Source organism: Pristiophorus japonicus, chromosome 5, assembly GCF_044704955.1.
Source record: "Pristiophorus japonicus isolate sPriJap1 chromosome 5, sPriJap1.hap1, whole genome shotgun sequence".
NCBI classification, from domain to species: domain Eukaryota; kingdom Metazoa; phylum Chordata; class Chondrichthyes; family Pristiophoridae; genus Pristiophorus; species Pristiophorus japonicus.
The window spans coordinates 57,606,403-57,678,491 of NC_091981.1; the positions used below are offsets into that span (position 1 = coordinate 57,606,403).

Consider the following 72,089-nt stretch of genomic DNA (forward strand, 5'->3'; position numbering starts at 1 on the left):
AATTCTTGGAAAAATAAAATGAGAATATTTCTAAGAATCCTATGGTCCTTTTAAAAAAACATTCACTTGAACAGATAACTTTTGATGCTCAGAATTGCAAGAAGCAGGACAGCCATCTTGTTTGTGGAACAGAAACAAGTTGAGTGTCACAGGCCCCATTTCCAACCTGCGTTCGCTCCCATTCCTCGATGCTCTTATGCCGGCATCAGAGCCTCTTAAAAGTTATTGCTATTCAAAAAGAAAAGAGTAGATAGCTTTCATATAAAATGTCAACAAGATAGATCTGTTGACATTTTCATGCCATGCCTACAATTCAACGAGCAGCTGTTCATGGAAAGTGCAAACACAGCCAGTGCGCAATCGATTGGCATCTCTTACAGTATTTGAAGTTTATACGCTTAAGTTCTATGCAACCCTTCCCCCCTCCTAAAATAAAATGTGAGTGTGTGGAAATTGGTTACACTCACCATATATAGCTACAGATGATAAGGAATGCTCTCGTACTATTGAATTTATCCCTACCCAGGACTTTTAATGGCATGCTCAACATTTCCATGGTGTCAAAAGAAAAAAACAGATGGGAATGTAAACCAGTTAAACAAAAACACATATTCAAGCAGTTTAAAAAATGAATCAAGTATATCCCAGATTGTGTCTCAGCTTATGGTCTTTTTCTTGATCTCATGTCCTGCGATCCTTACAATCCATTTGAAGTTGCTACTAGAAATTTGAATGCGGAGCAACGGTACTCTGATTGAGAGCTCGGTTGAGGATCCAGTATTCGAGGCATTCTAGAGCTGGTGGATAGGTCCGGATTTCAAATTTATTAGCAAACAAGCTGTTTTTTTCACTCAACCACTTCAAATCCTCAGGTCCATAAATACAAATACCTCTGACGTAATGACCTGCAAGATATAAAATAGTGCAATACATTATATACAGTCTGATAAAAGTTCACAACTACAGTAGCAAGATGTTTATTAATCACTCAACTGCGTCAAACATGAGTTGCAAGTTCAGGTTTTTCCCAGTACAATAATGGTGCAAGTTCCTGGTTTTAAAAATCAATTAACATATCCTTGCTCTAAAACAAACAAGCAGATTAAATACAACTACAATAAGTTAGCAAACAGAATTATTGGCTGTTGCATGTTTAAAGCGTGCAGCAGATGGCAAAGTGCCAGAACTGATACATAATGGAAGCTCTCAGCAATGGCCAAACTAGTTACCCTGGTAGGTAAAGGGCGTGGAGAACAAAATAATAAAGTATATTCTCCCAGTGTGAAGGCTTCAGCTCCCACAAGTTGATTAAGAGGTTTTCCCGTAGAAGTAAAATGAGTAATGCATTTATAGGCATTTCTTCGGTTTACAAAGATGTTTACTTAAGTCAGGGAGAGGCCAATAAGACAAGTCAGAGAAATGCTCAACTGTTTTATATTACCAAACATGTGGCATGAAGGTACAAGTAATGATTAAACACAAAAGAAATTCAGACTGAAGGTAGGGGGTGGGAAGTGCTCCCTTTGCTATATGAAATATCATTAATGCGCATTTGACCACGGTGTTGACTACAATGAGCTGCTTTACAATCAGAACCATAATACAGGTTGAGGATTGTTTGCTTTGTAACAATATTTTAAATCCAGAGTCAACATAAAGTATTGCCCGGACTGCTCTCTCGGACCTGAAAGTGCTTATATGATTGACAGTTGCATTTACAAATTTTCTGATTACTGATTTTCATTTACAAATCAGGTTCCGCGGTAAGGTGGGGGGAGTGGCGGTCGAACGCATGTGTGAAACCCGGAAGTTAAGTCAGCGGGCAATTTCAGATTGATTGAAATTCTGATTTCTAGCTTTTGCGTCTCCAAGCTGCACAGCGGTTGAGATGTGTACCCGCAGGATGCGATCCGCAGTGCGCTATTTAAAGGGCCAATGTAGAAATGGAATTTGGAGGAGCAAGGGGTTTAGGATGGATGCACACAGGGTAAGGGCAGCATCCAGATTCAATGATGCTTCCCTTGAATTAGCGCTGGGTGCAGTCAGGAGCAGGAGGGACACCCCCCACCAATGGGAGGAAGAAATCTGCTGCTGTCACCAAGGCGGCGTAGGTGGAAGATTTCGAGGGGGTGAGCAACAGGAGAATTGTGCCCCGGTCTTGGATGCAGTCCTGGAAGTGGTTTAATGGCTTAATCAGGTGCGGAAAAGGGAGTACATTTGATAATTCACCTACATCCTGTGGTGTAGCCCCGCCCCCCTTTCACTCGGTCTTACCAAGTGTTTTCCATCACATCACTCCTCACGCCCATGTATGTTTCAGCCACATTCATCCTTCAGTTTCTATGCAATTCCTCACCTCCCTATATATCCTTCCACCGTTACCACTCACCCCAATCCTTATGCTATGGGATGCATTTACCTCAGTCACCTGCACTGAATGTCCTGCATCCATTAGTCAGTCACTCAGTCTGTTTTTTCACCCCTTATAGAAGGGAATGCAAAACCTGAGGGAAGGGAGGGCAAAACCTGAGGAAGAAGACTGGAGGTGGGTCTCCAGAAATAATCCAGCTCAGATACAGAGGAGCCTCTACCCTCAGTTGAAGATGGAGAGATAGGGGGCTTCCAGATTGCTGGTAACTGAATTAAAAATATCTCTGACACACATGCTGACTTTATTTCAATGACTGAACTATGAGAAGCTCGAGCATGGCGATCGTTACTTTGCCATGACTAATTCATATCTCCTTTTTGCCTTCTAGGGCCTTCACGCATACAGGGGTTGGGGGTAATATATTAGTTTAGATAGAGGATTGGCTAACGAACAGAAAACAGAGAGTAGGGATAAATGATTCATTCTCGGGATGGCAATCAGTAATCAGTGAGGTGCTGCAGGGATCAGTGCTGGGACCCCAACTATTTACAATCTATATTAACGACTTGGAGGAGGGGACTGAGTGTAACATAGCCAAGTTTGCCGATGATACAAAGATGGGAGGAAAAGCAGTGTGTGAGGGGACACACAAATCTGCAAAAGGACATAGACAGGCTAAGTGAGTAGGCAAAAATTTGGCAAATGGAGGATAGTGTTGGAAAGTGTGAGGTCATGCACTTTGGCAGAAAAAAAATCAAAGAGCAAGTTTTTATTTAAATGGAGAAAGATTGCAAAGTGCTGCAGTACAGCAGGACCTGGGAGTACTTGTGCATGAAACACAAAAGGTTAGTATGCAGGTACAGCAAGTGATTAGGAAGGCCAATGGAATCTTGGCCTTTATTGCAAAGGGGATAGAGTATAAAAGTAGGGAAGTCTTGTTACATTTATACAGGGTATTGGTGAGGCCATCACCTGCAATACTGCGTGCAGTTTTGGTTTCCATATTTACGAAAGGATATACTAGCTTTGGAGGCAGTTCAGAGAAGGTTCACGAGGTTGATTCCGGAGATGAAGGGGTTGACTTATGAGGAAAGGTTGGGCAGGTTGGGCCTCTACTCATTGGAATTCAGAAGAATGAGAGGTGATCTTATCGAAATGTATAAGATTATGAGGGGGCTTGGCAAGGTGGATGCAGAGAGGATGTTTCCGCTGATAGGGGAGTCTAGAACTAGAGGGCACAATCTTAGAATAAAGGGCCACCCATTTAAAACTGAGATGAGGAGAAATTTCTTCTCTGAGGGTTGTGGATCTGTGGAATTTGCTGCCTCAGAGAGCTGTGGAAGTTGGGACATTGAATAAATTTAAGACAGAAATACAGTTTCTTAAACAATAAGGGAATAAGGGATTATGGAGAGCGGGTAGGGAAGTGGACTTGAGTCCATGATCAGATCAGCCATGATTGTATTAAATGGCCTTCTCCTGCTCCTATTTCTTATGTTCTTATAAAAGAGGAAATAACAGAGGCTCTAACCATCATTTTCCAGTCCTCTCTGGCTTCAGGTGTGGTGCCAGAGGACTGCTAATGTGGTACCTTTGTTTAAGAAGGGAGAAAGGAATAGACTGAGTAATTACAGGCCTATCAGCCTAACCTCAATGGTGGGAAAATTATTGGAAAAAATCCTGAAGGACAGGATAGATTTTCATTTAGAAAGACACAGATTAATCAAGGACAGTCAGCACGGATTTGTTAAGAGAAGGTCGTGTCTGCCTAACTGGATTGAATTTTGAGAGGAGGTAACCAGGAGGGTCGATGAGGGCTAAGCATATGATGTAGTGTATATGGATTTTAGCAAAGCTTTTGATAAGGTCCCACATGGTAGACTGGTCACGAAAGTAAAAGCCCATGGGATCCAGGGCAAAGTGGCAAGTTGGATCCAAAATTGTCTCAGAGACAAGAAGCAAAAGGTAATGGTTGATGAGTGTTTTTGTGACTGGAAGGATGTTTCCAGTGGGGTTCCACAGGGCTCAGTACTAGGTCCCTTGCTTTTTGTGGTATACATCAACGATCTAGACTTGAATATAGGGGGTATGATTAGGAAGTTTGCAGATGATACTAAAACCAGCTGTGTGGTTGATAATGAAGAAGAAAGCTGCGGACTGCAGGAAGATATCAATCAACTGGTCAGGTAGCAGAACAGTGGCAAATGGAATTTAATCCAGTGAAGTGTGAGGTAATGCATTTGGAGAGGGCCAACAAGGAAAGGGAAGAAGTGCAGAGGAACAGATCCCTGAAGGTAGCAGGCCAGCTAGATAAGGTGGTGAAGAAGGCATACGGAATACTTGCCTTTATTAGCCGAGGCAAAGAATACAAGAGCAGAAGGGTTGTGCTTGAACTGTATAAAACACTGGTCAGGCCACAGCTGGAGTACTGCGTGCAGTTCTGGGTCACCGCATTGCAGGAAGGACGTGAGGGTACAGAGGAGATTTATGAGGATGTTGCCGGGAGTGGAGAATCTTAGCTATGAGGACAGATTGGATAGGCTGGATTTGTTTTCCTTGGAACAGAGGAGGCTGAGGAGAGACCTCATTGAGGTGTATAAAATTATGAGAGGCCTAGATGTAGTGGATAGAAAGGGCCTATTTCCCTTATCTGAGGGGTCAACAACCAGGGGGCATAAATTTAAAGTAATTGGTAGAAGGTTTAGAAAGGATGCGAGGGAAAATTTCTTCACAGAGGGTTGTGGGAGTCTGGAACTCACTGCCTGAAGGGGTGGTAGAGGCAGAAACCCTCACTATATTTAAAAAGTACTTGAAGTGCTGTAACCTGCAGGGCTTATGGACCTAGAGCTGGAAAGTCGGATTAGGCTGGATAGCCTCTTGTTGACTGGCGTGGACATGATGGGCCAAAATGGCCTCCTTCCGTGCTGTAAACGTCTATGATTCTAGGAGGCTGCAGATGTCTACCACCACCGGACGTGACAATCTCAGCCTGCAGAAGTACTGCTCTTCCGAGAGTTTAAGGAAGCCGAGCCTCTGTTTGTACACCCTGTTACATGGGTAGTGCCTCCTGCAACCTCAGAGTCTATGTTGGCCATCCCTTTCCTGTGCACCTGCTGATCTCACCACAGCACGTCATCACTGCCATGGATTCTCTTCTGTTTCTGATATGATGCCTCCCATCCTGCTGCTGTCTGTTTGATAGGCTCCAGACTTTTCCAAAACCTCTATGCTGACAAGAACACTTTGCTAAACGTTTGCCAGAGGGAAGTGACAAAGCAACTATATGAACTGAACCTTTATTAAGATCGGGCATTCTGAGGTTTAAGACCCCGATAAACTGCACCTGAAACTCGGGCCCCGGGAAACCAGTGCTGGAGGCAGTGTTGAATCCAAAGGAAAAAGTTAAATTAATTTCAAAGGCCCCTCATTTGCATGTAATTGAGATCAAATGGTGTCTTAATTGCCTGGGATAATGATTGTGCCTCCAGCAAGCAGGTTGCTCGCACGCAGCCAAACATGCCTCAGTTAAACCCAGAAGTCGGCGTCTTGGAGCCGGGTTTTGGTCGCGCTTTATTTTTCTCCGATTTTAAAGTATGAAACCGACCTCAATCCACCCATTCTTGCCTGTTAAAATTACTCCCTAAAAGTAGCAACGCAGGTTACAAAGCCATAAACATTTTAGAACAAAGCTCCGGGGTTCAATCCTAGAGGACTTGAATTCAAAAGCAGATAAGTTATGATAAACTTGTACAGAACTTTAGTTTGATCACACTCAAGAGTACTGTGCACAATTCTGGTTTCCGTATTACAAAAAGGATAGAGGCTTTAGAGACAGTGCAATAAAGATTTACAAGGATGATCCCAGAACTAAGAGGATACAACTAAACAGGAAAGACTGAACACGCGGGAGCTCTTTGCTCTAGAAAAGAAAAGACCGAGAGGTGACCGGATAGAATAGTTTGATAGAATAGACGAGAAGATGTTTCCATTTGTGGGGGTGACCAAAACTGAAAGCCATAAATATAAGATAATCATGACTAAATTAAATGAAGATTTCAGGGGAAACTTCTTTACTCAGAGAGTGGCGAGAATGCGGTACTTACTTACCACATGGAGTGATTGATGCATTTAAGGGGAAGTTAGATAAATACACGAGGGAGAAAAGAATGAAGGATATGTTACTTGGGTGAGATGAAGTGAAGTGGGTGGAACCTTGTTTGGAACATGATCAGCATAGACCTGAATTACCGGTTTCTGTGCTGTAAAACTTTATGAAAAGCCCCGACGTCGCTTCTAGTTTGTTACCAATTAAACTTAATAACAAATCTTGCCTGCTGTCAGAAATGGTAGTAATTCATAATGGCCCAGAATTTGCGGTGGGTAATAACAGCGAACTAACAGCATTCGCGGTTATTACCCCTTTGAAACTGACCCCAACTTCAGGATGCAGTCCGTATCCGGCCCACCAAGGCCTGACTGAGGTTGAACGTCCGCTGCACCTGACCCACCCCACGCACATCAGAAGGCGAGTCATTGACTCCGAGGCAGCAGGAGAGTCATAACCAAAAACAGAGGCGGGCAAATCGAATGTGCCATTCGCTGCATTAATGTGTCATCACACTCAAAACCTCAAGCTGTAAATTATTCTGAGTCGAGTCATGGCTGCTCATCCCAATGACTCTTTTACCAAAGAAAGAGATCGATCGGTGCAGCTGCGGGGGGAGGGCGGTTCTCATCGGGAGAGGATAACAGAGTTCAAGGACTCCAGGTAATTGTACACGATTGTAGTTCAGACCTTGCAAAGCCTTGGACTCCTGTACTTCGCACACGAGAAAGAGAACACCTCTCACGTCGGAAGCCATGCAGTCTTCAGCCGCTCTGCCAAACAGCTTTCTCGATTGAGTGATCAATCATTTCATTCATATAGTAACGGAAGATTTTATATTACATTGTGCATTTCAGATATATCTGACTACAATTTGAATTTATGTTTATAAATTATTGGGAGGGTAGAAATGATCAACACTGAGTTGACCTGTTTCAAATTTAACAATTTAACACTTTGCTCTCAACAAGGTGCGCTGTCCCTTTAAGGTTGTTATATAGAAACATAGAAAATAGGTGCAGGAGCAGGCCATTTGACCCTTCGAGCCTGCACCACCATTCAATATGATCATGGCCGATCATGCAACTTTTATACCCCATTCCTGCTTTCTCTCCATACACCTTGATCCCTTTAGCCGTAAGGGCCACATCTAACTCCCTTCTGAATATATCTAACGAACTGGCCTCAACAACTTTCCCTGGTAGAGAGTTCCACAGGGTCACAATTCTCTGAATTAAGAAGTTTCTCCTCATCTCGGTCCTAAATGGCTTACCCCTTATCCTTAGACTGTGACCCCTGGTTCTGGACTTCCCCAACATCGGGAACATTCTTCCTGCATCTAACCTGTACAGTCCCATCAGAATTTTATATGTTTCTATGAGATCCCCTCTTATTCTTCTAAATTCCAGTGAATATAAGCCTAGTCGATCCAGTCTTTCTTCATATGTCAGTCCTACCATCCCAGGAATCAGTCTGGTGAACCTTCGCTGCACTCCCTCAATAGCAAGAATGTCCTTCCTCAGATTAGGGGACCAAAACTGTATACAATATTCAAGGAGTGGCCTCACCAAGGTCCTGTACAACTGTAAGACCTCCCTGCTCCTATACTCAAATCCTCTTCGCTATGAAGGCCAACATGCCATTTGCCTTCTTCACCACCTGCTGTACCTGCATGCCAACTTTCAATGACTGATGTACCATGACACCTAGGTCTCGTTGCACCTGCCCTTTTCCTAATCTGTCATCATGAAGATAATATTCTGCCTTCCTGTTATTGCCACCAAAGTGGATAACCTCACATTTATCTACATTATACTGCATCTGCCATGTATTTGCCCACTCACCTAACCTGTACAAGTCAACGTGCAGCCTCTTAGCATCCTCCTCACAGCTCACACTGCCACCCAGCTTAGTGTCATCTACAAGCTTGGAGGTATTACATTCAATTCCTTTGTCTAAATCATTAATCCATATTGTAAATAGCTGGGGTCCCAGCACTGAACCTTGCGGTATCCCACTAGTCACTGCCTGCCATTCTGAAAAGGACCCATTTATTCCTACTCTCTGAGTTGGGAGCAGCGTCGGAGGTGTGTGGAGGGGCCTACAAAAGGCCGCGAGGTCGGGCGGTGCGTCGCTGAGTTGGGAGCAGCGTTGGAGGTGCGTGGAGAGGCCTACAAAAGGCCGCGAGGTTGGGTGGTGCGTCGCTGAGTCGGGAGCAGCGTCGGAGGTGCGTGGAGAGGCCTACAAAAGGCCGCGAGGTCGGGTCGTGCATTGCTGAGTCGGGAGCAGCGTCGAGGAGGTGCGTGGAGAGGCGTGCTTGTGTAGCTACAGGGAGAAGGCAAAAAAGCAGAAAGAAATAGAAAGGTGACGTCACAGCCAAGGGGGTAAGTGATTGGCGAGTAGTTTTTATTTTTCTCTTCTAAAACAGCGAGTAAACTTTAGCATTGTTGTTGCCAATTTAAGTGTATCTAAGGGTTAAGTCATGGCAGGAGAGCTCAGTCATGTGATATGCTCCTCCTGTACCATGTGGGAACTCAGGGACACTTCTGGTGTCCCTGACAACTACGTGTGCGGGAAGTGTATCCGCCTCCAGCTCCTGACGGACCGCATTGCAGAATTGGAGCTGAGGGTGGATTCACTCTGGAGCATCCACGATGCTGAGAATGACGTGAGTATCACGTGTAGCGAGTTGGTCTTACCGCAGGTGAAGGGTCCACAGCCAGCTAGGGAATGGAAGACCAGCAGGAAGAGCAGTGCGGTCATCCCCCTGCAAAACAGATACACCGTTTTGAGTACTGTTGAGGGGGATGACTCATCAGGGGAGGGCAGCAGCAGCCAAGTTCATGGCACCGTGGCTGGCTCTGCTGCACAGGAGGGCAGGAAAAAGAATGGGAGAGCAATATTTTTAGGGGATTCGATTGTAAGGGGAATAGATAGGCGTTTCTGCGGCCGCAACCGAGACTCCAGGATGGTATGTTGCCTCCCTGGTGCAAGGGTCAAGGATGTCTCGGAGCGGGTGCAGGACATTCTGAAAAGGGAGAGTGAACAGCCAGTTGTCGTGGTGCACATTGGTACCAAAGATATAGGTAAAAAAAAAGGATGAGGTCCTACGAGACGAGTTTAAGGAGCTAGGAGCCAAATTAAAACGTAGGACCTCAAAAGTAGTAATCTCGGGATTGCTACCAGTGCCACGTGCTAGTCAGAGTAGGAATCGCAGGATAGCTCAGATGAATACGTGGCTTGAGCAGTGGTGCAGCAGGGAGGGATTCAAATTCCTGGGGCATTGGAACCGGTTCTGGGGGAGGTGGGACCAGTACAATCCGGATGGTCTGCACCTAGGAACCAATGTCCGAGGGTGAGTGTTTGCTAGTGCTGTTGGGGAGGAGTTAAACTAATATGGCAGGGGGTTGGGAACCAATGCAGGGAGACAGAGGGAAACAAAAAGGAGACAAAAGCAAAAGACAGAAAGGAGATGAGTAAAAGTGGAGGGCAGAGAAACCCAAGGCAAAAAACAAAAAGGGCCACTGAATATAAAGGGGCTGCAGGAGGGGTCAAAACTAAAAATCATGGTTTAAAAACTAGTATTAAAACACTCTACCTAAACGCATGCAGCATTCGAAATAAAGTAAATGAGTTGACGGCACAAATCATTACAAATGGGTCTGATTTGGTGGCCATTACAGAAACGTGGTTGCAGGGTGGCCAAGATTGGAAGTTAAACATACAGGGGTATCTGACGATTCCGAAAGATAGACAAGAAGGGAAAGGAAGTGGGGTAGCTCTGTTAATAAAGGATGATATCAGGGCAGTTGTGAGAGATGATATTGGCTCTAATGAACAAAATGTTGAATCATTGTGGGTGGAGATTAGAGATAGTAAGGGGAAAAAGTCACTGGTGGGCGTAGTTTATAGGCCCCCAAATAATAACTTCACGGTGGGGCGGGCAATAATGAAGGGAATAATGGAGGCATGTGAAAAAGGAACAGTAGTAATCATGGGGATTTTAACCTACATATCGATTGGTCAAATCAAATCGCGCAGGGTAGCCTGGAGGAGGAATTCATAGAATGCATACGGGATTGTTTCTTAGAACAGTATGTTACAGAACCTACAAGGGAGCAAGCCATCTTAGCTCTGGTCCTGTGTAATGAGACAGGAATAATAAACAATCTCCGAGTAAAAGATCCTCTCGGAATGAGTGATCACAGTATGGTTGAATTTGTAATACAGATTGAAACATAGAAACATAGAAAATAGGTGCAGGAGCAGGCCATTCAGCCCTTCTAGCCTGCACCGCCATTCAATGAGTTCATGGCTGAACATGAAACTTCAGTACCCCCTTCCTGCTTTCTCGCCATAACCCTTGATCCCCCGAGTAGTAAGGACTTCATCTAACTCCCTTTTGAATATATTTAGTGAATTGGCCTCAACTACTTTCTGTGGTAGAGAATTCCACAGGTTCACCACTCTCTGGGTGAAGAAGTTTCTCCTCATCTCGGTCCTAAATGGCTTACCCCTTATCCTCAGACTGTGACCCCTGGTTCTGGACTTCCCCAACATTGGGAACATTCTTTCTGCATCTAACCTTTCTAAACCCATCAGAATTTTAAACGTTTCTATGAGGTCCCCTCTCATTCTTCTGAACTCCAGTGAATACAAGCCCAGTTGATCCAATCTTTCTTGATAGGTCAGTCCCGCCATCCCGGGAATCAGTCTGGTGAACCTTCGCTGCACTCCCTCAATAGCAAGAATGTCCTTCCTCAAGTTAGGAGACCAAAACTGTACACAATACTCCAGGTGTGGCCTCACCAAGGCCCTGTACAACTGTAGCAACACCTCCCTGCCCCTGTATTCAAATCCCCTCGCTATGAAGGCCAACATGCCATTTGCTTTCTTAACCGCCTGCTGTACCTGCATGCCAACCTTCAATGACTGATGTACCATGACACCCAGGTCTCGTTGCACCTTCCCTTTTCCTAATCTGTCACCATTCAGATAATAGTCTGTCTCTCTGTTTTTACCACCAAAGTGGATAACCTCACATTTATCCACATTATACTTCATCTGCCATGCATTTGCCCACTCACCTAACCTATCCAAGTCACTCTGCAGCCTAATAGCATCCTCCTCGCAGCTCACACTGCCACCCAACTTAGTATCATCCGCAAATTTGGAGATACTGCATTTAATCCCCTCGTCTAAATCATTAATGTACAATGTAAACAGCTGGGGCCCCAGCACAGAACCTTGCGGCACTCCACTAGTCACTGCCTGCCATTCTGAAAAGTACCCGTTTACTCCTACTCTTTGCTTCCTGTCTGACAACCAGTTCTCAATCCACGTCAGCACACTACCCCCAATCCCATGTGCTTTAACTTTGCACATTAATCTCTTGTGTGGGACCTTGTCGAAAGCCTTCTGAAAGTCCAAATATACCACATCAACTGGTTCTCCTTTGTCCACTTTACTGGAAACATCCTCAAAAAATTCCAGAAGATTTGTCAAGCATGATTTCCCTTTCACAAATCCATGCTGACTTGGACCTATCATGTCACCATTTTCCAGATGCACTGCTATGACATCCTTAATAATTGATTCCATCATTTTACCCACTACTGAGGTCAGGCTGACCGGTCTATAATTCCCTGTTTTCTCTCTCCCTCCTTTTTTAAAAAGTGGGGTTACATTGGCTACCCTCCACTCCATAGGAACTGATCCAGAGTCAATGGAATGTTGGAAAATGACTGTCAATGCATCCGCTATTTCCAAGGCCACCTCCTTAAGTACTCTCGGATGCAGTCCATCAGGCCCTGGGGATTTATCGGCCTTCAATCCCATCAATTTCCCCAACACAATTTCCCGACTAATAAAGATTTCCCTCAGTTCCCCCTCCTTACTAGACCCTCTGACCCCTTTTATATCCGGAAGGTTGTTTGTATCCTCCTTAGTGAATACCGAACCAAAGTACTTGTTCAATTGGTCCGCCATTTCTTTGTTCCCCGTTATGACTTCCCCTGATTCTGACTGCAGGGGACCTACGTTTGTCTTCACCAACCTTTTTCTCTTTACATACCTATAGAAACTTTTGCAATCCGCCTTAATGTTCCCTGCAAGCTTCTTCTCGTACTCCATTTTCCCTGTCCTAATCAAACCCTTTGTCCTCCTCTGCTGAGTTCTAAATTTCTCCCAGTCCCCAGGTTCGCTGCTATTTCTGGCCAATTTGTATGCCACTTCCTTGGCTTTAATACTATCCCTGATTTCCCTAGATAGCCACGGTTGAGCCACCTTCCCCTTTTTATTTTTACGCCAGACAGGAATGTACAATTGTTGTACTTCATCCATGCGGTCTCTAAATGTCTGCCATTGCCCATCCACAGTCAACCCCCTAAGTATCATTCGCCAATCTATCCTAGCCAATTCACGCCTCATACCTTCAAAGTTACCCTTCTTTAAGTTCTGGACCATGGTGAGGAAGTAGTGTCTCAAACGAGCGTACTATGCTTAAACAAAGGGGACTGCAGTGGGATGAGGGCAGAGTTGGCTAAAGTAGACTGGAAACACAGACTAAACGGTGGCACAATTGAGGAACAGTGGAGGACGTTTAAGGAGCTCTTTCATTGTGCGCAACAAAAATATATTCCAGTGAAAAAGAAGGGTGGTAAGAGAAGGGATAACCAGCCATGGATAACCAAGGAAATAAAGGAGTATCAAATTAAAAACCAATGCGTATAAGGTGGCCAAGGTTCATGGGAAACAAAAAGATTGGGAAAATTTTAAACAACAGCAAAGAATGACTAAGAAAGCAATAAAGAAAGGAAAGATAGATTACGAAGGTAAACTTGCGCAAAACATAACAGATAGTAAAAGCTTTTACAGATATATAAAATGGAAAAGAGTGACTAAAGTAAATGTTGGTCCCTTAGAAGATGAGAAGGGGGATTTAATAATGGGAAATGTGGAAATGGCTGAGACCTTAAACAATTATTTTGCTTCGGTCTTCACAATGGAAGACACAAAAACCATGCCAAAAATTGTTGGTCACAGGAATGTGGGAAGGGAGGACCTTGAGACAATCACTATCACTAGGGGGGTAGTGCTGGACAGGCTAATGGGACTCAAGGTCGACAAGTCCCCTGGTCCTGATGAAATGCATCCCAGGGTATTAAAAGAGATGGCGGAAGTTATAGCAGATGCATTCGTTATAATCTACCAAAATTCTCTGGACTCTGGGGAGGTACCAGCGGATTGGAAAGCAGCTAATGTAACGCCTCTGTTTAAAAAAGGGGGCAGACAAAAGGCAGGTAACTATAGGCCGGTTAGTTTAACATCTGTAGTGGGGAAAATGCTTGAAACTATCATTAAGGAAGAAATAGTGGGACATCTAGGTAGGAATAGTGCAATCAAGCAGACGCGGCATGGATTCATGAAGGGGAAATCATGTTTAACTAATTTACTGGAATTCTTTGAGGATATAATGAGCATGGTGGATAGAGGTGTACCGATGGATGTGGTGTATTTAGATTTCCAAAAGGCATTCGATAAGGTGCCACACAAAAGGATACTGCAGAAGATAAAGGTATGCGGAGTCAGAGGAAATGTATTAACATAGATAGAGAATTGGCTGGCTAACAGAAAGCAGAGAGTCGGGATAAATGGGGCCTTTTCGGGTTGGAAATCGGTGGTTAGTGGTGTGCCACAGGGATCGGTGCTGGGACTACAACTGTTTACAATATACATAGATGACCTGGAAGAGGGGACAGAGTATAGTGTAACAAAATTTGCAGATGACACAAAGATTAGTGGGAAAGCGGGTTGTGTAGAGGACACAGAGAGGCTGCAAAGAGATTTATGTAGGTTAAGCAAATGGGCTAAGGTTTGGCAGATGGAATACAATGTCGGAAAGTGTGAGGTCATCCACCTTGGGGAAAAAAAAAAAACAGTAAAAGGGAATATTATTTGAATGGGGAGAAATTACAACATGCTGCGGTGCAGAGGGACCTGGGGGTCCTTGTGCATGAATCCCAAAAAGTTAGTTTGCAGGTGCAGCAGGTAATCAGGAAGGCGAATGGAATGTTGGCCTTCATTGCGAGAGGGATGGAGTACAAAAGCAGGGAGGTCCTGCTGCAACTGTATAGGGTATTGGTGAGGCCGCACCTGGAGTACTGCGTGCAGTTTTGGTCACCTTACTTAAGGAAGGATATACTAGCTTTGGAGGGGGTACAGAGACGATTCACTAGGTTGATTCTGGAGATGAGGGGGTTACCTTATGATGATAGATTGAGAAGATTGGGTCTTTACTCGTTGGAGTTCAGAAGGATGAGGGGTGATCTTATAGAAATATTTAAAATAATGAAAGGGATAGACAAGATAGAGGCAGAGAGGTTGTTTCCACTGGTCGGGGAGACTAGAACTAGGGGGCACAGCCTCAAAATGCGGGGGAGCCAATTTAAAACCGAGTTGAGAAGAAATTTCTTCTCCCAGAGGGTTGTGAATCTATGGAATTCTCTGCCCAAGGAAGCAGTTGAGGCTAGCTCATTGAATGTATTCAAGTCACAGATCAATAGATTTTTAACCAATAAGGGAATTAAGGGTTACGGGGAGCGGGCGGGTAAGTGGAGCTGAGTCCACGGCCAGATCAGCCATGATCTTGTTGAATGGTGGAGCAGGCTCGAGGGGCTAGATGGCCTACTCCTGTTCCATGTTCTTATGTTCTTATGGTCTTCCTGTCTGCCAACCAGTTCTCCATCCACGTCAATACATTACCCCCAATACCATGTGCTTTAATTTTGCACACTAGTCTCATGTGGGACCTTGTCAAAAGCCTTTTGAAAGTCCAAATACACCACATCCTCTGATTCTCCCTTGTCCACTCTACCAGTTCCATCCTCAAAAAATTCTAGAAGATTTGTCAAGATTGATTTCCCTTTCATAAATCTATGCTGACTTGGACCGATCCTGTCGCTGCTTTCCAAAAGCACTGCTATTATATCTTTAATAATTGATTCCAACATTTTCCCTACTACTGCTGTCAGGCTAACTGGTCTATAATTCCCTGTTTTCTCTCTCCCTCCTTTTTTAAAAAGTGGGGTTACATTAGCTACCCTCCAATCCATAGGAACTGATCCAGGGTCTATAGAATGTTGGAAGATGACCACCAATGCATCCACTATTTCTAGGGCCACTTCCTTAAGTACTCTGGGATGCAGACTATCAGGCCCTGGGGATTTATCGGCCTTCAATCCCATCAATTTCCCTAACACAATTTCCAGACTAATAAGGATTTCCCTCAGTTCCTCCTTCTTACTAGACCCTCTGACCCCTTTTATATCCGGAAGGTTGTTTGTGTCCTCCTCAGTGAATACCAAACCAAAGTACTTGTTCAATTGGTCTGCCATTTCTTTGTTCCCAGTTATGACTTCTCCTGATTCTAACTGCAAGGGACCTACATATGTCTTTACTAACCTTTTTCTCTTTACATATCTATAGAAGCTTTTGCAGTCTGTTTTAATGTTCCCTGCAAGCTTCCTCTCTTACTCTATTTTCCCTGCCCCAATCAAACCCTTTGTCCTCCTCTGCTGAGTTCTAAATTTCTCTCAGTCCCCGGGTTCATTGCTATTTCTGGCCAATTTGTATGCCACTTCCTTGGCTTTAATACTATCCCTGATTTCCCTTGATAGCCACGGTTGAGCCACCTTCCCTTTTTTATTTTTACGCCAGACAGGGATGTACAATTGTTGAAGTTCATCCATGTGATCTTTAAATGTCTGCTATTGCCTATCCACCGTCAACCCTTTAAGTATCATTCGCCAATCTATCCTAGCCAATTCACATCTGATACCATTGACGTTTATTTTCTTTAAGTTCAGGACCCTAGTCTCTAAATTAACTGTGTCATTCTCCATCTTAATGAAGAATTCTACCATATTATGGTCACTCTTCCCCAAGGGGCCTCGCACAACAAGATTGCTAATTAATCCTCTCTCATACACAACACCCAGTCTAGGATGGCCAGCTCTCTAGTTGGTTCCTCAACATATTGGTCTAGAAACCCATCCCTTATACACTCCAGGAAATCCTCCTCCACGGTTTTGCTACCAGTTTGGTTAGCCCAATCTATATGTGGATTAAAGTCGCCCATGATAACTGCTGTACCTTTACTGCACGCATCCCTAATTTCCTGTTTGATGCCATCCCCAACCTCAGTACTACTGTTTGGTGGTCTGTATTAATTCAGAAACTAGGATCCTGAACTTAAGAAACGGTAACTTCGACGGTATGAGGTGTGAATTGGCTAGAATAGACTGGCAGAGGATACTTAAAGGGTTGACGGTGGATAAGCAATGGCAAATATTTAAAGTCACATGGATGAACTTCAGCAATTGTACATCACTGTCTGGAGCAAAAATAAAACGGGGAAGATGGCTCAACCATGGCTAACCAGGGAAATTAAGGATAGTGTTAAAACCAAGGAAGAGGCATATAAATTGGCTAGAAAATGCAACAAACCTGAGGACTGGGAGAAATTTAGAATTCAATAGGACTAAGGGTTTAATTAAGAAGGGGAAAATAGAGTGAGAGAGGAAACTTGCAGGGAACATAAAAATTGACTGCAAAAGCTTCCATAAATATGTGGAGGGAAAAAGATTAGTAAAGGCAAACGTAGGTCCCTTGCAGTCAGATTCAGGTGAATTTATAATGGGGAACAAAGAAATGGCACACCAACTGAACCAATACTTCGGTTCTGTCTTCACAAAGGAACATATAAATAACCTTCTGAATGTACTAGGGGACAGTGGGTCTAGTGAGAATGAGGAACTGAAAGATATCCTTATTAGGTGGGAAATTGTGTTAGGGAAATTGATGGGATTAAAGACCGATAAATCCCCGGGTCCTGATAGTCTGCATCCCAGAGTACTTAAGGAAGTGGCCGTAGAAATAGTGGATGCATTGGTGATCATTTTCCAACAATCTATCGACTCTGGATCAGTTCCTATGGACTGGAGGGTAGCTAATGTAACACCACTTTTTAAAAAGGAGAGAGAGAGAGAAAACGGGTAATTATAGACCGGTTAAGCCGGACATCAGTAGTGGGGAAAATGTTGGAATCAATCATTAAGGATGAAATAGCAGCCCATTTGGAAAGCAGTGACAGGATCGGACCGAGTCAGCATGGATTTATGAAAGGGAAATCATGCTTGACGAATCTTCTGGAATTCTTTGAGGATGTAACTAGTAGAGTGGACAAGGGAGAACCAGTGGATGTGGTGTATTTGGACTTTCAAAAGTCTTTTGACAAGGTCCCGCACAAGAGATTGGTGTACAAAATCAAAGCGCATGGTATTGGGGGTAATGTATTGACGTGGATAGAGAACTGGTTGGCAGACAGGAAGCAGAGAGTCGGGATAAACGGGTCCTTTTCAGAATGGCAGGCAGTTACTAGTGGGGTGCCGCAGGGTTCAGTGCTGGGACCCCAGCTCTTTACAATATACATGGACGATTTGGATGAAGGAAGAGAGTGTAATATCTCCAAGTTTGCGGATGGCACTAAACTGGGTGGCGGTGTGAGCTGTGAGGAGGACGCTAAGAGGCTGCAGGGTGACTTGGACAGATTAGGTGAGTGGGCAAATACTGTGGATAAATGTGAGGTTATCCATTTTGGGGGCAAAAACACAAAGGCGATTATCTGAATGGTGGCAGACTAGAAAAAGGGGCGGTGCAACGAGACCTGGGTGTCATGGTTCATCAGTCACTGAAAGTGGGAACGCAGGTACAGCAGGTGGTAAAGGCAGCAAATGGTATGTTGGCCTTCATAGCTAGAGGATTTGAATATAGGAGCAGGAAGGTCTTACTGCAGTTGTACAGGGCCTTGATGAGGCCTCACCTGGAATAGTGTGTTCAGTTTTGGTCTCCTAGTCTGAGGAAGGACGTTCTTGCTATTGAGGGAGTGCAGCGAAGGTCCACCAGACTGATTCGCGGGATGGCTGGGCTGTCACATGAGGAGAGACTGGATCAACTGGGCCTTTATTCATTGGCGTTTAGAAGGATGAGAGGGGATCTCATGGAAACACAAGAGTCTGACAGGACGGGACAGGTTAGATGCGGGAAGAATGTTCTTGATGTTGGGGAAGTCCAGAACCAGGGGACATAGTCTTCGGATAAGTGGTAGGCCATTTAGGACTGAGATGAGGAGAAACTTCTTCACTCAGAGTTGTTGACCTGTGGAATTCCCTATAGCAGACAGTTGTTGATGCCAGTTCATTGCATATATTCAAGAGGGAGTTAGATATGGCCCTTATGGCTAAGGGGATCAAGGGGTATGGAGAGAAAGCAGGAAAGGGATACTGAAGGAATGATTAGCAATGATCTTATTGAATGTCGGTGCAGGCTCGAGGGGGCGAATGGCCTACTCCTGCACCTATTTTCTATGTTTCTACGTACACAACTCCCACTAGCGTTTTCTGCTCTTTGGTGTTCCGCAGCTCTACCAATACAGATTCCACATCATCCAAGCTAATGTCCTTCCTTACTGTTGCGATAATCTCCTCTTTAACCAATATCTCTTCTAGGTAGGTGTAGGTGAGTGGCCTGAGCGGGACTTTGCGATTGGTGCGCAACCGTGCAGCCATACACCTCAGCAAAAAATAGTTGTGTGGCCCTCAGCAGCTCACCAAAACTTGTTAAGTGGTCCTCCAGTCCAAATAGTTGTCTACCCTTGTTGTAAATGGTACACACGACAGCCACGGTGCACCGGTGATGGAGGGAGTGAATGTTTAAGGTGGAAAATGGGGTGCGAATCAAGTGGGCTGCTTTGTTCTGGATGGTGTTGAGCTTCGAGTGTTGTAGGAGCTGCACTCATCCAGGCAAGTGGCTTGTAGATGGTGGAGAAGCTTTGGGGAGTCAGGAGCCGAGACACTCAGCGCAGAATACCCAACCTCTGACCTGCTCTTGTAGCCACAGTATTTATATGGCTGGTCCAGTTCGGTTTCTGGTCAATGGTGACCCCAAGGATGTTGGTGTGGATTTGGCGATGGTAATGCCTTTCAATGTCAATGGACAGTGGTTAGACTCTTGTTGGAGATGATCATTGCCTGGCACTTGTGAAGTGTGAATGTTACTTGCGACTTATCACCCCAAGATGGAATGTCGTCCAGGTCTTGCTGCATACGGGCTCAGACTGCTTTATTATCAGAAGAGTTGCGAATGGAACTGAACACTGTGCAACCATCGGCAGAAAATCCCACTTCTGACCCTATGATGGAAGGAAGGTCATTAATGAAGCAGCTGAAGATGGTTGGGGACTAGGGCATTACCCCGAGGAACTCCTGCAGTGATGGCAGAGGCAGAGATGATTTTCCTCCAACAATCACAAATATTTTCCTTTGTGCTCTGTACGACTCTAGCTAGAGGAGAGTTACAAGGGTTCTTTGATGCCACACTCAGTCAAATGCTGCCTTGATGGTCAAGGGCAGTCACTCTCACCTCACCCTTGTAATTCAGCTCTTTGTCCAGGCGTAGCTAGATCTGACACACAATTCTTCAGCACAAGAGTCAGGATGTTGTCAGGGCCCGTAACCTTTTCTGTATCCAGTGCGCTCAGCTTTTCTTGATATCACGTGAAACAAAGTGAATTGGCTGAAGACTGGTTTCTATGAAGAGGAGGAGGCCAAGATCGATCATCCACTCGGCACTTCTGGCTAAAGGTGGTTGCAAACGCTTCATCCTTGGCTTTTGCACTCAAGTGCTGGGCTCCGCCATCATTGAGGATGAGGATGTTCATGGAGCCTCCTCCTCCTGTCAGTTGTTTAATTGTCCACAACTGGATGTGGCAGAACAGCAGAGCTTTGATCTGATTTGTTGGTTGTGGGATTGCTTAGCTCTGCTCTTCTACACTCCTCATTGAACCAGGGTTGGTCCCCTGGCTTGATGGTAATGGTAATGGTAGAGTGAGGGATATGCTGAGACAGGTGGTTACAGATTGTGGTGGAATACAATTCTACTGCTGCTGATGGCTCACAGCATCTCATGGATGCCCAGTTTTGAGCTGCTAGATCTATTCTGGATCTACGCCATTAGCATGGTATTAGTGCCACACAGTATGATGGAGTGTCCTCAGTGTGAAGACAGGACTTTGTCTCTACAAGAACTGTGTGGTGGTCACTCCTATCCATACGGTCATGTACAGAGAATGAGGTCAAGTAGGTTTTTCCCTTGTGTTGGTTCTCTCACCACCTGCCAAGTCTAGTAACTATGTCCTTCAGGGCTCGGCCAGTAATGGTGCTACCGATCCACTCTTGGTGATGGACATTGTAGCCCCCACCCAGAGTACATTGTGCTCTGTTAAATACCCCATTAAATTTTAGGCCTTGTTGGATTAGATGTAACTGGGGTTTTAACAGCTTATTGACTACGAAACAATCGTTATGACCATGAAAAACTCATTTTGATTTTATGGAGTGTCAAATTTCTCCATAATGATGCAAATTACAATTTAAGAAACTTTAAACCAAACTATATTTTTTTTAAAGTTTGTTCATATTTATTTCAGGCTCACCTTTTCCCCAGGTGAGAGCCCCAATCTTCGTTTTGCTCTCCAACATTTTGAGAAAACCTGAATAAAAGCAACTTTTCACTTCCTGGTTCCCTGTCTGAGAATTCTGCACCGTGATTGGCTGCTTTAACAGCTTATTGACACCACAGCATGTGTGTGGATTCGCCACTATTGTACACTGATCTGACTTACGGGTCAAGAAAGGAACGCTTCTCGCCAGAGATCACGAGATCTTTCTGGGCAGCTTTCTTCGGGGCCAGCGGCGAACGCCTTTGCTTCACGACTGGCCACACATTCTAGGCCTATGAATCTACAACAGTGTTTTAAAAGCAAATACAAAAGAAAAAAAATAATTTGAAACCAGAAAAAAACCCCACATTCTTACAACTCCATATACTTTTCAAATTAAGTATTATGAATTGATCAAGTACTGTATTTGTTCAACTGTAATCGATTCTATGCCAACTGTACAGGGGAAGCAATTGCCTTGCTGGGGCCCCGTGTAAAGGTCCGGTTTGGGGTAACTAAATTTTATTAGATAATGATACTAAATACCATCTACTTAATCTGGTGCTAAACCCTCCCCTGTACAATCAGAAAAAGGTATGTTTCAAAATATGTACTAAGCAATGGCAAATGTTATCAAACAATGATAAAAGGCGGTGAAAGTACATTATGCTAGCTCTTTGTATAATAGGTAGCACAGCTTTAGTGCTGAACCCATGATCGTTGCTTTATATATTTTAAATCCACTTATTAATTGGAAAAGTTATCTGGCTTAAATTATATTGATACATCTCAGCCTCCTTCTGAGGTCCCCACCATCACAGAAGCGAGTCTTCAGCCAATTCAATTAATTCCACGTGATATCAAGAAATGGCTGAGCGCATTGGATACAGCAAAAGCTATGGGCCCCGACAACATTTCGGCTGTCGTGCTGAAGACTTGTGCTCCAGAACTAGCCACGCCTCTAGCCAAGCTGTTCCAGTACAGCTACAACACTGGCATCTATCCGACAATGTGGAAAACTGCCCAATATGTCCTGTCCACAAAAAGCAGGACAAATCCAATCTGGCCAATTACTGCCCCATCAGTCTACTCTCAATCATCAGCAAAGTGATGGAAGGTGTCGTCGACAGTGTTATCAAGTGGCACTTACTCACCAATAAACTGCTCACCGATGCCCAGTTTGGGTTCTGCCAGGACCATCTAGCTCCAGACCTCATTACAGCCTTGTCCAAACATGGACAAAAGAGCTGAATTCCAGAGGTGAGGTGAGAGTGACTGCCCTTGACATCATGACAGAGTGTGGTATCAAGGAGCCTTAGTAAAACTGAAGTCAATGAGAATCAAGGGCAAACTCTCCATTGGCTGGAGTCATACCTAGGTCAATCATCACAGCCCCAGGACATTGCTGCAAGAGTCCCTCAAGGCCCAATCTTCTTCAGCTGCTTCATTAATGACCCTACTGTCCATCACAAGGTCAGAAGTGGGAATGATCGCTGATGACTGCACAGTGTTCAGTGCCATTTATAACTCCTCAGATAATGAAGCAGTCCATGCCCGCATGCAGCACAAGCTGGATGACATTCAGGCTTGGGCTGATAAGTGGCAAGTAACATTCATGCCTCACAAGTGCCAGGCAATGACTATCTCCAACAAACGAGAGTCTAACCACCGCCCCTTAACATTCAACAGCATTACCATCACCAAATCTCCCACCATCAACATCCTGGGGGTCATGACTGACCAGAAGCTTAACTTGGCCAGCCACATAAATATGGTGGCAACAACAGCAGGTCAGAGGCTAGGTATTCTGTGGCACGTGTTTCACCTCCTGATCCCCAAAAACCTTGCCACCATCTACAAGGCACAAGTCAGGAGTGTGATGGAATACTCTCTACTTGCCTGGATTGAGTGCAGCTCCAACAACACTTAAAAATCTCAACACCATACAAGACAAAGCAGCCCGCTTGATTGGCACCCCATCTACCACCTTAAACATTCACTCTCTCCACCACCGACGCACTGTGGCTACAGTATGTACCATCTACAAGATATACTGCAGCAACTCGCCAAGGCTTCTTCAGCAGCACCTCCCAAATCTTTGACCTCTACCACCTAGAAGGACAAGGCCAGCTGGTGCATTGGACCACCACCACCACCTCCACCTTCCCCTTCAAGTCACACACCATCCGGACTTGGAAGTATATTGCCGTTCCTTCATCGTCACTGGGTCAAAATCCTGCCACTCCCTCCCTGACAACACTGTGGGAGTACCTTCACCACATGGACTGCAGCGGTTCAAGAAAGGGGCTCATCACCATCTTCGAGGGCAATTAGGGATGGGCAATAAATGCTGGCTTTGTCAGTGACGCCCACATCCCATGATCGAATTTTTTTTTAAACTTGCAGAATGGGCATATAATTGGATAATGAATTTCAACACAGATAAATGTGAGGTATTACATTTTGGTAAGAAAAATACAAAGGTCATATATTCCATAAGAACATAAGAAATAGGAACAGGAGTAGGCCACGTGGCCCCTCGAGCCTGCTCCGCCATTTAATAAGATCATGGCTGATCTGATCATGGACTCAGCTCCACTTCCCTGCTCACTCCCCATAACCCTTTATTCTCTTATCGCTCGAGATAAGAAGAATCTAAATGAAGTAGAAGAGCAACGGAATCTTGGAGTACAAATACACAGATCACAAAATAGTAACAGGTTAATAAAGCCATTAAAAAAAAAACAAGCACGAGGGTTTATTTCTAGAGTGATGGAATTGAAAAGTGGAGAAGTTATGCTAAACCTGTATCGAACCTTGGTTAGACCACATTTGGAGTATTGTGTACAATTTTGGTCAGCATATTATAAAAAAGGATATAGTGGCATTGGAGAGGGTACAAAAAGATTTACAAGGATGTTGGCAGAAATGCGAGGTTATACCTATCAGGAAAGGATGAACAAGCTGGGTCTCTTTTTTTTGTCTCTTGGAAAGAGAAGGCTGAGGAGTGACCTATTAGAGATCTCTAAAATTATGAAAAGTTGTGATAGAGTAGACTGAGAGAGACTGTTTCCACAAAGATATCTTCATTGCTTTCCTCCCTTAGCACCAAGCGACTTCTCATCCTCGGTGATTTCAACCTCCATCTCAATTCATCATGCTCTCATAATGGTAATTATCTGGGTGTGTTGGAGGTACTCGCAAACTACAAGACATTTCTTGCTGAACACATCAAGTGGTCGCCAACAAAGGGCATTCTTTATACTTGCCTTCCACCACTTGTGAAGAACTGATTAGTCTGATGGGTGGCAAAGCACTTGAGACGAATATCCATGAATTGAAATCAGCGAAGCTCTATTCAATATCTGTTGATTCAATGCCAGATGTCACACAGCTGACATTTGTCATCTGGTATGTTCTACCAACTGGTCCTGAGGAAAGGTTCCTAAAGTTCTTGCCAATAATTGGTCATACTGGACAAGAAATAGCAGAAATAATACTGGCCTTTCTGAATGAGAACGGGATCGACATACAAAATTGTCGTGGACAATCTTATGATAATGCTTCAAATATATGAGTGGGAAATACATTGGTGTCCAAACTATCAAAGAGCAATGCCCATATGCGACGTTTACACCATGCACAGCACATTCACTCAACCTTGTGGGGAAAAACAGTGCCGAATGCAGCCCAGTGATTGTACAATGTCAAAAAATCTGATGAAGTTGTACACTTTTCTTTCTATATCGATGTCTCGCTGGCGACTGCTTTATAAAAAACTAAAGCCTTTCGGGCTGTTTCGGCAAACAGCTTTCTGCTACTCGATGGTCAGCAAGGTATGAAGCAGTGTCAGCCGTGCTCGATGGTTACACTCCCATATGCGAAGTGTTGGAATTCCTGGCAACTGACGTGGAACTAAAAGTTGATTGCTGAAATGAAGGTCAGTTGATCCTCGACAAACTGGATGAACTGGATTCAGCTGTTCTCATTGTTATTTGGAACACAGTCTTGAAGCGCTTTCACCTGAACAATCTCTTGCTTCAAGAGGCCGGCTTGAATCTGAATGTCATGGTGTCCTTACTCGAGTCCCTTGTCGATTTTGCCAAGACCCAACGGACAGAGTTTGAAGACTTAGAAGATCTAGGGATTAAACTGTGTGGCCACGAGTACAATTCAGCTCAGGTGCACGTTCGGGTACGCAACCGCCGCTTTGACGATGGAGATGCTGAAAACATTGTGCTGTCACCCAAGGAGAAATTCAAAACTGAAGTGTTCCTTGTCATCATTGATCAACTAATCAGAACCTTGAAACACCGCCTTGAAGCATACAAGGAAATCAACTGTAAGTTTGGATTCCTGTCCAAGGTAGCCGCTCTCTTGACTCATGAGATCAAGCAAGCCGCAGCAAATCTTGCCCCCTCCTATCCCAAAGATCTGGAACCCAATGGTGACATTCTCAACAGAGTTTCAAATCTCAATTTGTGTCAAACAAACTAAGTCAGCAGAGCTGAGAATGTACCAATTCCTCCATACACACACACACACACACACACACCCAAACCTTTTCTAACATTGATATATCTGTCGATGATGGTATCAAATTGCAGTAGTGAATGGTCCTTCTCGAAACTAAAATGCATCACGGATGAAATCAGGAACCGAATGGAACAAGATCGACTTAATAGTCTTTCAATCATGAGCATCGAGAGCGAAGTACTGAGAAGACTTGACTTCTTGAAAATCCTTGACGGGTTTAGCTGACAAAAATCTAGGAAAAGACCAATGTAATGTTATACTTATAGTTGCCTCTGTAGAAGCATTGTTGTTTACTGTTTTTACAAGGTTTCATAAAGCTATTGGTTTGATTGTTTGGAAACATAATAAAATATTAAATGAGTATTGTCATGGTATCAATGAGAACATAACCTGAGATGTACACCTGACCGTGACCTGATGCATACTCAGTATAGTGCCCTGTGACTTAGCTCACTGCTGAAATTTACTGCAGGATGTGAATGGGAGTAAGGGGCCCTTGCCGGGTACTGCCCGGGGCCCAAGAATTTATCCTTGGCCCTCCCCTATTTCTCATCTATATGCTGCCCCTTCGCGACATCATCTGAAAACACGGCGTGAGTTTCTACATGTATGCTGAAGACACCCAGCTCTACCTCACCACCACTTCTCTTGACCTCTCCACAGTCTCTAAATGGTCAAGCTGCTTGTCTGACATTCAGTACCGGATGAGCAGAATTGTGTCCCCAATTAAATATTGAGAAAACCGAAGCCATTGTCTTTGGTCCCCGCCACAAGCTCTGTTCCCTAGCCACCGACTCCATCCCTCTCCCTAACACCAGACTGTTCACAACCTTGGTGTCATGTTTGATCTGGAAATGAGCTTCTGACCACATATCCACTACATAATTAAAACCAACTACTTCCACCTACGTAACATTGCCCGTCTCTGCCCCTGCCTCAGCTCATCTGCTGCTGAAACCCTCATCTATGCCTTTGTTACCTCGAGACTTGACTACTCCAATGCACTCCTGGCTGGCCTCCCACATTCTATCCTACGTAAACTTGATGTCAACGAAAACTCGGCAACGTGTCCTAACTCGCACCAATCCCATTCACCCATCACTCCTGTGCTCGCTGACCTACATTGGCTCTCAGTTATGCAATGCCTTGATTCAAAATTCTTATCCTCGTTTACAAATCCCTCCATGGCCTCACCCCCCCCCGCCTCTCGAATCTCCTTCAGCCTTACACCCGCCCCTCCCCCCCACGAGATATCTGCACTTCTCAAATTCTGCCCCCTTGAGCACCCCGATTATAATCACTCAACCATCGGTGGCTGTGCCCTCAGCTGCTTCAGCCCTAAGCTCTGGAACCGACCTAAATCTCTCCGCCTCTGTACTTCTTTCCTCCTTTAAGATGCTCCTTAAAACCTACCCGTTTGACCAAACTTTTGGTTATCTGCCTTAATTTCTTCTTATGTGACTCGGTGTTAAATGTTTTCTCTTATAACACTCCTGTGAAGTGCCTTGGGGTGTTTTACTACATTAAAGGCACTATATAAATATAAATTGCTGTTTTTTGGAAGAGCAAAGCTAGAGGCTGTAAGAATATACATACCCTTAATTCTATATTAAAAATGCTCTGCCAAGCAAAAGATTTATTGAAATGACAAAGGTTAGCAGGCATTCGTTGGAACAGGTGTGTAAACTTGTAAACAGAGCTTTTGGAAGCTTGTAAACTGCTTTGTGAGTTCAAAAACTGTGTTCCAGATGGCCTAGATTGGACAATGGTCATAACTATAGGAGGTGGTCAATAAACCCCCTTTTATTTCAAGTAAATTCTGTAGATGTCATGATTGCAATGAAGAGGCCAAGTTTGGAAAAAAACACCATGCTTGTGTTTGAAGGGAGAAATCAAACCTTGGAAGTTCTGAAGAACAAAACACAAGGTGACAGGTGAAGTTTGACCAGATGGCTTATTGCCCACTTCAACAAACTCGGTGATTGGACAATGTAAAGCTTTGCAGCAAACGCAGGATGTGTTGTGTGAGAAATTGTCACGACTCTCACAATTCGAATCGGGTCATTAAAAGAAAGCTTTGCACGAGCCTGGATTATTGATTTACTAAGAAAGGCAAGAAAACCTGTACAAAAGACAGTGGTCGAAAGATATAGGGCTAGAGTTTCCTGGTTTTTTGCATGCTTAACGCCCATTTTACCGCTGAAATGAAGTATAATGCCCATATATCGCCCATTTAGCCACAAAATGGAAACTGATTTTTCGGAAACTTATCACCAAGCATTACTTTCCCCATGTGTGTAATGCTGGGGAAAAAATAATAGCGCCTGCCCACTTTTTTGGGGCAGAATCATCAGAATGGGCAAAATCAATGCCCATAATATCACACAGCGCTACTTTACGTACGGAATTGACGCCGATTTTCAATAATACCGCCCGCCCATTTTTTTTGTCGTAAAGATCATATTTGCTGAAACTAGTGGCCATGAGATCGCCCAGCGTCACTTTCACCACCTCACACATATCGCCCACAATATCGCTCACCCAAAAAAACGCCCAGAAAAAGTGGAACTAACCAGAACTAATCACAGCGTTATGGACGCCCTGTTCTACATCACTTGTCGCATCCTTGAAAAGGCTGCTGTGCTTCAACCTCGGGGGAGTTCGGATGTACTCTGGAGGTCGTTGGAGTTGATGTGAACATCTGTACAAACATCTTGACCATACTGTGACCGATTGGAATTTAATAGGTGTCTTCATCGGGACATTCATTGTTTGTGACCAATCGGTGGAAAACAGAGAGCTATTGCAATAGCGCCTGTCCTTTCTCACCTTCTCTTGATGACCATTTACATGCTGCAGACTTGAGATGGCTGAAGATATGCTCCACAGCATTATGTGCCCAATGTAAGACGTGCGAGATTGATGAGGAGGACCAGACGTTACACCCCCCGCAAGTACAGGGAGAAGCAGTCTTACCTCGTCTTGCCCAACACCACCTGCCTTCGGAGACTGCGCTTCCACAAAAAGGTTATCACTGAGATATGCCAGCTCATAAGGGGAGATCTGCAGCCTGCCAGCACCATCAGTGCTGCACTGACCATTGAGGTCAAAGTCACCGCGGCACTGCCATTCTACACGCGGATTCTTTTCAGGTCTTAGCTGGCGACATTTGCGGTCTGTCTCAGCATGCCACACTATGCTGCATTAGACAGGTCACTGAAGCCCTGTACGCACGCAGGAGGGACTTGATCAGCTTCCCTATGACCAAGGAGGCACAGAGTGAGAGGGCTCTAGGATTCTCCAGAATTTGCAAATTTCCCCAAGGTGCAGGGAGCAATAGACTGCACACATCGCGATGCCGGTACCTTTTCAGGATGCTGAGATTTTCAGGAACCACAAGGGATTCCACTCCCTGAATGTCCAACTGGTTGTCGACCACCAACAAATTATAATGGCAGTGAATGCTAAATTTCTAGGCAGCATCCATGATGCTCACATCCTGCGTGACACCCACACCGAAGCCGAGAGGCGATACAAGGAGAGCCACAGAGCCACTCGCAATATCGTGGAGAAAACCATTGGAGTGCTTAAGCAGGGCCTTAGATGCCTGGACCACTCAGGAGGCGAGCTCCAATACCACCCTTAGCAGGTAGCTCAATTCGTGGTGGTGTGCTCTATGCTGCACAACTTGGCTATCAGGAGGGGACAAGAATTGCTTGATGAGTCTGACAGTCCACCTCACCCGAGAGAGGAAGAGGAAAACGAGGAGGTGGACGCTGACATCGGCCCACACAAATCAGGCGGACACTGAAGCCATGCCCCTGCCCTGCCGTAGACCGCATGAAAGGGCCCATGGTGGCATGATAGCTGCAAGAGCCTTAAGTCAGGAGCTCATCAATGAGCACTTTGCCTGAAAGAACATTGGTGTTATTTACAAGGCTGACACACTGCTGGGTGTGCAGGTGATACATCAATGTTGGGCATCAGCTTGGTGACAGTTCAAGTTTAAGTTGATTGAAGTTAAATGTAATTATACCCTTTGATGTTAAGGAATCACCAGCGTGTAACGGTGCAGCTATCTGAGCCAATGCGCTACAAGGTTTTGTTAAATTTAAAAAATTTAAACCGCACAGTTGTCTGAAATCAGCAGAATTTCTGTAAAGAAACAACCCTCCCCTCCCGCTTCTCCTCCCCACCCGCCCCCCCCCCCCCCGCTTCTCCTCCCCACCTCTACCCCGTCCCCTCCTGACCGAGGAGCTCCTCAAGCGATGCTTCATTGAGGGGGGTGGAGGGATGACAGCCGAACTGCTGCTAGGGCGAATACGGGAGAGGTCCCAGGTGGGAACGTGCTCTGAGCCAGAAGCAAGATTTTGCTGCTGACACTCATGTGGTTGGCAATGGGGGTGCGGCACCTTGGGGTGCAGTGCCGTACTCCGGGACCACTGGGAGCCCTCTGCCACCAGTGTTCCTGGCTACCAGCTCCAGGGCCTCCACCATCCCTTCCATGTTATATCTTATTTGTTGGACAAAAACCCGGTGCCAACTATGTTCTAGTTGCTTACTAGGCTTTTTGCTACTGGTGAATCTCCCTCTTGCCTCCCACAACAGCCAAACAAGCACACACCACAGCCACACACGCTTTCAATCCCTCTCTGCGTCTCCTCTTCTGCGCATGTCATGATGACCCTTAACCTCCTGAATCGCGGGAATCGAGTGTTGCCATGCCGTTGCTAAGGACGGCGATACTTTATGGCAGAATGTCAGCGAGATTTAATGCTACCACTTATTTCATATCGCTCACGGTAATGCCCAATTTAAAAAATGGAGACTAGGTGCTTTAAGAATGGACGAGAAGCCGGCGTTCTGAAAACCCATTTTTACCACCCATGCCAGAAATAACGCCCATTTTTGAGCAATATGCACAAAAGTGCAAAATCTAGCCCAAGTTACTACAGTTGGAGGAGTGGTTTGAGAACAATCATCTCGCCTATTAAAAGCTGCTGCAGTCAGGGAAAGAGGACCTACAATCACCGCAGGATGTTTGTATGTACGATTTCTTGTAATATTGTTGGTGTACTGCTCGAATAGTGGGTAGGGGTTTTGAATCGGTCTTTGTCAATAAAAAGGTTAAAGGCAGAATTCGTGTCTTGTGTAATTTCTCATAAGTCTCAAGGCTGAACTTTATAACCTGTTGGACAGGGAGAGGAGTAATTTCCACATGTCCTACAAGGCTATCAATATAAAAAAAAGAGAGTCACCAAGAAATCAATTAGGAAATAGAAATGTGGTTTTATCCTTTGAGTTTATTTAATATTTCTCTTTTTATTTTAAATGCGGTTATCTCATTTCTAATCTCATCCTCCGACATCATGTCATGTCCAACTGATCTGTCTCCCTGATAAATACTGAAGCAAAGTAATTACTTAATATTTGTGCAATTTTGCTGTCGCTGCCTATATTCCCATCCTGAGTTTCCTTTTTTATTTATGTGCCTGTAGAATATTTTACTGTTTTGTTTTATGTTCCTTGATAATTTAATTTCATAGTTCCTCTTTGCCTTCCGAATTGTTTTTTCCATTTCTCTCCTAATCTCTTCATATTCTCCCTTCATCATGCACTCCCCTGCTGTTCATATACTTCGTGTATGCTTCTTTCCTTAACCTCAATTTTTCCCTCAAGTCGTCATTCATTCATGTCTCATTAGTGTTTAGCTTGTTCTTGTTTTTTAGCGGAATATATTTTTACACCTTATGTACCTAGGTAGAATTAAATAAACCAACTCCATGCTAAATGTTATCATTTTTGTCACAGCAATGAAATTTGGCCCTTTGTTTAATTGGTCAGGAGTTAGAAATCATAGAAATTTACAGCACAGGAGGCCATTCGGCCCATCATGTCTGTGCCAGCCAAAAAAGAGCTATCCAGCCTAATCCCACTTACCAGCTCTTGGTCCGTAGCCCTGTAGGTTGAAGCACTTCAAGTGCATATCCAAGTACTTTTAAATGCGATGAGGGTTTCTGCCTCGATCACCCTCTCAGGCAGTGAGTTCCAGATCCCCCACCACTTCCTGGCTGAGAAAAGCTCTCCTCAACTCCCCTCTAATCCTACCAATTACTTTAAATCTATTCCCCCTGTTTATTGACCCCTCTGCTAAGGGAAACAGGTCCTTCCTATCCACTCTATCTAGGTCCCTCATAATTTTATACATGTCAATTGAATCTCCTCTCGGCCTCTTCTGTTCCAAAGAAAACAACTCTAACATATCCAATCTTTCCACATGTCGAATAAATTCTCCAGTCCTGGCAACATCCTGATAAATCTCCTCTGTACCCTCTCTCATGCAATCATATCTTTCGTGCAATGTGGTGACCAGAACTGAACGCAGTACTCTATCTGTGGCCTAAATGTTTTTTTTTTAAATAAAACAGTTCTAGCATAACCTCCCAACTCTTGTATTTTATGCCTCGGCTAATAAAGGAAAGTATCCCTTCTGCCTCTTTAACCACCTGATCTACCTGGCCTGTTATCTTCAATGATCTGCGGAACTACACTCCAACATCTCTGTTCCTCTACACTTGTTGCCAATACTGAACCTCCCAACGCTCTCGTGCCAGCAGGATCTTGTGACAGAGCATTAGTCAAATCTCAGTTATGAGGACATTATTTATTTTCATTTGTTTTTCCTATCTCCAGGTGAGCTCATTTTGCCCGAGTTGCTAGAGCTCAGGGCTCTTGCCATTACTCCGTGTCGGGCAGGCCCAAAGATAGCTGATGTGTCTGTGAACCTCCCTGTCCTTTTCGTTTGCGCAGTGTCGCTGCTGCTCCCTGGGAAGCGGTCTGAGCGAGTGAGTGTTTTATCTAAGCGACAGTGGGGCTGCCTCATCTTGTCTAGCAGTTTGCAGAGGACTGCTGACTCGCTTTCCTTGAGGGCACCGTTGTGAGCACTCTCTAATTTGGGATTCTGGCTGGTCCAGGTCCCGTTCGGAGGAGCCGTTGCGGGTGACCCTTCGCTCTTGGGCATTGCCGAGGTGGCGAGTGGGTTTGTGGGCTGCGCCTTTTCCACCCGGGTGCTGGGCGACGGTAGCCGACTGCGAGCATAGGCGCAGTTTACTGTTTCTAGCCCATGTCGGTTCATGCCATCGGATGCCTGCAATGTTAAACCGATCTGAGGCAGGGTATCGCTACCGGTGCCTCTGCTCTGCGGGAATCATTTACTCTGTGGCTTGTCTACTTCTGTCAGCTGTGGGGACACTTTATGATACATCATTCTAGTCCCGGGGACGCAGGCTGCAGCATTGGGTAGCCCGCTGGACCTGCATACGACCGTTAGGTGTTCGCCTGCTACATTGGCTGATTGCAATTTGCACCAGACATTGCTCAACAACATTTTACTTGTTACAACTGGACTTTTACATTGGTTACCAATTTCAAGCAGTTCATTCAAAAATGGGGGGTTGCGGGCCTCCTTTAAAATGGCCTTACTACTTTTACCTCAATCATCTTCCTTGCGGGGAACCAAGTGTCGTTGCTCCATTAGCGCTGCACCTCGTGGTTTGGACGCCATCTTTTCCCTGTCCATGATGTCGACTACCGCGATCTTCTTTCCCAGGGATTCTGCCACTGAAGTTGGGAAGGCGCCCTCGGATCCAATCTTCCTCCCCAGGAGTCCTGCCACTGAAACCGGGAAGGTGAGTCCGGGTCGTCTCGGCCGGATCATCACCACGCAGTCATGATGAGCAGTCTGTGCCTCGGCGCCTGCGCAGATCTGCTCTCTGGTGCCTGGTCCAACTGAAGGTGGGGGCTTGCTCTGCCTCTGAGCATGGGAGACGTCAATCGCTGGAGGGATGAAGTCTTCCCAGTTCCAATGAATCTTCCCCATCCATCTTCTTCCAAGTAACGCTGGTCCATCACCTGAAACAATCCACAATGGTAAATTGTGCACCATGGGATACACTTATATCCGCACTACCAACAACTGATATTAGTTCCTTGGTATAGGTGTGCAGCTTTACCTGAACTGGGACCAGTTTGGGTCATTCAGCTTGATCGTTCCATAGCCTCTCAAAGGCTTCCTGGCTCATTACTGACTGACTCGCCCCCCTGTCCACTTCCACGAAGACTGGAACGCCAGTTATCTCGACTTTCATTATCACTGGAGGACAATCTGTTGTGCAGGTACATACTCCATGCACTTCGTCCTGGGACAGAGCTGCCTCTCTAGCCATCTCCTCGAAATCCACGCTGGATTCACAGCCATCTGCTGACTCCTCTTTCACGTAGTGAGTCACAGCTCTTTTGCACATTCGCTGGAGGTGGCACTTTGTGCTGCAGCCTTTGCACACACAGTCTCTGAACCGACACTGATGAGCCCTGTGATTACCTCCGCAACGCATGGTGCTACTCGACTTATGTTTGCACCCCTTGGTGGACTCTGAGTTAAAGGACTCGGGGGGCCTGTACGTTCTGCCCTGGGCAGATTCACGTTCAACAGTTCTGCCTGTGAAAGGCACCATTCTATTTACAGTACTTGCCGGGTTTGAGTCCTGAGAGTGATGCTGATGGCCTTCTGCAGTGACGGTGGTTTCGGCAGACAGTAGCCTGAGAAGAAAGGCCTCATGACCAATGCCAATTACGAATACATCCTGCAACGCATCGGCGAGGGATGCGCCGAATTCACAGAGTCCTACCAGCCTCCTGAGGTTGGCAGTGTACTTCGCGATATCCTGGCCCTCGGGGCAGCTGTGTGTATAAAATCGATGGCTGACCGTGAGGATGCTCTCCTACGGTTTGAGTTGGTCCTGAATTAGCACTTTCAGCTCCTCTTATGACTTGATCATTGTTTTCTCTGGTGCAAACAAGTCCCTGATGAGACCGTAGACCTCGGGCCCACAACTGGTCAACAGAATAGCTCTGCGCTTATCTGCCAGCGTGGCCGGATCATCGCCTACCAGGTCGTTTGCTACGAAATATTGGTCGAGCCGCTCCGTAAAGGCTTCCCAATCTTCACCCTCTGAACTTTTCTAATGCACCGTTAGTCATTTTTGCGTGAAAGTTCGTAATCTCGTCGCTAGTTGATATGTCTTTAATACTCTTTATGAATGACACCACGAGGTCCAGTATTGTACTTGAGCTGTTGTGACCTTAGTCCCATTTATTGTAACTCCAGAGTGAGGCACAAGCATGATGGTGACCCTCAGTTCTCCCACCGCAGTGCCCTCTGGTGGCACACCTTGAGAGACTATACAGTTAGTAAACATGGTCTACATACATGACAATACCTGTCAATGGATTAAACTTCACTTTTCTGACCAAGGCCTGCTCTGGGTCTGGTCAGCTATATCCTTAAGGAAGACTCCTCCCCTCCCCCCCTCCCCCCCCGATCTGCTACCCTCAGCAAACCTTCTAGAACTGACATCAGACCATATGTTTGTGTCCTTGGTTCCAAGCAGGACAGGAAGCCAGAGTCTGACCTCTGACTCTCTTCTTGTCCAGTACAAGAACTCATTAACTGGCGACTATCTCCCAGCTTTTTCTCAATTTAAGAAAACTATCTAGGCATAATGAGCCCGAATGGCTCACAGAAAAGAAGCCACAACACAGCAGGATTTCTCAAGCTGGATTGGCATACAAGTAACAGTACTCCAGATGGGATAGTCAACCATTCTTCCTACTTTCCTGTTCAGAGCCTTCACACCTTAAGGAGGTAAATGTAACTTAAAAGTAACCTTTTAACATAAATCATGCCCAGATCCTTAAATGCCAAATATTGAGAAGTCTTGAAACGTGATCATGGGTCCTTAATTCAGCCTCCCCATTAGAAACAGTCAAAGGAAGCACTTTAAGGCTGGCGAGTGTAAATGACCCAACCTCCAATCAGCTGATGACATCAAAGACCAACTTTTACAAGGGACTCCCGACCTACCATTGGAACACCAAACTGTGGCCTGCTCAGGCTCATCTGGATTTGTACAGCAACGATGTGTCACAATGGCACAGCACAGAACCTCAGACCAGCAGGAAAATCTCTGCCATGCCCTTCCTCCTCACCCTGATTGTATGACGATGCCCACTTGAATCACTTAGTCCACCAAACAAGCCCTCCACAGGCCTACAAAGATGTGTGCTGTTTTGGTATCAATTCCAAACCCTCTCTGCCTCACACTCACTCACCCCTCTTGCTCCACCTCACTAACTCACGTTCGCTCCCTCCCTTGGCCCCTCACCCCTCCACCTCACACTCACTCGCATCCCCGCCTCACACTCCCTTGCCCGCCCCACCCACACATTCCCTCATCCACCCCCCCGCCTCCCCCACACACTCCCTCGTCCACCCCCCCGCCTCCCCTCCACACTCCCTCGTCCGTCCCCTGCCTCCCCCACACACTCCCTCACCCACCCTTCAATTTCCCCCGCCCTCCCCGCCTCAATCCCCCTCGCCCCTCCACCTCAACCTCCGCCGTGCCTTCGCCTCAACCTCCCCCGTCTCTCTGCCTTAGCCTCCCCCCACTCACAACCTAACCACCACAAAAAACTTTGAAGTACTTGTATCACATTTCAGTTTCTGAATGTGTGGCAGCAATGGGACCAAATTGATACCTTTCTCTGTATCGGGTATTGTAATAGGAACAAAATTATATCGGTAAACAGAAGCAAATGGGTCAACTTCAAATGCAATGTCTGAATAAAAGAGGAATAATTTAGTGACTTCCTCAATTAACAGGGCTTTAAGCTCAATTCATTTTGTATTTGGAAAAAGTTGGAAACTATGACAATGCCAAAAAAGTCAAAGTATTGGTTTGAGCTGTCAGATCAAGACAATAATGCTTTTTAAAATCATGAAGAAAAAAAAGACTAGTATTTACATAGAGCCTTTCACATCCTCAGACTGTCTCAAAGCGCTTTACAACCAATGATGTACTTTTGAAGTGTAGTCACTGTTGTAATGTAGGAAGTGAAATGCAGCAGTCAATGTGCGCACAGTAAAGGTCCCACAGACAGCAATGTGATAATGATCCGATAATTGTTTTAGTGATGTTAGTTGAAGGATAAATATTGCTTGTGGGACTTGAACGGACTTTGACTCAGAGACGAGAGTGCTGCCACTGAGCCAAGCCTGACACCAACAGCACAAAGCTCACTTAATGCAAAGAGACAAGCGGGACTGCAATTCTAACAACGTTGATGTTATGTATGCAATAAAGGTTCAAACTGAGGACTGTTTAAACAAGGTACAACCTTGACTCTCTTTTATTTAGGCCCAAAGTGCCTGACACTCAAAATGGCTGGCCTTTTATACCTGAGCAACACTGTGTGCATGACAATACCCCCCTCTGCGATCTTATCACAGTCTTTCACAGGTTGAGATGGTCCGGTGCTTTGCACTCCCGGGTTGACCGTCTCAGTTCAATTCCAGTCTTGGGTGAGTGTGTGGGGTCTGTTGTGGCTGATGGCTAGATGACTGACTTGTTGGGGGTGGCAGTAGCCATGTCAGGAATTGCAAATCCATTTTTATTGAACAGGTCCGTGATGGAAATTCCGGGTTCACTGATGACCCTCGAGTCCTCTGAAGACTGCTGGTAGGTTGGTTGGTTGTCGATGGTATTGTGCCTGTAAGCACTCTAGTAATGACTCCATGAGGCGAGGTATTGTACTTGAACTGTGGTGACCATAGTCCATTTATTACAACTCCTGATTGCTTGTACAGCATGGTGAGCTCCCCTTTATACCTGGTTACCTGTCGTGTACAGGTGACCCCCAGGTCTCCACCAATTGCACCCTCTGGTGGTACAAGCATAGTGTATACAGTGTGATGGTACATCCAGTAGTCTTATGTAACTGTACATTGTGTACGAGTATACTAAAGTTATATATACACACACAAGATGGTTTCTTCGTCCGACTGTTCTGGCTCATCTGTGTGCCTCAGCTTTGTCTGATCCATGTGTTTCCTGCAAGTTTGCCCATTTTTGAGCTTAATAAGGAATACTCTGTTGCCCGCCTTGGCCATGACCATACCAGCGATCTATTTGGAACCCTGACCATAGCTCAACACATATACAGGATCATTAACAGAAATCTCGTGTGACACAGTTGCACGATCGTGGTACCCTTGTTGATTTTGTCTTCTGTATTCAACATGATTATTTAAATTCGGGTGTACCAGAGATAGCTTGGTCTTAAGACCTCTTTTCATCATGAGTTCAGCAGACAACCCCTGTGAGTGTGTGGGGTCTTGTCCTGTAACTCAGCAGTATGCAGGACAAGCGGGTCTGCAGTGACCCTTGGGTTACTCTCCTCATGCTTTGCTTGATAATTTGTACCGCACGTTCAGCTTGCCCGTTGGACGCAGGCTTGAACGGTGCTGACCTTACATGTTTTAGGTTATTAAGTTTCACAAACTCCTGAAACTCTTGATTGGTGAAGCACGACCCATTGTCGTTCACCACTATGTCAGGCAGACCATGTGTCGCGGACATGACATTGAGATTCTCTATGGTTGCCGTGGACATGCTGGATGACATGATGATGCATTTGAATAAGTATCCAGCACCACTAAGTACATCTTGCCGAGGAAGGGACCTGCAAAATCTACATGGATCCTGGACCAAGGTTTGGATGGCCACGACCACAGACTCAGCAGCTATTCTGCTGGTGCTTTGCTGAGCTGCATGCAGGTGTTGCACTGATACACACGTTCTTCCAGCTCAGAATCAATTCCTGGCCACCATACATGGGACCTGGCGATGGCCTTCATCATCACTATACCAGGATGTGTGCTGTGTAACTCACGCACAAATGTCTCTCTCCCTTTCTTGGGCATTACAACATGATTGCCCCACAATATGCAATCTGCTTGAATAGACAGTTCGTCCTTGCGACGAATGTGCGGTTTGGCCTCCTCGCACATTTGCTTAGGTATGGCAGACTAATCCCCTTTGAGGATGCATCCTTTTACCACCAATAAAAATCGGGTCTTGGCTGGTCCAGGTCTTAACTTGTTGAGCCGTGACAGGGGTTCCTTCACTCTCAGAAGCATCCATGATTAACATTAGATCCGCCGGTTGTGGCATTTCCACCTCCGGTGTGGGCAACGGCAACCGGCTCAAAGAATCGGTACAATTCTCTGTGCCAGGTCTGTGGCGAATGACATAATCATAGGCAGATAATGTCAGTGCCCACCTTTGGATGTGGGATGAAGCATTGGTATTGATACCTTTGCTCTTGGAAAACAATAAAATTAGCTGCTTGTGATCAGTCTCTAATTCGAACCTCAGACCGAACAGGTATTGATGCATCTTTTTACCACCTTACACACACGCTAAAGCTTCTTTTTCTACCATACTGTAGGCTCTTTCCGCTTTAGACAAACTTTTGCATACATACGCAACAGTTTGAAGTTTCCACGATTCATTGGCATGTTGGAGTACGCAACCAATTCCATATGACCATGTGCCATCGGCCAAAACTAAACGTTTACATGGATCATAATGTACCAGCAGCTTGTTCGAGCAAAGCAGATTGGTGGCTTTCTCCAAAGCTCGGTCTTGCGATACGCCCCACACCCAGTTGTCGCCTTTTCTCAAAAGCATGTGCAGTGGTTCCAGTAAGGTGCTCAATTTAGGTAGGAAGTTACCAAAGTAGTTGAACAGACCCAGGAACGAACGCAGCTCCATCACATTCTGCGGCTTGGGTGCATTCTTGATGGTCTTGGTTTTCACGCCAGTAGGTCTGATGCCATCAGTGGCGATTTTCCTCCCAAGGAATTCGACCTCCGGTGCCACGAAGACGCACTTCGAACGTTTCAGTCCGAGTCCCACTCTATCCAAATGCAGTTGAAGCTCTTCCAGGTTGTTCAGATGTTCCTTGGAGTCACAACCGGTGATCAGGATGTCATCTTGGAACACGACGGTTCTGGGAACGGATTGAGTAGACTTTCGATATTCCTCTGGAATATTGCTGCAGCCTAGCGAATTCCAAAAGGGCACCTGTGGTAAATAAACAATCCTTTGTGTGTGTTAATGCACGCAAGTCTCTTCGACATCTCGACCAACTCTTGTGTCATATAGGCTGACATCAACTCCAGTTTTGTGAACGACTTCCCTCCGGCTAGCATCCCAAACAAGTCATCGGCCTTCGGTAATAGGTACTGATCTTGTTTCGAAACCCTGTTGATCGTAGCCTTGTCGTCTCCACAGATTCTGACTGTGCCATCACTTTTCAGCACAGGAACAATGGAGCTGGCCCATTCATTAAATTCGACCGGTGATATAATCCCTTCATGCTGGAATCTGTCCAGTTCAATTTTGACCTTCTCCCTCATCATATACGGCACTGCCCAAAATTTATGATGGACGGGTCTTGCATCCAAGTCTACGTGGGTCTACACCTTGGCTCCCATGAAGTTGCCGATAGCCAGTTCGAACAGCGGGGGGAACTTGCTCAATACTTTGGCACATGTATCTTCCTCTGAGGACAACGGCTTTATGTCATCCAAGTCGCATCTGATTTTCTCCAACCAGCTCCTGCCGAACAGTATTGGGCCATTGCCTGGAACAATCTTCAGCGGTAACTCGTGAACTGCACCGTTATATAACATGTTAATTTGTGCACTGCCAGTCACCTTTATCAGTTCTTTGGTGTATGTGCGCAACTTGGCCTCAACAGGGCTCAGCCTGGGCCTCACAGTCTTAGTATCTCACAGCTTATAAAATTCCCTCTCGTTTATGATCGATTGACTCACCCCCGTATCCAGTTCCACCAATACCAGTATCCCGATAAACTTCACATTAATCAAAATTGGTTTACTCTTGGTTATGAAGGAGTACAGTCCATACACTTCCTTCTCTGGCATCTCGGATTGCGTATCCGGATCCGCGCTAGTCTGACTCTTATCCTCCACGTGGTGTGTCGCAGCTCGCTTGCTCATCTGCGGATACTTGCGCTGGAGATGCCCCACTCTCAGACAGCTTTTGCAACTATATTGCTTAAATTGGCACTGCTGGCGCTGATGATTGCCCCCACAATGCCAACACGGAGAAGTCGGATACATTCCCACTGGCGGACTTTGGGCAGCCACATGTTTCGCGAACACAGCCGGATAGACCCTGTCATCCGCTCTGCCGAACGCCAAATTAATCGCATTTACAGTACTTGCCGTGGTTCGCTTCTTCACCGCTATTTGCTTTAGACTCCTGTCCGTCGTCATACATGATCGGTCCATCCAGATCGCTCATTTTAAATCCAACTCCTCCGCCGCCAGAAGTTTGTGCAGGATCACCTCGCGGTTGATACCGATAACAAAGAAGTCCCGCAGCATGTCTGTCTACACCGTCCCGAACTTGCATGGTCCCGCTAGACATCTCAGGTCGGCAACGAATTCCACTACTCTCTGGCCCTCCAATCGAACGTGTGTATTAAACCTGTATCTCGAGATGATGCCGTCGTCTGGCTTGAGGTGCTCCTGTACCAATGTACACAACTTCTCGTATGTTTTCTCTGTTGAATCACTAGGCATGAGTAAATTCTTTATCAGACCGTAGATCTCTGAACCGCACACAGTGAGGAACAAAGCCCAGCGCCGATCTGCATCGTTGACCCCCTTCATTTTGTTGGCCATGAAGTACTGGTTCAAACAGCTCACAAAGTCTGCCCAATCTTCTCCCTCCACGAATTGCTCTAAAAATCCAATCGTGCTCATTTTGCAGACAAAGGTTCTTGTATTCTCGTCGCCAAATTTAATGTATGCAATAAAGGTTCAACCTGAGTACTGTTTAACTAAGCAAGGTACAACCTTGGCTCTGTTTTATTTAGGCCTAAAGTGCCTGACTCTCAAAATGGCTGGCCTTTTATACCTGAGCAGCACCGTGTGTGTGCTGCTCAGTGGCCTCCAACAATGATGCCATCTGGTGGCGACAAACAGAATGTACATACATGACAGTTGAAATTCCGGTTGCAGTAAAGTGTGTGAATATTTAGTGGTGTCACTCAGAAGCCATCTTTCTCCCCAAGTTGAATATGTGCAAATGGAAAATACAGCTTCCTCAGTGGCTCAGTTATGATTGGAGACTTAGTTGTGATTGGTGCCTATGCGATTATTAAGCTATTAAAAGGACACAATTGTAAGTGGCATGGAAAAGTCATCAAATTGTGAAGTCCTCAGTTACACAGTTTAAATGTGAGGTTATATAAGCCAATGATAAGTGCCTAAAAAATAATTTCCCATTGCCCCCTTTTAAAATTAAAATCAGTATACGATTAATACATCAATAACCAGATTACGATAAAGCTGAAGCTTGAAATAGATCAGACATCAATATACAACAAACCAGACAGAGGTCTCAGGCATGTGTCTTAAAGGAAAACTGCTTTAAGATTCCAGGTCCCTTTTAAGAAACTGGATACCAGTGCACACCTGCCAATTGAATTTGCTGCTAAAGCTCCAAGGACTGACATGAAAACTTTTAAACTGGAAAACAAACCCATTGGAAACAAAGCTTACACACAAGGGAATAGCTGAATAATCACACATCCCAAAAGACTGAAATTAACAAAACCTTTTCATCTCCATATTGTAAGCTTTTAAAAAGGTTGATGCAATGGTGACAGACTGTGACAAAAAAAAATGATTTTTGTCTGTGTGAAATTATTAAACTTATATTTTTATATTGCTGGAAACAAACATGGATGGGGTAATGACCCATGGTCACATAGCTTTCCTTTGCTGGTGTCAGCCATGCCTTAGTGGTAGCACTCTTGCCCCCGAGTCAGAAGGTCAATGGTTCAAGCCACACTCCAAGGACTTGAGCACATAATCCAGGCTGACACTCCAGTGCAGTCCTGAGGGAATGTTGCACTGTCAGAGATTCAGGTGAGCCATTAAATGAGCCCCCGGCTTCCCTTGCAGGTGGATGTAAATGATATCATAGCATTATTTAAGATGAGCAGGTGAGTTTCACCCTAGTATCCTAGCCAATTTTATCCCTCAACCATCAATAAAACATATTATTTGGTCATTATAACATTAGTTTGTGGGACCTTGCTGTGCGCAATGTGGCTGCTGCCTTTCCTACATTACAACAGTGACCAAAGTTCAAAGGTACTTAATTAGCAGTAACGCATTTTGGGATGTCCTGAAAGATAAGTCCTTCCTTTCTACTTAAATCGAGGAGGATTGTGAAGTGTATGATTTGCTGTTTTACACCAATCATTTACCGGTTTTATTTAATTAAATCATCAGCTGGTTTATATCACAAGTCGTGGCCTTTCAGTCTGCTTGTTGAAAAGAGAATCACATAGTGGCATGCGGTACATTGCAGTAGCTAGTGTGCAGAATAGCATTTCCTGTTACAATCTATGGATTTTGTCATCGTTGATCTAGCTATCAGGCAGAGAAAAGCACACTGTGGATCATTGAAGGCATGAGGCTTGCTTGCAGCAGTGTTCAGTAACACTGAATCCAAGGAGATATCCTGTGTAAAAACCCCAAAATGGTGACTTTCCATTTGAAGCTGTCAACTACTTTTGGGAGGTCACCCGTGCTAAAGGTCCTGCCTATACAGAATCACTATGATCTGTTTGGCACTCCATTCCAATATTCTAACAGTCAAGTTTTCCTCAGTTACGAGTATAAAGTTATCAGCACTATTGAAGAAATCCTGTGAATGATCCCAGGAACAAAAGGAATAGAATGCACGGAGAAGCCTTATTACCAATAAGACTAAGATCATTGAAACCTTAATTTCTTAGGGGACTGGAATTGTTGAAAGCTGCTGTGACTGTACTGGCTCCTGCAGCAAAACCAAAAATATTTTGCTTTGCAGAAAGGTAACACAAGGAAAATGTAGTCATGTTGACTGGTTGATTGCAGTCCCCAAATGGTGAATTTAGCATTCTTGAATTTCAGAGACAAACAGAGACACCTAACCAAATCTTCAAATGCAGCTGTGGTTATTAGTGGGTTTGGTTACTTTCACTAATAAAGGACACAGCATAGGTGCAAACACTAGCAGGGGAAAATGCTCCCCTTTCCTTCCACCCCCATCCCCCAAATCTGCATAATATAGACTGACACACCTTTTGATATGGGATATGTCCCCGTCTCCAAATCCCAGAATATGGCCCCTGATCTCGATGTGGTTATGCCTCTGGAAAACACTGTCCTATTTTCTCAGTCTATCTTTCCCCCTCCCCTGCAAAACCCATCTCTCCTCTTTATGCTTCCTGGGTTTATCATCAGTCAGGCAATGCTGTGCCTTGCAGAACATCGAAGCATTCAATTTTATCAGGGGTCGCTAGATAATAGGTTTGCAGAACAGAATTAGTTTATTATTTACCAGCAGTCACCAGGAAATGGTGTCAGATTTTTTTTTTCCATTAACCTGGGGTAATGTTTAATTATTGCACAATTGTTAAAAACAGACCAGAGTTCCTGGAAAATGGATGCAGTTGTAAACCAGGAAATACATTGGTAAAGGAACTCTTGCATGCATGATGCTTTGACCCATTTATGTTGTTTTAAAATTGTGAATACATTAATGTTTCTGGGGAAAAAAAATAGGCTGAATGAACACTTTTATATAAATGTGGAAGGAAATATATAAGCATAAGGAAAGGGTTAATCAGACCATTCTGAAGTCTACTAATGTTATACTACTCTTGATTTCTCTTTATGGTAGAGTAATGTCATATTTAGCCTTTGCCTGTGAAGCAAGAAAGTACAAGTCAATTTAAAGTCCCACTGGGCTATTGACCCTGCAGCAATGATCAATTTCAGGATTAAGTAGTGAGACTTAATTAAAGATATGCAATTGCATACTGGTTATAACAGTGTGGGAAAACTGTTGATCTGCAAAGCAAAACATTCATCTTTTTTAATTGGCACCAATGATACAGAAACAAGGAGAGGCTTATAACTAAAGGTTTCATTTGGTAGAATAACAATTATATGGAACAAGAGTTAAACTATCGATAAGATAAAGGAATTATACTGGTTAGCTCAATGCATTACGAGCTCAGTAAACAATTAATGAAGTTATTTGATAAGTGATGTCAATTAAATTCTCCTTATATGGAGTTGTACTTTAAACTTTTATATAGTTATATTGTATGAACTGTCACATAGAGGGAGTAAGAGAAATGTCTAAAAACTATTTGTAATGAGTATTTCGATTCATAAAGGCCCAACCATCATTTAGGTGTGGTTTTAAGTACTACCCTCATTAATAACTTGTGATTCTCTGGCTACGATTAGATAGATAAGAATGGAACCAGGGAATGCAGTCCTACCCAGCTGGGCAATGGTGGAAGAGGACTGTGTCAAAGGCTGAAGACAGATTGAGAAGGACGAAGAGGAATAGTTTATCTTTGTCTCAGTCACATAGGATGTCATTTGTGACTTTGATAAGAGCCATTTCGATACTGGCATGGAACCAAATTGGACGGGTTGAAACATGCAGTTCTGGGAAAGATTACATAGGATATACAGCACAGAAACAGGCCCAACCAGTTCATGAGGACGTTTACGCTCCACCCGTCTTTCCTCATCTAACTATCAGCATAACCTTCTGTTCCCTTCTCCCTCATATATTTATCTAGACTCCTCTTAAATGCATCTATACTATTCACTTCAACTACTTCCTGGGATAACGAGTTCCGCATTCTCACCACTCTCTGGGTAAAGAACTTTCTTCTGAATTTCCCTTGATTTTTTGGGTGACTATCTTATTTTGATGGCTTCTAGTTTTGCTCTTCCCCACAAGTGGCAACACTGTCCACTTTATCAAAACCTTTCATAATTTTAAAGACCTCTTGGGTCACCCCTCAGTCTTCTCTTTTCAAGAGAGAAGAGACCCAGCCTGTTCATCATTTCCTGATAGGTATACCCTTGCATTTCTGGTATCATCCTTGTAAATTTTCTTTGCACCCTCTATATCCTTTTTATAATATGATGACCAGAATTGCACGCAGTACTTCATGTGGTCGAACCAAGGTTCGATACAAGTTTAGCATAACCTAACTACTTTTCAATTATATCCCTCTAGAAATAAACTCTAATGTCTGGTTTGCTTTTTAAATGGCCTTATTAACCAGTGTTGCTACTTTTAGTGACGTTCTTCTACCCTTTTTAAATTCGTAGATGGGAGGCGACAACATGTTCAAGGACTTGAGAGGAAAGGAAGCTTGGAAACGGGGTGGTAGTTTGCAAGGTCAGATAGAGTCAAGAGTTGTTTTTTTTTTGATGAGGGGGTGATGATGGCAGATTTGAAAGGGGGGGGTGGGGCAAAGTACCTGAGGAGTGTACATTTAAGTACTATTGCATGTACTGTATGCTTAATAAATATAAGACATCTGACATCAATGTTCAAGAGCCTTACTGAAACCTTTATGCCAACAGAAGTAGGAAAAACAAATACATCACATGGATGTGTGATCAGAACACGCAGTACAATTTTCTTGCAACTGTTGGGCATTCAGACACGGCTCTCGATGCAAGTACTCACTCCATCACTTTTATAAATGCATTATTTGTCTCATAATAGAAAACAGATGGAGTAAAGCACAAGGAGTGCGTCATGTGCACATCGACCCAAAAAGAAAGGGTGCTTTCACCTCCATAACATAACTAACGTGGAAAAACATCATTCAAAGAAGGGAAATAGAACAAACGTATAGGAGAGTTAATGTTTAAATACAATCGACAGATTACACTTCAGTGTACAAAAATAACACTGTTACGACTGTTAATGAAATTGCATATTAAGGGCCCAAGTTTCGGCCTCAGTTGCTCCTGATTTTTTGGAGCAACTGGTGCAGAACGGAGTATCTTAGAAATTCAAATTCTCGGCATTTAGTTTGCTGCAGTTCTAGTCAGTTAGAACAGTTTCACTTTGGAACAGAATGTTTTTTTCAAAAAGGGGCGTGTCCGGCCACTTACGCCTGTTTTCAAAGTTTCGGCAGTGAAAACTTAATCCAAACTAACTTAGAATGGAGTAAGTGAAGATTTTTGTACACTGGAAAAAACCTTGTCTACACTTTAGAAAATCAGGCGTAGGTTACAAATCAGGCGTAGGGAATGGGAGGGGGGGGGTTTAAAAGGAAGTTTACAAACATTAAACACTTCAGTTTTACAAATAAAGAGCCATCATCAATAATAAATGATAAAAACATCAATAAATCAAGAGGAGGGGAAGGGGGGGGGGAAAGAGGAGGGGAAGGGGGGGGGGGAGAGGAGGGGAAGGGGGGGGGGAGAGGGGAGGGGAAGGGGGGGGAGAGGGGAGGGGAAGGGGGGGGGAGAGGGGAGGGGAAGGGGGGGGGAGAGGGGAGGGGAAGGGAAGGGGGGGAGAGGGGAGGGGAAGGGGGGGAGAGGGGAGGGGAAGGGGGGGGGGAGAGGGGAGGGGAAGGGGGGGGGAGAGGGGAGGGGAAGGGGGGGGGAGAGGGGAGGGGAAGGGGGGGGGAGAGGGGAGGGGAGGGGAAGGGAGAGGGGAGGGGAGGGGAGGGGAAGGGAGAGGGGAGGGGAGGGGAAGGGGGAGAGGAGGGGAGGGGAAGGGGGAGAGGAGGGGAGGGGAAGGGGGAGAGGAGGGGAGGGGAGGGGAAGGGGGAGAGGAGGGGAGGGGAAGGGGGAGAGGAGGGGAGGGGAAGGGGGAGAGGAGGGGAGGGGAAGGGGGAGAGGAGGGGAGGGGAAGGGGGAGAGGAGGGGAGGGGAAGGGGGAGAGGAGGGGAGGGGAAGGAGGGGAGGGGAAGGGGGAGAGGAGGGGAAGGGGGAGAGGAGGGGAGGGGAAGGGGGAGAGGAGGGGAGGGGAAGGGGGAGAGGAGGGGAGGGGAAGGGGGAGAGGAGGGGAGGGGAAGGGGGAGAGGAGGGGAGGGGAAGGGGGAGAGGAGGGGAGGGGAAGGGGGAGAGGAGGGGAGGGGAAGGGGGAGAGGAGGGGAGGGGAAGGGGGAGAGGAGGGGAGGGGAAGGGGGAGAGGAGGGGAGGGGAAGGGGGAGAGGAGGGGAGGGGAAGGGGGAGAGGAGGGGAGGGGAAGGGGGAGAGGAGGGGAGGGGAAGGGGGAGAGGAGGGGAGGGGAAGGGGGAGAGGAGGGGAGGGGAAGGGGGAGAGGAGGGGAGGGGAAGGGGGAGAGGAGGGGAGGGGAAGGGGGAGAGGAGGGGAGGGGAAGGGGGAGAGGAGGGGAGGGGAAGGGGGAGAGGAGGGGAGGGGAAGGGGGAGAGGAGGGGAGGGGAAGGGGGAGAGGAGGGGAGGGGAAGGGGGAGAGGAGGGGAGGGGAAGGGGGAGAGGAGGGGAGGGGAAGGGGGAGAGGAGGGGAGGGGAAGGGGAAGGGGGAGAGGAGGGGAGGGGAAGGGGGGGAAAGGAGAAGGGGGGGAAAGGAGAAGGGGGGGAAAGGAGAAGGGGGGGAAAGGAGAAGGGGGGGAAAGGAGAAGGGGGGGAAAGGAGAAGGGGGGGAAAGGAGAAGGGGGGGAAAGGAGAAGGGGGGGAAAGGAGAAGGGGGGGAAAGGAGAAGGGGGGGAAAGGAGAAGGGGGGGAAAGGAGAAGGGGGGGAAAGGAGAAGGGGGGGAAAGGAGAAGGGGGGGAAAGGAGAAGGGGGGGGAAAGGAGAAGGGGGGGAAAGGAGAAGGGGGAAAGGAGAAGGGGGGAAAGGAGAAGGGGGGAAAGGAGAAGGGGGGGAAAGGAGAAGGGGAAAGGAGAAGGGGAGAGGAGAAGGGGGGAGGAGAAGGGGGGGGAAGGAGAAGGGGGGGGAAGGAGAAGGGGGGGAAAGGAGAAGGGGGGGGAAAGGAGAAGGGGGGGGGGAAGGAGAAGGGGGGGGGGGGAATAGAGAAGGGGGGGGAGAATAGAGAAGGGGGGGGGGAAAGGAGAAGTGGCGGTGGGGGGGAGGCTGAACGTGCCGGGCCCAAGACTTCAGGCAGGGCCCATCCCCAGCACCTGATTTAGAGGTAGGTGACGTTGGGTCGGGTCCGGGGCCGGGAGCGCGGGAGGTCGGGTTGGTTCGGGTCGTGGGGAGGGAGGGAGCATGGGTCGGGTCGGGTCGGTTCAGTTCGGTTCGGGTCGGGGGCGGGCAGATGGAGGTTGGGTCGGGTTGGGGCGGTGGGAGGGAGGTCAGGTTGGGTCGGGTCCGGGTGGGAGGGGTCTGGAGTGCGGGTCGGGTCGGGGGGGTGGTGGGAGGGGAGGAAGTGAGTGAGAGGGAGGTCAGGTCGGGTGGGGGAGCACGGCTCGGGTCCAGTCCGGGGGGTCGGGTCCGGTCCGGTCCGGGGGCAGGGGGGTGGGGGGTGGGGAAGCGGAAGTCGGGTTGGGTCCGGTCCAGGGGCCGGCGGGGGGGAAGCGGGAGTCGAGTCGGGTCGGGAGGAAGCAGGAGCTGTGCGTGGGAGGCAGCCTTATGCACGTAGCCCCAGTGAGGCCATTCGGCCAGGGCTAGGGGCTGCGTGCTTCAGGCCCCTCTCATACAGTTTTGGGCGCCTGGAGCTACTGCACTTGCGCGCCCACTGTAGCGCGCATGTGCAGAGGTCCCGGCACTGTTTTCAGCGCAGCAACCTGGCTCCGCCCCCCACATCTTGTGCTGCGCTGCACCCAGCTCCAGAGGACCTGCAGGGAGCCGGAGAATCTAAGTTTTTTTTAGGTGCACTTTGTGGCGCGAAAAAAGGGCGTCCAGGTCGGAGCTGCACCGTTCTAGGCGCGGCCCGAAACCTGGGCCCTAAGTGACACAATTTACTTGCTAGTAGATTTTACCCAAATGATCAAACAACATGCAACAGTATGCAAAGTTTAAATTTAAATAAATTACCGTGGCAACCACCATGGTCTTTTTGATCACTCCATTTTATGGCACGCAAGCTCCCTTCCCACGATGCTGATGGCATTGAACCAGGTACACCTGAAGGATGGACATTCAGCATTACTGATAACAGCAATTATAAAATATTGAAAATGAATCATTGCTCTTTTAAAAAAAAACTTTGCCTTTCACTCCGTTTTCAGAGCAGTGGTGCAAAATTCTTTCTTCCGCTGAAGTTCTGTAAAGTGCTATGACGAGTGTGTGAAATTTTCACTTAAAGTATAAAAATCGCAGCAGTACAATTATAGGTTTTATTCTTCCAAATATGTGTCATAAAGACGCATATAGAACTCCAGGTTAAAGCACCATCAGTTATGCATCTCTCACTGCTGGTGGTTGTCATGGCAGCAATTTGAGGTGATGAATGAATATTCAGACACATTAAATGCTTCATAAAGCATTAAAGCATATTGGTCACATACTGTATATAGATACCAGCATGTAAAATAAATTGTGACAAAAGTACAGTATATAGCTGAACAAGACCTAGATTTTTTTTTTTTAAATTCGATTGCCAGAAGCCATTAATCTGAAGTTTCCATAGAATTGTGTGGCTGGAGTTTTATTAATAAAAATTGTAAATGGTCTTTACATGACTAAGTAGATGAGGAAGAACATATCTTTTGAATGTCTCACTGCTTGTGATGTGGAACTGGAGGAGAAACTTGATGCTATAGAGCTCCGAAGCTCTCAAAAGCATGGGAAGCACAACTGATGTTCACTTTTTTGGAAAGGTCCCACTGTGTACGTATCGAAGGATTTTGATTTTTTTTTAAACCTGGTCAGGTTATGGTCCTCCTGGTGTAGTGATCCCTAACTGTCTACTGGGACCCAGAAAGCTCCAAGTATATAATTACTGTAGAGTTATTTCCATGAATAGATGATCATCGAGAAAGGTAAAGACTGATTCACAAATGTGGCAAGTGGCAAAATTGCAACTTCCAAACTCATCTTAGAGAAGGAGGCATTGCATGTAATAAAAGGACGCCCAGACATAAGTAATTTTAGAGAGAATGAGAATTCAACAGGGGACAAGAGTTTAAACTATGCAAGTAGGAATAGACTGGATGTTAGACAGTTCTTCCTTTCCCAGAGAGTAGCAAGTCTGTGGAATACAAGGCACATTGCAAGAATGTTGTTGAGACTTGGGAGTTTGCTGTGAAAACGGCAATGATTCTATTTGTTCAGCAGATCCTGATCCAAGGAAATCTTACTTCTTAATTGATAGAACACGTTCTCACCCTTACCCAGTCTGTGGACCAAAATTACCTTTCAGCAACCATGTAAATTTTTATTTACTACCCAATAGAGAGATTCAGAAGCAAGCTAGTTTAAAGTCACAGCTATCCATGTAGCCCAAGAATCAACCTGCATTTATATAGCACCTTTCACAACCTCAAGACATCCCAAAGCACTTTACAGCCAATTAAGTTGTTTTTGTGAAGTGTAGTCACTGTTTTAATGTCAGGAAATATGGCAGCCATATTGCGCACAGCAAGGTCCCACAAATAGCAAGAAGATAAAATGACCAGATAATCCATTTTAAGTGATGTTGGTTGATGGATAAATATTGGCTCGGACACCAGGGACACACTCCGAATTGACTCTTCCACTTATCTGACTGTTGTAGTTCTTTGGGTACACGGTTACAGGTGAGAATTTTAATTTTACTCCTAATACTGGGATAGAAAATCCTGCCTGACAACGTGACTTCCTCCCTTGTAGTTCAGACTGTTGTTTAACCCATCACTCTGGATTTAAATTACTTCTAAAAGTCATTCAGAATATTTTCCAGTAACCTGCAGTGAATTCAATTCTAATTACTCAATCGCAAGTTTAATCCTACAGTGAGGATCTTATCATCATCATCATGATAGGCAGTCCCTCGGAGTGGAGGATGACTTGCTTCCACTCTAAAAGTGAGTTCTCAGGTGACTGAGGAGTCCAATGCGGGACCTACAGTCTCTTGTCACAGGTGGGGCAGACAGTTGTTGAAGGAAAAGGTGGGTGGGGAGCCTAGGTTGATGCACACTCCTTCCGCTGTCTACACTTGGTTTGATTGGACTCTCATTACTCCCAGCCACTTTTTTTTGGTGTGCCAATAAGGTGAGGAGTGTTAGTGCTAGGAATAAATTCTCATTTCAAGCACCCAGCATCAGTATCAAGCACTGGCAGAAACAAAGTGAAGTGCTATTTAATCTGCCCAACATGTCTTGGCCCTATCCTTACACCAGTCTCACAACATACACTGCTGTACCAATGTCACCTTTCCCTCCCCCCACCACCATTTCCCACATCAGCCATCCTGTGGCCTTTTGAGTGAGATTAGTGCCGACAGTTTTGCGCTGCAGGCCTATGCTGCACAAACTCACTTTGCATAGCATCCCTGCACAGCCAGCAGACAGAGGAAAGAATGAATGACTTGCATTTATATAGTGCCTTTCACAACCTCAGGGCACCCTAAAGGGCTTTACAGCCAACTAAGTACTTTCTGAAGTGTTGTATTACGGAGGTGAGGCAAATGTTTGGCGGAGGAGCGGCGAGAGATTTTGGCGGAGATGCGGTAAATGAGGGTACGGGGCCCAGAAGTGCCAAGGGCCCAGGGGCAGCACGGGCCAGCCCACACTGCGATATGTGTGCGCACTAGGTCCGTGCAGCAGAGCAGGTCTCCAGTCGTTCTGGTTAACCTTTGCCACTGGATAAAGGCCTAGCTCGGTCAAGCCCATGCGATGGCTGGTGTGCAATGGGCACCACACATTAAAAGAATTCACACACAAACATTTTCCACCCCCTCAATTGGAGTTCAGGACTGGAACATTGGGGCCTTCATTGAAACACCTGTGAACTCATGGAACTCATAGGGACCGCCTATGATATGACGATGGTAGGATACGCAGCAGCCAATATGCACACACCAAGCTCCCACAAACAGCCTTCGGATAATGACCAGATAATTTGTCTTTTAGTGATGATGCTGATGCATAAATATTGGCTAGGACACCAGGGAGAATTCTGTTTCTCCAGATGCCACGCTGAGATTTCCATCATTTTCTGTTTTTATTTCCTCCAGCATCTGCAGTATTTTGCTTTTGTACCAGGAGAACTTCCCTGCTTTTCGAAATAGTGCCATGGGATCTTTTATATACACCTGAAAGTGCAGACAGGACCTCGGTTTAACATTGCATCTGAAAAATTACACCTCCGACAGTGCAGCATTCCCTCAGTACTGCACTGCAGTCTAGATAATATGCTCAAATCTTTGGAGTGGTACTTAAACCACAATGACTGAGGCTGGAGGGCTATCACTGAGCCACGGCTGGCAGTCAAGGAGACTGTCATTCAATCATAGAAATATCGAAAATAGGTGCAGGAGTAGGCCATTCGGCCCTTCGAGCCTGCACCATCATTCAATGAGATCATGGCTGATCATCCACCTCAGTACCCCTTTCCTGCTTTCTCGCCATTACCCTTGATCCTTTTAGCCGTAAGGGCCATATCTAACTCCCTCTTGAATATATCCAATGAACTGGCATCAACAACTCTCTGCGGCAGGGAATTCCACAGGTTAACAACTCTCTGAGTGAAGGCGTTTCTCCTCATCTCAGTCCTAAATGGCTTACCCCTCATCCTTAGACTGTGTCCCCTAGTTCTGGACTTTCCCCAACATCGGGAACATTCTTCCTGCATCTAACCTGTCCTGTCCAGTCAGAATTTTATATGTTTCTATGGGATCCCCTCTCACCCTTCTAACCTCCAGTGAATACAGACCCAGTCGATCCAGTCTCTCCTCATATGTCAGTCCAGCCATCCCAGGAATCAGTCTGGTGAACCTTCACTGCACTCCCTCAATAGCAAGAATGTCCTTCCTCAGTCTTCCCAGAGGCAAAAGGCAGAATCTAACTCATAGTTCAATCTCACTCATTCTTTATAGAAAATGCAGATTTTGCACATACCTGGTATCCTGTTTAACGTTACCCAGTAGTGTTCATCAGGACTGTATGTGTCTTTTGACCAGTTTAACAAATCCAAGGCTCGTTGGTCTGTCAAAATAAATTCGACGAATTCCGCTGTCAAAGCATAGTATGCCGACCCAAAGTAAATGGTCAGGTTGTGGGGAGGGGAGGATTTATGCTTCTTAGTTCTGATTACATGGGAATTGCTGGCAGACAGAACCTGCTTGTACACAAATTTAGTGCGGAGCTTGGCATGTTCTGGAGGCAAAATGCCTGGGGTAATGTTCTTCCCTTTAAAGGTTTTGAGGTAACGAATGATCTCCAGGTTGGTTTTCAGAGGGTAATCCTGACCGCAAAGGTTAATGACATACTTCCACTTGGCATTTAGCTTGAGGAGATCTGTCAGGCAGATGATGTCCGCTTCCACCCGTGACATCCCTCCGTAGATGATGGGCTCCATTCTGGAGGCAAGGAAGACATTTCCGAAGCAGCCCTGTAGCTGCTGCAGTTGCCTTTGGAAGTGCCCGGGGGACTTCTCATCCACGTGGATGCAGTAGAGGTTGTGAGGTCGGTAAATGGCCCTGAAGAGGCTCTCGAAGGTCTCGAAATCCTTGTGCACGGTGATGATGAAGGCCAGAGGGAAGTTTATCTCCTCGGCGCTCAGCGGGCTTCTGGAATAGTGGAGCAACGCCTCCAACTCGCTGCAGTACTCGGACTCCGAACCACCTCTCACCCGCACAGCCGCCGCGGGCTCCCCTTTCCAAAGGAACACTTTCTTTCCTTGAAAGAAAGAGTCGCAAATAGGCTTCCAGCCAGCCCCCTCCCTTTGCGAGAGTCTGGTGGGATTCGTGGATTTGTCCCAATTCCGGTTGGACTGAATCCGATAAAACCAGTAGTAACTCACAGCAACGAACAACAGCAGCGTAAAGAAACCAGTATGGATCCTCTGTCTCACCTCCATTCTTCAAAGCCCCCTCTTCTCTTTTTTTCAGCTACTGCCCAATAAACCCAAGCGGCGATGGACGGTGAAGGAGCCCCCTCTATACTTCTGTTTCTTCTGCATTTGGACGAACCTGGGTCGAGAGGGGAAGCTCCAGTGACCCGCACCAGGCGAGCCTGAGCCCAGCCCGCTCTTCCCTCTGCAGCTGCGAGCCCAACTCACCCAGCACAGACTGTAGCACACTGCATGTGAACAGCGCATTACTTTCTCTTGCCAAGAGTTTAACACTTTCCACTCCGGGAGTCAAACACACTTGTGAGGAAGTAAACATCATTTAACCTGCTGGTTACTTTTAAAGTGGCCATTTTCCCCCTCTGAAATCAGACGAGGGATGGGAGTGGGATCATGTCTTGATGCTGGTGATTTAAAATTATATGACGTAGAAGTACACAGAAGCAAAGTGGGGAAAATTGACTCATATTTTGAAAATCAGACTTTGGATGGCTGGTTTACATTTTACATATTCCACCGACTCAAAAAATCACACTGCCTGTTTCAGCCAAAGAACAGGTGGGGATCTGATAAGATGTAATTGGCATCACGGAGACATGGCTCCAGGGTGACCAAGGCTGGGAACTCAACATCCAGAGGTATTCAACATTTAGGAAGGATAGGCAGAGAGGAAAAGGAGGCGGGGTGGCATTGCTGGTTAAAGAGGAAATTAATGGAATAGTAAGGAGGGACTTTAGCTTGGATGATGTGGAATCGGTATGGGTGGAGCTACGGAATACCAAAGGGCAGAAAACGTTAGTGGGAGTTGTGTACAGACCACCAAACAATAGTAGTGAGGTTGGGGACAGCATCAAACAAGAAATAAGGGATAAAGATACAGCAGTTATCATGGGTGACTTTAATCTACATATTGATTGGGTTAACCAAACTGGTAGCAATGTGGTGGAGGAGGATTTCCTGGAGTGTACTAGGGATGGTTTTCTAGACCAATATGTCGAGGAACCATCCTAGACTGGGCGATGTGTAATGAGAAAGGACTAATTAGCAATCTTGTTGTGCGAGTCCCCTTGGGGAAGAGTGACCATAATATGGTAGAATTCTTTATTAAGATGGAGAGTGACACAGTTCATTCAGAAACTAGGGTCCTGAACTTAAGAAAAGGTAACTTCGACGGTATGAGGCATGAATTGGCTAGAATAGACTGGCAAAGGATACTTAAAGGGCTGATGGTGGATAAGCAATTGCAAACATTTAAAGATCACATGGATGAACTTCAGCAATTGTACATCCCTGTCTGGGGTAAAAATAAAACGGGGAAGGTGGCTCAACCGTGGTTAACAAGGGAAATTAAGATTAGTGTTAAAACCAAGGAAGAGGCATATAAATTGGCGAGAAAAAGCAACAAACCTGAGGACTGGGAGAAATTTAGAATTCAACAGAGGAGGACTAAGGGTTTAATTAAGAGGGGGAAAATAGAGTACGAGAGGAAGCTTGCAGGGAACATAAAAACTGACTGCAAAAGCTTCTATAGATATGTGAAGAGAAAAAGATTAGTGAAGACAAATGTCCCTTGCAGTCGGATTCAGGTGAATATATAATGGGGAACAAAGAAATGGCAGTCCAATTGAACAAATACTTTGGTTCTGTCTTCACAAAGGAAGACACAAATAATCTTCCAAATGTACTAGGGAACAGTGGGTCTAGTGAGAAGGAGGAACTGAAGAATATCCTTATTAGGCAGGAAATTGTGTTAGGGAAATTGATGTGATTGAAGGCCGATAAATCCCCGAGGCCTGATAGTCTGCATCCCAGAGTACTTAAAGAAGTGGCCCTAGAAATAGTGGATGCATTGGTGATCATTTTCCAACAGTCTATTGACTCTGGATCCATTCCTATGGACTGGAAGGTAGCTAATGTAACACCACTTTTTTAAAAAGGAGGGAGAGAGAAAACGGGTAATTATAGACCCGTTAGCCTGACATCAGTAGTGGGGAAAATGTTGGAATCAATCATTAAGGATGAAATAGCAGCGCATTTGGAAAGCAGTGACAGGATCGGTCCAAGTCAGCATGGATTTATGAAAGGGAAATCATGCTTGACGAATCTTCTGGAATTTTTTGAGGATGTAACCAGCAGCGTGGACAAGGGAGAACCAGTGGATGTGGTGTATTTGGAATTTCAAAAGGCTTTTGACAAGCTCCCGCACAAGAGATTGGTATGCAAGAGCAAAGCACATGGTATTGGGGGTAATGTACTGACGTAGATAGAGAACTGGTTGGCAGACAGGAAGCAGAGAGTCGGGATAAACGGGTCCTTTGCAGAATGGCAGGCAGTGACTAGTGGAGTGCGGCCGGGCTTAGTGCTGGGACCCTAGCTCTTTACAATGTACATGAATGATTTAATTGAAGGAATTGAGTGTAATATCTCCAAGTTTGCAGATGACACTAAACTGGGTGGCAGTGTGAGTTGTGAGGAGGATGCTAAGAGTCTACAGGGTAACTTGGACAGGTTAAGTGAGTGGGCAAATGCATGGCAGATGCAGTATAATGTGGATAAATGTGAGGTTATCCATTTTGGGGGCAAAAACACGAAGGCAGAATATTATCTGAATGGCGGCAGATTAGGAAAAGGAGAGATGCAACGAGACCTGGGTGTCCTGGTTCATCAGTCATTGAAAGTTGGCATGCAGGTACAGCAGGCGGTGAAGAAGGCAAATGGTATGTTGGCCTTCATAGCTTGGGGATTTAAGTATAGGAGCAGGGAGGTCTTACTGCAGTTGTACAGGGATCTTGCTGAGGCCTCACCTAGAATATTGTGTTCAGTTTTGGTCTCCTAATGTGTGGAAGGACATTCTTGCTATTGAGGGAGTGCAGCGAAGGTTCACCAGACTGATTCCAGGGATGGCTGGACTGTAATATGAGGAGAGACTGGATCAACTGGGCCTTTATTCACTAGAGTTTAGAAGGATGAGTGGGGATCTCATAGAAACATATAAGATTCTGACGGGACTGGACAGGTTAGATGCGGGAAGAATGTTCCCGATGTTGGGGAAGTCCAGAACCAGGGGACATAGTCTTAGGATAAGGGGTAGGCCATTTAGGACTGAGATGAGGAGAAACTTCTTCACTCAGAGAGTTATTAACCTGTGGAATTCCCTGCCGCAGAGAGCTGTTGATGCCAGTTCATTGAATATATTCAAGAGGGAGTTAGATATGGCCCTTACGGCTAAAGGGATCAAGGGGTACGGAGAGAAAGCAGGAAAGGGGGACTGAGGTGAATGATCAGCCATGATCTTATTGAATGGCGGTGCAGGCTCGAAGGGCCGAATGGCCTACTCCTGCACCTATTTTCTATGTTTCTAAGAGGAAATGAACAGTGTTTTTTAAACTGTTCATGTTTTGTCTATAATGTACTTATTAATGACTCCACAAGGCAATGTACTTGAACTGTGGTGACCTTGGTCCTTCATTCGCAACTCCAGAATGCTGTGCAAGCATAGAAAATAGGTGCAGGAGTCGGCCATTCTGCCCTTCGAGCATGGTGTACAGCCTTTTATACAGGGCCCTGCCACCAGGGTAGGAACCCCCGCGGTCTTCACCAGTTGCACCCCCTAGTGGTGCCAGCATGCATGTACATGGTGTAAACCTTATTGATAGTACATCTAGTCTCCATCTTATACAATTTCACAGGGACTACACATAGAGTACATCCATAGTCAGCATATACAACATCACTCTCCCCCAAGTCCTTTGTGCCAATTACCTTTGCACTATGTGCTCTGGCTTAGCTTTCCCCAGACTTAAGTGCCAATAGCCCTTGCACCTTGGCTGTGCTTTGGCTTGGCCCTCTCCCTGTTAACCCCCAAGTCCTTTTGCCACAACGTTGGGGAGGGGTTATCAGATTGGATGGTTCAATGATGCGGTGGAGGTTCCAGTGGGTTCTGGGTGTGATCCATTTGTGTGTCCATGGCTACATACATCCATTTCCCCCGCCCCCACAGCGAGATCATGCAGCTGGCCCATTACACTAACATACAGGATCAGACACAGTGTGTGTAAAGGAAGAAAAAAAAATTCAGTTTGTATCGTGACACCTAGGTTCCGTGACTTACATTCGTTACGTTTTACGGTCGTTCGCCAGGATTGGGTAGATTGCATTCATGGTTTAGTCATGGTCAGTACTGAGGTAGCAGTACACTATACGAGGACACTAGTTCCAGAGCAACTGGACGGGGTCCTAGTCATCTGATGGCGGTGCTGCGCCCCCCTGCTAGCGGGGTGGGCTTAGTTCGCTCACCGAGCCAGGACTCAGGGCCTTTGCCGTTGCCTACTGGTGGGCAGAGTCACAGGTGTGTGAGGCTTCCCTGTCCTCCTTTGAGGGCTGCAGAGTCTTCTGCCAGCTCTCTAATGGTGTTGGGAACCTGGTCGTTCCAGGTCCCGTTTGGGGATCTCGTTGGTCCTGGCCTTTTGCTCCTGGACATGGCTGAGGTAGCGACTGGGTCTGGGGGCTGTGCCATCTCTACCCGGGTGGTGGGCAACAGCAGCCGACTGCGCCTATTGGCGCTGTTTTTTGTTTCCAGGTCAGTGGCGAATGGTGCCATCAGTTGCCTGCAGCGTGGGATAGACCTGGGGCAGGGTATCAGGCTCCGCGCCTTTACCCTCCCGAATTCGCTCGCTTGCTGCTTTAGGGGACACTCTATTCCCGAAATCCCGCAACAACATTTAGTTCTTTGCATTAGGACTGGTATCGACATCTCGCAACAACATTCTGTTCACAATCTTAATCGGTTTGTTACATTGATTGCCATGCATACAATGTCTCTTTAAGTTCAGTTGGTTGCAGGTCTCCTTTAAGAGAACCCTGCTGGCTTTACCCCAATCAGATCCTTTGTTGGAACCTGTGTGTTGGTCCCTCAGCGTTGCACCTCATGATGTTGATGCAGCCATCTTTTTTTTCAGCCACGCTGCTCCTCGCTGCAGCAGGAGCGCCATCTTGCCTCTGTCCTTGAGATCGACTGCCTTGAACTTTCTTTCCCGCGATTCTGCTACAAAAGCTGGAAGAGTGCCTATGAATTCGATCTTCCTCCCCAGGAGTCCTGCCACTGGAGCCGGGAAGGTATTTTTAGATTGTTCCGGTCGGATCATTGCCACACAGTCGTGATGGATGGTCTGTGCCTCGGGTGCTGGGCTGGTCTGTTCTCCGGTGTCTGGCCCAAGCGAAGGTGAGGTTTTGCTCTGCCTCTGAGCATGGGGGACATTGATTGCTGGAGTGAAGAGGTCTTCCCATTTCCACTGGATCTTCCCCATCCACCTTCTTCCGAGTAGTGTTGGGCCATCACCTGCAACAATCCACAGAGGTAACTTATGCATTACGCCATTATGGATTACACTTACATCCGCAAAACCAAGGACTGGAATTGGCTCCTTGGTGTAGATGCGCAACTTTTCCTGCACTGGAACCAGCTCGGGTGGTTTTTTGTTCCACAGCCTCTCGAAGACATCCTGGCTCATCACTGACTGGCACGCACCCGTGTCCACTTCCATGAAGACTGGAATGCCGTTAAGCTCGACTTCCATCTTCACTGGAGGACAATTGGTGGTGCAGGTATACACGCCATACACTTCTTCTTGGGGCTGAGCTGCCTCTCTGGCCAAATCATCATACTCCCCACTGGATTCAAAGTCATCTACCGACTCCTCTGCTAGATGGTGAGTCGTATTCCTTTTACACATACGCTGGAGGTGGCCCTTCGTGTTACAGGCTTTGCATACTTAGTCCGCAAACCAACACTGGTGAACCCTATGGTTTTCTCTGCAATGCCAGCATGGTGCTACTCGATTAGCACCCCTCAAAGGACTCTGAGTTCTAGAACCCTGAGGTCTGTGCTCTCTGCCCTGGGCAGAGCCACATTCAACAATCTTGCGTGTGAAAGGCACCATTCTGTGTACAGTACTTGCCAGGTTTGAGTCCATAGGCTGAATGATTTGCTTGGTGCTGCAGGTCGAGGTCATGAATGCCTGATTGATGCCAATGGCTTTTTGCAGGTTGACTGTGGTGTCGACAGATAGCAGCTTGTGAAGGAGGCCCTCGTGGCCAATTCCTATAATGAAGATATCTCGCAATTCTTTGTTGAGGTGTGTGCCAAAATCACACGCTGCCGCAAGTCTCCTGAGGTCGGCAGCATATTTTGCAATCTCCTGGCCCTCAGGTCAGTGGTGCGTATAGAATCTGTGCCTGGCTGTGAGGATGCTCTCCTTTGGTTTAAGTTGATCGCGAATTAGTTAAGTCAGCTCATCGTATGTCTTATCCTTGGCCTTTGTGGTTGCCTGCAAGTTCCTGATGAGGCGGTAGACCTCGGGCCCACAACTGGTCAGCAGTATAGCCTTGCGCTTCTCCGCCAATGTGTCCGTCTTCCCTGCCAGGTTGTTTGCCACAAAATATTGCTCGAGCCTTTCCGTGAAGGCATCCCAATCATCACCCTCGGCAAAGTCTTTTAGTGTGCCAAAGGTAGCCATGATCACGTGAAAGTCCTTATTCTCGTCACCAGTTGTTATGTCTATAGTGTACTTATGAATGTCTCTACAAGGCAATGTGTTGTACTTGAACTGTGGTGACCTTGGTCCTTTATTCCAAACTCCAGAGTGCTGTGCAAGCATGGTTGCAGCCTTTTATATAGGGCCCTGCCACCAGGCAAGAAACCCCCGGTCTCCACCAGTTGCACCCTCTAATGGTGCCAGCATGTATGTACACAGTGTGAACCTTATTGATAGTACCGTGGTCCTTTCTCTCCCCTCCCCATTTATGTTTTGTTCTGTGCTTTGATTATCATGTCTCAAAATCTAAACTCCTAGTTATTGGTCTTCTTTTTAGGTAATCCCTCGGAGTCGAGGATGACTTGCTTCCACACGAATATGAGTTCTCAGGTGACTGATGAGTCCAATGTGGGACCGTCTGACTCAGAGGGATTACCTAAAAAGACCAATAACTAGGAGTTTAGATTTTGAGACATGATAACCAAAGCACAGAACAAACATAAATGGGGAGGGGAGAGAAAGGACCACGATCCCTCTAGTTTGCAATCTACCATCCTGATAGCCACATGATGATAATAACAATGATAATGTTGACTAATCATAGCAATCAATCTCTATCTCTAATTAGTCTACAATAAACCCAGAGAAATATGAGAAAAAAAACAATAGTGGGGAACCATAGTCACCTTTTTCCTCCCAAGCATGTGACACTTACAACATGTTATGTCTCAAATTATTCATATACTGCATCCCAAATGTTATTTTTTGAAAAAAATCTTTCTCATTTGCATTTGAATGAATCACTATTAACTGCTTCCATTATCTCTCTAGGGAGTTTGTTCCATGGACTGATCACTCATTGAAATATTGTTTCTGCAGATTAGTTTTGAATTTACCTCCCACCCCATCCCTCTGGTTCTACAATTCTGGGCAAGATGAATTAGAACGTCATGGTCTACATTATCTAGTCCTTTTTGAATCCAAAAAACAGAAATCATATCACCTCTCAAACTTTTCATATTCCAATCCCTCCATCCCCACAATTATTCTGGTTGCTCGCTTCTGTATCCTTTCAATAGTTGGAATATCCTATTTTCGACTGTGACAACCAGGACTATACATAATATTCCAAGTGCAGTTGCACCAATGGTTTATAAAGTGGCAGGATTACCTCACTAGTGTCAGCTGTGACTCAGTAGGTAGAGACAGCTGTGGCTCAGTGGGAAGCTGCGTCAGAAGGTTGTGGATTCAAGTCCCACTCCAGAGACTTGAGCACAAAAATTCAGGCTGACACTCCAGTGCAGTACCGAGGGTGCGCTGCACTGTCGGAAGTGCCATCTTTCGGATGAGATGTGAAAACTGAGGCCCTGTCTGCTCTCTCAGGTGGACATAAAAGATTTCAAAGAAGAGCAGGGGATTTCTCCCAGGTGTCCTGGCCAATATTTATCCCTCAACCAACATCACTAAAAATAGATTATTTGGTCATTACCGCATTGCTGTTTGTGGAACCTTGCTGAGCACAAATTGGCTGCTGTTTTTCCTACCTTACAACAGTAACTACACTTCAAAATTAATGAATTAGTGGTAAAGCGCTTTGGGATGTTCTGAGGCCATGAAAGGTGCTATAGAAATGCAAGTTTTTCTTTTCTTTTACTATTTTGGCACTATTTCTAGAAACAGAACACGTGAAATAGACAGCATGGCTATTTACCACTTACAGCACCTTGAGTTCCAAGGAAGGGAACCATACAAGAAATAGCATATTTGTGATCTTTTCACTAACTGTTTTGGACTGAAACAGATTTTAAACAATAATGTGCAAAAAAAAATTGCAGATGCTGGAAATTTGAAACAAAAACAGAAAGTGCTCGAAAAACTCAGCAGGTTCCTCGGTATCTGTGAAGAAAGAACAGACAAGTTGACTTTCAGATGTGGACCCTTCATCAGAACTCATGATTCTTCTGCAACTGAAATGTCACTTGTCTGTCTCTCCATATAACTGAGATGATTATTCAGTAATTTACTTCTAAAATAAAGCAAGTAGACTAACATAAAAGTTTGTTTAGAACCCCTGCAGTAAGGTTTGGAGTGGATAAAAGTAAAATAGAAGAATGGAAAACAGCTAATTGAACAGCGTGTGGAGGTGCGTCGCTGAATCGGGAGCAGCATCGAGGAGGTGCGTGGAGAGGCGTGAGTTCCAGGGTCGGCGAGAGGCCGACAAAAGGCCCAACACGGCGGCAGTCGGGAGCAGCGTCTGGAGGTGCGTGCTTGAGAAGGCAAAAAAGAAGTAGAAAGAAACAGAAAGGTGACGTCACAGCCAAGGGGGTAAGTGATTGGCTGGTGATTGGTGAGTAGTTTTTCTTTTTTCTCTTATATAACAGTGAGTAAACTTTAACATTGTTGTTGCTTATCTAACGGTTAAGTCATGGCAGGACAGCTCGGTCACGTGTTATGCTCCTCCTATACCATGTGGGAACTCAGGGACGACTCCAGTGTCCCTGACGACTACGTGTGCGGGAAGTGTATCCGTCTCCAACTCCTGACGGACCGCGTTGCGGAGTTGGAGCTGAGTGTGGATTCACTCTGGAGCATCCACGATGCTGAGAATGACGTGAGTAGCACATGTAGCGAGTTGGTCTTACCGCAGGTAAAGGGTCCACAGCCAGATAGGGAATGGAAGACCAGCAGGAAGAGCAGTGCAAGGAAGGTAGTGCAGGGGTCCCCTGTGGTCATCCCCCTGGAAAACAGATACACTGCTTTGAGTACTGTTGGGGGGGATGACTCATCAGGGGAGGGCAGCAGCAGCCAAGTTCATGGCACCGTGGCTGGCTCTGTTGCACAGGTGGGCAGGAAAAAGAGTGGGAGAGCAATAGTGATAGGGGATTCAATTGTAAGGGGAATAGATAGGCGTTTCTGCGGCCGCAACCGAGACTCCAGGATGGTATGTTGCCTCCCTGGTGCAAGGGTCAAGGATGTCTCGGAGCGGGTGCAGGACATTCTAAAAAGGGAGGGAGAACAGCCAGTTGTCGTGGTGCACATTGGTACCAACGACATAGGTAAAAAAAGGGATGAGGTCCTACGAAACGAATTTAAGGAGCTAGGAGCTAAATTAAAAATTAGGACCTCAAAAGTAGTAATCTCGGGATTGCTACCAGTGCCACGTGCTAGTCAGAGTAGGAATCACAGGATAGCGCAGATGAATACGTGGCTTGAGCAGTGGTGCAGCAGGGAGGGATTCAAATTCCTGGGGCATTGGAACCGGTTCTGGGGGAGGTGGGACCAGTACAAACCGGATGGTCTGCACCTGGGCAGGACAGGAACCAATGTCCTAGGGGGAGTGTTTGCCAGTGCTGTTGGGGAGGATTTAAACTAATATGGCAGGGGGATGGGAACCAATGCAGGGAGACAGAGGGAAACAAAAAAGAGACAAAAGCAAAAGACAGAAAGGAGATGAGGAAAAGTGGAGGGCAGAGAAACCCAAGGCAAAGAACAAAAAGGGCCACTGTACAGCAAAATTCTAAAAGGACAAAGGGTGTTAAAAAAACAAGCCTGAAGGCTTTGTGTCTTAATGCAAGAAGTATCCGTAATAAGGTGGATGAATTAACTGTGCAAATAGATGTTAACAAATATGATGTGATTGGGATTACAGAGACGTGGCTCCAGGATGATCAGGGCTGGGAACTCAACATCCAGGGGTATTCAACATTCAGGAAGGATAGAATAAAAGGAAAAGGAGGTGGGGGAGCATTGCTGGTTAAGGAGGAGATTAATGCAATAGTTAGGAAGGACATTAGCTTGGATGATGTGGAATCTATATGAATAGAGCTGCAGAACACCAAAGGGCAAAAAACGGTAGTGGGAGTTGTGTACAGACCTCCAAACAGTAGTAGTGATGTTGGGGAGGGCATCAAACAGGAAATTAGGGGTGCATGCAATAAAGGTGCAGCAGTTATAATGGGTGACTTTAATATGCACATAGATTGGGCTAACCAAACTGGAAGCAATACGGTGGAGGAGGATTTCCTGGAGTGCATAAGGGATGATTTTCTAGACCAATATGTCGAGGAACCAACTAGGGGGGAGGCCATCTTAGACTGGGTGTTGTGTAATGAGAGAGGATTAATTAGCAATCTCGTTGTTCGAGGCCCCTTGGGGGAAGAGTGACCATAATATGGTGTAATTCTGCATTAGGATGGAGAATGAAACAGTTAATTCAGAGACCATGGTCCAGAACTTAAAGAAGGCTAACTTTGAAGGTATGAGGCGTGAATTGGCTAGGATAGATTGGCGAATGATACTTAAGGGGTTGACTGTGGATGGGCAATGGCAGACATTTAGAGACCGCATGGATGAACTACAACAATTGTACATTCCTGTCTGGCATAAAAATAAAAAAGGGAAGATGGCTCAACCATGGCTATCAAGGGAAATCAGGGATAGTATTAAAGCCAAGGAAGTGGCATACAAGTTGGCCAGAAATAGCAGCGAACCCGGGAACTGGGAGAAATTTAGAACTCAGCAGAGGAGGACAAAGGGTTTGATTAGGGCAGGGAAAATGGAGTACGAGAAGAAGCTTGCAAGGAACATTAAGACGGATTGCAAAAGTTTCTATAGATATGTAAAGAGAAAAAGGTTAGTAAAGACAAACGTAGGTCCCCTGCAGTCAGAATCAGTGGAAGTCATAATGGGGAACAAAGAAATGGCGGACCAATTGAACAAGTACTTTGGTTCGGCATTCACTAAGGAGGACACAAACAACCTTCCGGATATAAAAGGGGTCAGAGGATCTAGTAAGGAGGAGGAACTGAGGGAAATCCTTTTTAGTCGGGAAATTGTGTTGGGGAAATTGATGGGATTGAAGGCCGATAAATCCCCAGGGCCTGATGGACTGCATCCCAGAATGCTTAAGGAGGTGGCCTTGGAAATAGCGGATGCATTGACAGTCATTTTCCAACATTCCATTGACTCTGGATCAGTTCCTATCGAGTGGAGGGTAGCCAATGTAACCCCACTTTTTAAAAAAGGAGGGAGAGGGATGTCAGCCTGACATCGGTAGTGGGTAAAATAATGGAATTAATTATTAAGGATGTCATAGCAGCGCATTTGGAAAGAGGTGACATGATAGGTCCAAGTCAGCATGGATTTGTGAAAGGGAAATCATGCTTGCCAAATCTTCTGGAATTTTTTGAGGATGTTTCCAGTAGAGTGGACAAGGGAGAACCAGTTGATGTGGTATATTTGGACTTTCAGAAGGCTTTCGACAAGATCCAACACAAGAGATTAATGTGCAAAGTTAAAGCACATGAGATTGGGGGTAGTGTGCTGACATGGATTGAGAACTGGTTGTCAGACAGGAAGCAAAGAGTAGGAGTAAATGGGGACTTTTCAGAATGGCAGGCAGTGACTAGTGGGGTACCGCAAGTTTCTGTGCTGGGGCCCCAGCTGTTTACACTGTACATTAATGATTTAGACAAGGGGATTAAATGTAGTATCTCCAAATTTGCGGGTGACACTAAGTTGGGTGGCAGTGTGAGCTGCGAGGAGGATGCTATGAGGCTGCAGAGCGACTTGGATAGGTTAGGTGAGTGGGCAAATGCATGGCAGATGAAGTATAATGTGGATAAATGTGAGGTTATCCACTTTGGTGGTAAAAATAGAGAGACAGACTATTATCTGAATGGTGACAGATTAGGAAAAGGGGAGGTGCAACGAGACCTGGATGTCATGGTACATCAGTCATTGAAGGTTGGCATGCAGGTACAGCAGGCGGTTAAGAAAGCAAATGACATGTTGGCCTTCATAGCGAGGGGATTTGAGTACAGGGGCAGGGAGGTGTTGCTACAGTTGTACAGGGCCTTGGTGAGGCCACACCTGGAGTATTGTGTACAGTTTTGGTCTCCTAACCTGAGGAAGGACATTCTTGCTATTGAGGGAGTGCAGCGAAGGTTCACCAGACTTATTCCCGGGATGGCAGGACTGACCTATCAAGAAATACTGGATCAACTGGGCTTGTATTCACTGGAGTTTAGAAGAATGAGAGGGACCTCATAGAAACGTTTAAAATTCTGACAGGTTTAGACAGGTTAGATGCAGGAAGAATGTTCCCAATGTTGGGGAAGTCCAGAACCAGGGGTCACAGTCTAAGCATAAGGGGTAAGCCATTTAGGACTGAGATGAGGAGAAACTTCTTCACCCAGAGAGTGGTGAACCTGTGGAATTCTCTACCACAGAAAGTTGTTGAGGCCAATTCACTAAATATATTCAAAAAGGAGTTGGATGAAATCCTTACTACTAGGGGGATCAAGGGGTATGGCGAGAAAGCAGGAATGGGGTACTGAAGTTGCATGTTCAGCCATGAACTCATTGAATGGTGGTGCAGGCTAGAAGGGCCGAATGGCCTACTCCTGCACCTATTTTCTATGTTTCTATGTTTCTATGAAGTGGTCGTGAGGCCAACAGAGCATTTGGAGGAGGACTATTAAGCGACAGCTTGGCTCAACTGCTAGTACTCTCGTCTCAGAAAGTTGTGGGTTCATATCGGAAGCACATGATCTAGGCTGGCACTTCAGTGCCCTATTGTCGGAGGTGCCGTTTTTCAGGTGAGACATTAAACTGTCTGCCAGCTCAATTGGACGTAAAGGATTCCATGGCACTATGGAACTTCTTCGGTCATCAACCTGAAATGTTAATTCTGTTTCTAATACACGACGTATTATATAGTATAATTACACTATAATACATGGCTTGTTACATAGTAAACTACATCAAAATTCATTGTGTGCTACTTGGTATAATGCTCCTATCATTCTAAAATAGCATACTATTTGACTCACTACAAACAACACCACATGAGATCTGCTTATTATATAACAATACATTTTGCTTTGATGGTATACTATATCCTACGTTACAACAGTGACTACACTTCAAAAAGTACTTCATTGGCTGTGAAGTACCTCATTGTACGTTCGGTGGTCATGAAAGGCACTATATAAATGCAAATTTTTCTTTTTTTTAATCTCTCCTGTTGTTATAAAATGGCTGTATTCTCAAGATTCACAAGAAGTGTGAATTTAACAACTGAGAAGTTACCACAGCTTTCTCTTTCTAAATTTTTTTGTACCTTGTGGTTGGAATAGAAGACCACACATATAAAAGGAGGGAGCTTGGTACTGATATCCGCCAACAGAATCCAGACATACAATATTCACCCTTGGCTGCTTTCCTTATTTAATATATTTGCAAGATCCCAAGAGTTAAAGAGCCTGCATGTCCCATACAGCAGTTGATCATCTTCATCTATACTTATCATAATAACCCACAATCCTATTCCTAATATTCCAGATATTCATTCACCTTTTTAAAAAAAACGTTATAGCTGTTGCCACGTCTTCAACTGTTTCAAATCAAAGGACATGTATTTTATTTTCATTCTCGGTACATGGGCATCGCTGGCAAGGCCGGCATTAATAGTCCATCCCTAGTTGCCCTTGAGTCTTCTTCTTGAACCATTACACTGTGTGGTGAAGGTGCTCCAACAGTGCTGTTAGGTAGGGAGTTCGAGGACTTTGACCCAGCGATGATGACAGAACTAGGTAAAGGAATATGTAGCCTTTGTAAACCAGTATCATCATCATCATCATCATCATCGAAATTGAGGAAGACTTGCTTCCACTCCAAAAGTGAGTTCTCAGGTGACTGAACAGTCCAATTTGGGAATTACAGTCTCTGTTGCAGGTGGGACAGACAGTCGTTGGAGGAAAGGGTGGGTGGGGAGTCTGGTTTTCTGCACACTCCTTTCGCTGCCTGCGCTTGTTTTCTGCATGCTCTCGGCGACGAGACTCGAGGTGCTCAGCGCCCTCCCAGATGCTCTTCCTCCACTTAGGCCGGTCTTAGGCCAGGGACTCCCAGATGTCGGTGGAGATGTTGCACTTTATCAAGGAGGCTTTGAGGGTGTCCTTGAAACATTTCCTCTGCCTACCTGGGGCTTACTTGCCGTATAGGAGTTCCGAGCAGAGTGCTTGCTTTGGGAGTCTTGTGTTGATCATACGGACAATGTGGCCCGCCCAACGGAGCTGGTCGAGTGTGGTTAGTGCTTCGATGCTGGGGATGTTGGCCTGATCGAGAACACTGACCAGTATACCTGCTGGTAACTTATATGATTTGTTTTGTGTCAAACACAAATAATGATTTGGTTCAAATTGCTGTGTGCACCTGTTGAAACAGGCCTGGTAAATCAAGCACAGTGTATCAAATTGATATCATGGCATCTTGCCAGGGCAGTACTAAGTGACGGTCTAGTAGGATTGAAGCCAACTTCATGCTACCTGGTCATTTTATTGATTTAAGCATGCAGCCAGTGCTCTCTGCACTGTTCATTGGCTGCATACATCAACAACGGTCCAATATCGTGAGTGTCTAGCACTAATTAAAGTTAGCCTGCACCTCTTAAAGGGGTGGTGCATTGTGGCTACTGGTGGTGCTGAGATCATTCTGAATAATGTGCTGTAGAAGAATCAACAATGGCTGACCATGGGAGAGAGCATGTACCAAGGTTTTGGACGCTGTACTGGAGGTCTTGGTGGAAAGAAGGAGAGATTTCCTGTATCCTCAGGGTATCTGGAGGATCTCCAGACACATGTTCAGAAGGCAGTGGCTAGATATTGCAGCAGAGGTATTGCCAGGAATGTAGCCCAAGGATCTGGATGCAGTGCAGGAAGCAGTTTATTGGCCAGGATTTTCCGGGGCCTATGACTGCATATGTACAGTGTACATCATCATAAGTGCTCCGCAAGTTCTGGGTTTCCGCATGCAATGCACATGCGTGAAAAACCGGAACTTGTTAGCTGTCAAGTTGGGCTATTTGCTCAACTGCTGCCCAGCGAATGCCGACGAAACCCTTACACCTGGTAAAAGCATATTAAAACAAAAGTTTTTAAATGAGTTAACCATACAAAAACCTTTAAAATTAGTTTAGGTTATTTTTGGCAGCTTGAAAAATGTTTAAATTTATTTTTCAAAAAATGTTTAAATAAATTGTATTGTAATTAATTTTGACCATGTGATGATTTATTTTTATTTCAGTGCTGTGATAGTGTGTTTTTTTAGGAGAATCCTATTACGTACGTAAATGGAATCCCCAAAAGTATAATGGGAATTCCCCTTTGTGATTGGTTGGACCAGCCCACGTGACCCCAGGGATGCTTGCAAAACGCATGCGCTCCTAGGATAAGTGGGCTTTTTCACAGGCATACGCCTGCAGGCCCAGGAGCGCGAGGCTTTAAAGGTACGGGGGCACAAGGTAGGTGTGGAGTTTACTTGCGATTCAGGGGCATTTGCCCGCGGGAAGCCTCCGACCGCAATTTCCAGCCCAATGATCTCACATGATGTTAGATCTCTTAATTTCCAATGAAATACGAACTCCGATGGTAGTTTTAACTTTTTAATCTTGGCAGAGAGCAACAAACTTCTTGGCTTCAAGCCAGGTCTTTGTTCTTACTGAGACACATGGTCAAAAGGGCTGTATTTTATACCTGGATCAATTTACAGAAAAGAACTCGCCTTCTTTGACCTTATTGGCTCAATTGAAAGTCTTTTAACGTTTTATTGGCTCACTACCCAAGGTCCGAAAATGTCAAGTTGATTGATGAGTTAATGCAACATGCCGAACTGCATGTAGCAGCCTTGACTTGGGGGTCTGTGAATTTTCACAGTCTGTCTAAATGAGCCTGTTTGAATACTCTATCACATGAGTTGTCAAGGTCAGTGAATGCATCTTCAAATGCCATATCCTACCAATTGCACCACTAGCCTCATCCATCATCATAGGCAATCCCTCGAAATTGAGGAAGACTTGCTTCCACTCTAAAAGTGAGTTCTCAGGTGACTGTACAGTCCAATACGGGAACTACAGTCTCTGTCACAGGTGGGTAGGACAGTTGTTGAAGGAAAGGGTGGGTGGAGAGTATGGTTTGCCGCACGCTCCTTCCACTGCCTGCACTTGTTTTCTGCATGCTGTCGGTGACAAGACGCAAGGTGCTCAGCGCCCTCCCGGATACTCTTCCTCCACTTAGGGTGATCTTTGGCCAGTGATTCCCATGTGTCAGTGGGGATGTTGCACTTTATCAAGGAGGCTTTGAGAGTGTCCTTGAAACGTTACCTCTGCCCACCTGTGGATCATTTGCCGTGTCGGAGTTCCAAGTAGGGCGCTTGCTTTGGAGTCTTGTGTCAGGCATATGGACGATGTGGCCCGCCCAATGGTGCTGGTCGAGTGTGGTCAGTGCTTCGATGCTGGGTATGTTGGTCTGATCGAGAACACTGATGTTGGTGCGTCTATCCTCCCAAGGGATTTGCAGGATCTTGCAGGCAGCATTGGTGATATTTCTCTATCGATTTGAGGTGTCTACTGTATATGGTCCATGTCTCTGAGCCATATAGGAGGGTGGGTATCACTATAGTCCTGTAGATCATTAGCTTGGTGCCAGATTTTGAAGGGCCTGGTCTTTGAACACTCTCTTCCTCAGGCAACCGAAGGCTACGCTGGCGCACTGGAGGCGGTGTTGGACCTCGTCGTCGATGTCTGCCCTGCCCTAGTAGGCTCCTGAGGTATGGAAAATAGTCTATGTTGTCCAAGGTCACGCCATGAATTTTGATGACCAGAGCTGATTGAGTGTGGCCAGTGCTTCGATGCTGGGGATGTTCAATTCATTACAAACCCATCACTCACCTACCAACAATCTCTATCAATCAGGACTCCTACTTAATATTCATATGCTTTACCTCACCTTCACATACTTAGCACTGTTGCAAAGCTCACATCAACATTTCAAAGCTTGCACACACTGGCAGCTATTCAACCACGACAGCCACATCAACCAAACATATTGTGCGACACTCACTGAAACACTTCCCTCTTTATTGCAGGAGAAAGTGGTGCACAACAGGAGGCAGCAGGAATTAAAGGGAGGGCATGAAGCATGGCTGCATGAAGCATGGCTGCATGAAGCATGGCTGCATGTTTTAACCCCCATGGAGAGACATTGCTGGCTATTATGGGAAAGGCCATGGGCACTGGTGGGGCTGAAGCCATTGAAGATGATGCTTCAGCCTTCTCCCAGCATCAGGGAATGTGTCACGCAGACTGTCAAATTTACAGACATGAGCAAAGAAACATAACTTTCGGAAGGAAGCCATTCAGTCCATCATGCCTGTTCTCCGAAAGAATTTTCCATTTAATCTCATTCCCCCTGCCATTTTCCCATTCT

General features: G+C 45.8%; 1 protein-coding gene across 1 annotated transcript; it reads right to left on the minus strand.

Annotated features, from left to right (window-relative positions):
• Window positions 1–594: 594 nt before the first annotated feature.
• On the minus strand, window positions 595–54,377 carry LOC139263807 (N-acetyllactosaminide beta-1,6-N-acetylglucosaminyl-transferase-like). The gene is made up of 3 exons (XM_070879860.1): window positions 53,341–54,377; window positions 49,337–49,426; window positions 595–905 (listed from the first exon to the last, which is right to left on the minus strand). Exons 1-3 carry the CDS (start codon window positions 54,299–54,301, stop codon window positions 721–723), a joined length of 1,236 nt encoding a protein of 411 aa, XP_070735961.1. The 5' UTR covers window positions 54,302–54,377; the 3' UTR covers window positions 595–720.
• Between the last annotated feature and the right edge of the window lie 17,712 nt (window positions 54,378–72,089).

Excerpts from the sequence above, each read along its gene's own strand:
- LOC139263807 (XM_070879860.1), bottom strand. The coding sequence starts at position 54,301 with ATGGAGGTGAGACAGAGGATCCATACTGGTTTCTTTACGCTGCTGTTG. Across the intron at positions 49,427-53,340 it reads AACGTTAAACAGGATACCAG|GTGTACCTGGTTCAATGCCA; the intron begins GTATGTGCAAAA and ends TCCATCCTTCAG. Across the intron at positions 906-49,336 it reads AGACCATGGTGGTTGCCACG|GTCATTACGTCAGAGGTATT; the intron begins GTAATTTATTTA and ends TATATCTTGCAG.